Source organism: Grampus griseus, assembly GCF_964374135.1.
Source record: "Grampus griseus genome assembly, chromosome: 12".
Taxonomy (NCBI): Eukaryota; Metazoa; Chordata; class Mammalia; order Artiodactyla; family Delphinidae; genus Grampus; species Grampus griseus.
In genome coordinates, this window is record NC_139006.1 from 69282803 (window position 1) to 69354891 (window position 72089).

At 37.6% G+C, this 72089-nt stretch overlaps 3 protein-coding genes across 3 annotated transcripts in view; 2 read left to right on the plus strand and 1 right to left on the minus strand.

Annotated features, from left to right (window-relative positions):
* Positions 1–8850: 8850 nt before the first annotated feature.
* Positions 8851–32600, minus strand: STARD6 (StAR related lipid transfer domain containing 6). The gene is given in 9 exon segments (XM_082667997.1): positions 8851–9329; positions 13490–13583; positions 15928–16045; positions 19145–19271; positions 29365–29441; positions 29443–29448; positions 29605–29698; positions 31141–31224; positions 31856–32600. Coding segments are annotated over 7 exon segments (681 nt in total). The 5' UTR covers positions 29695–29698; positions 31141–31224; positions 31856–32600; the 3' UTR covers positions 8851–9160.
* A 2731-nt stretch (positions 32601–35331) lies between these two features.
* LOC309831136 (lung adenoma susceptibility protein 2) lies at positions 35332–52433 on the plus strand (the record flags this gene model as incomplete). Its single annotated transcript, XM_082668121.1, has 7 exons — positions 35332–35632; positions 36341–37123; positions 37677–37827; positions 41072–41174; positions 47397–47528; positions 48852–48922; positions 52349–52433. Exons 1-7 carry the CDS (start codon positions 35350–35352, stop codon positions 52431–52433), a joined length of 1608 nt encoding a protein of 535 aa, XP_082524247.1. The 5' UTR covers positions 35332–35349.
* A 13289-nt stretch (positions 52434–65722) lies between these two features.
* The window catches only part of LOC309830658 (uncharacterized protein), a gene marked incomplete at both ends in the record, with an annotated part of 13423 nt that continues 7056 nt past the window's right edge, over positions 65723–72089 (plus strand). Inside the window, 7 exon segments of the mRNA XM_082667302.1 lie at positions 65723–65806; positions 68611–68653; positions 68656–68831; positions 69319–69473; positions 69475–69496; positions 71082–71205; positions 71208–71308. Coding sequence (XP_082523428.1) covers positions 65723–65806; positions 68611–68653; positions 68656–68831; positions 69319–69473; positions 69475–69496; positions 71082–71205; positions 71208–71308 — 705 coding nt within the window.

Below are 72089 nucleotides of genomic sequence, written 5' to 3' on the forward strand. Positions count from 1 at the left end.
ATCACTGTTTCAATTTCATTACTTGTGATTGGTCTGTTCATATTTTCTATTTCTTCCTGATTCAGTCTTGGAAGGTTGTACCTTTTTAAGAATTTGTCCATTTCTTCCAGGTAGTCCATTTTATTGGCATAGAGTTGCTTGTAGTAGTGTCTTAGGATGCTTTGTATTTCTGTGGTGTCTGTTGTAACTTCTCCTTTTTCATTTCTAATTTTATTGATTTGAGTCCTCTCCCTCTTTTTCTTGATGAGTCTGGATAATGGATTATCAATTTTGTTTATCTTCTCAAAGAACAAGCTTTTAGCTTTATTGATCTTTGCTATTGTTTTCTTTGTTTCTATTTCATTTATTTCTGCTCTGATCTTTATGATTTCTTTCCTTCTGCTAACTTTGGGTTTTGTTTATTCCTCTTTCTCTAGTTCCTTTAGGTGTAAGGTTAGATTGTTTATTTGAGATTTTTCTTGTTTCTTGAGGTAGGCTTGTATAGCTATAAACTTCCCTCTTAGAACTGCTTTTGCTGCATCCCATAGGTTTTGGATCATTGTGTTTTCATTGTCATTTGTCTCTAGGTATTTTTTGATTTCCTCTTTGATTTCTTCACTGACCTCTTGGTTATTTAGTAATGTATTGTTTAGCTTCCATGTGTTTGTGTTTCTAATGTTTTTTTCCCTGTAATTGATTTCTATTCTCACAGCGTTGTGGTCAGAAAAGATGCTTGATATGATTTCAATTTTCTTAAATGTACTGAGGCTTGATTTGTGACCCAAGATGTGATCTATCCTGGAGAATGTTCCATGTGCACTTGAGAAGAAAGTGTAATCTGCCTTTTTTGGATGGAATGTCCTATAAATATCAATTAAATCTATCTGGCCTATTGTGTCTTTTAAAGCTTGTGTTTCCTTATTAATTTTCTGTTTGGATTATCTGTCCATTGGTGTAAGAGAGGTCTTAAAATCCCCCAGTATTAATGTGTTACTGTCACTTTCCTCTTTTAGAGCTGTTAGCAGTTGCCTTATGTATTGAGGTGCTCCTATGTTGGGTGCATATATGTTTATAATTGTTATATCTTTTTCTTGGATTTATCCCTTGATCATTATGTAGTATCCTTCCTTGTCTCTTGTCACATTCTTTATTTTAAAGTCTATTTTATCTGATATGAGTATTGCTACTCCAGCTTTCTTTTGATTTCCATTTGCATAGAATATCTTTTTCCATCCCCTCACTTTCGGTCTGTATGTGTCTCTAGGTCTGAAGTGGGTCTCTTTTAGATGGCATATATATAGGTGTCGTTTTTGTATCCATTCAGCCAGCTTTTGTCTTTTGGTTGGAGCATTTAATCCATTCATGTTTAAGGTAATTATTGATATGTATGTTCCTGTGACGATTTTCTTAATTGTTTTGGGTTTGTTTATTGTAGGTCCTTTCCTTCTCTAGTGTTTCCCACTTAAAGAAGTTGCTTTAGCATTTGTCGTAGAGCTAGTTTGGTGGTGCTGAATTCTCTTAGCTTTTGCTTGTCTGTAAAGCTTTTGATTTCTGCATCGAATCTGAATGAAATCCTTGCTGGGTAGAGTACTCTTGGTTGTAGGTTCTTCCCTCTCATCACTTTAAATATGTCATGCCACTCCCTTCTGGCTTGTAGAGTCTGCTGAGAAATCAGCTGTTAACCTTATGGGAGTTCCCTCATATGTTATTTGTCATTTTTTCTTGCTGCTTTCAATAATTTCTCTTTGTCTTTAATTTTTGCCAATCTGATTACTGTGTGTCTCGGCCTGTTTCTCCTGGGTTTATCCTGTATGGGACTGTCTGTGCTTCCTGGACTTCGGTGGCTATTTCCTTTCCCATGTTAGGGAAGGTTTCGACTATAATCTCTTCAAATATTTTCTCGGGTCCTTTCTCTCTCTCTTCTCCTTCCGGGACCCCTATAATGTGAATGTTGTTGCATTTAATGTTGTCCCAGTGATCTCTTAGGCTGTCTTCATTTCTTTTCATTCTTTTTTCTGTATTCTGTTCTGCAGCAGTGAATTCCACCATTCTGTCTTCCAGGTCACTTTTCCATTCTTCTGCCTCAGTTATTCTGCTATTGATTCCTTCTAGTGTATTTTTCATCTCAGTTATTGTATTGTTTATCTCTGTTTGTTTGTTCTTTAATTCTTCTAGATCTTTGTTAAACATTTCTTACATCTTCTCGATCTTTGCCTCCATTTTTTTTCTGAGGTCCTGGATCATCTTCACTATCATTATTCTGAATTCTTTTTCTGGAACGTTGCCTATCTCCATTTCATTAAGTTGCTTTTCTGGGGTTTTATCTTGTTCCTTCATCTGGTACATAGCCCTCTGCCTTTTCATCTTGTCTATCTTTCTGTGAATGTGGTTTTTGTTCCACAGGCTGCAGGATTGTAGTTCTTCTTGCTTCTGCTGTCTGCCCTCTGGTGGATGAGGCTATCTAAGAGGCTTGTGGATGTTTCTTGATGGGAGGGACTGGTGGTGGGTAGAGCTGGCTGTTGCTCTGGTGGGCAGAGCTCAGTAAAACTTTAATCCACTTGTCTGCTGATGGGTGGGGCTGGGTTCCCTCCCTGTTGGTTGTTTGGCCTGAGTCAACCCAACACTGGATACTACCTGGGCTCTTTGTTGGGGCTCATCGTGGACTCTGGGAGGGCTCACGCCAAGGAGTGCTTATTATTGCGGTAATCAATAATTATGAAAGCTATTAATTTTATATTAAAAACAATGAACAATTTTCAGTTATTGAGTAGGGAAAGAGATTGACAGTTAATATGAATGTTGAAAGAGTACAAATACTTGATAACTTTATGATGAACACATATCCTTGAGTCAACAAAAAATGTGTCGTTGTTTTGTGGCATTATTTTGTTAATAGATTACTACAAAAGTTAATACATACAAGTGGGGAGCTGTTCAACAAAACCCTGAAAATATGGTATTGGCTTCAGTAGGGAGTTGAGAAAACTGTTAGCAGAGGTTGAAATAATGACGAGGAAACTGCTTTATTAAAAAGCTTTCATGAAACATTTGATAAAACAGCTGCCTATGGTACCTTGGAAAAGAGAAAATACACCTAATTAACTTTTGGGTTTGGGCAAGTTTATCTCCAGGCAAAATGTAGAAACCGCCACCTGGTGGCTTTTAGCTACATGGAATATACTACATACAAGAAAGAGTTGAACTTTAAAAAAAAAAAAAAAGATGGTTAGGTTGCAAGCAGAAGTTAAAGGTAATATAGAGAGCCAGAACTGCTAAATTGGAAAACTTGTCATCTTATCTCCAGCCACCCCAGTTAGCAAAGTCTCAAAGTGAGATGTGAACATGTGTCAAACATCAAATGAACACTGTGACTATCAGATATTTTGATAAGACTTCTGAGAGAGTTAAGGTGGTGCTGAGATCTTCTGAAGTGGACAAAAGCCTAAGGGTGTGGTTGCACAGAAGTCAGATCCAAAATTAGCCATAGGAAAATCTAGAGAAGTATATGTTGATACCAGTTATGGGGGTGTGGCTTTTGAATATGTAATGGACCATAACCAGACAGTTACAGAAAGCTGAAAAGTTTTAAAGAGAGTACTACTAGCAAAAACACCAACTGCCTGGACGACAAGAGGGGTCAAGCTATACAAAGGTCTCTGGGCTCTTGACTTTCGGGGTAGGAAGCATCCTGAGAAAGTTATTCAGCTGCTAACAAGGATCATTTCTTCACAAAGAATAAAGGAGGGTGATGGGAAAAGGAGGGCATCTCAGATAGTGTGACAAAAAGCTGGAGAACAATGAGTCAGGGAGCAGCTCCCAGAGAGCAGGGTTGGGTCTAATCAGGGAGCATTTCCCCATGTTCAGAATGGCAGGCCCAGTGGGATATCAGAATTGTTATGAACCAGTGACTCTATGCTTCCCATTCTTCCTCCTTTCCAATGGGACTATTCACTGTGGTTATCCTGTTCCTTTTTTATTATTGTATATTGGCTGCGTGTGTGTTGAGGCAGAGGGCTAGGAAACTTGTTTTTATTTCATAGGTCTTTGGACCAAGAGAAGCTGCATCTGGACCTGATATATATCACAAATTTCTAGACTTGAAGTCTGTTACTGTGATTATATGAGACCTCTGTGGGTCTTGGGAATGAGTGAGTATATCATGCATGTGGAAGGAATGTGATTATGACCAGACGGTGAAATGTCATAGATCAGCTGAATTAATGGTCTCACTTCTTCACCTCTTGTATTCATACTCCTTTACCATGGGACTTTACAGTTTCACTAAAAAGGCAGATTCTATTTCTTTGCTTATATAGGATTACAAGTTTGGCGGAGTGACTTGCTTTGCCAATGGAATGTTAGACTTGAAAAACACTTAGTCTTTTTCCACCTCCAGGCAAGGCTGCTGGAGGATGGAGACTCGAAGCAGAGCTACGTCACTCCAGTTGTTCCAGCCCAGGCCATCCTTTCTCGGATGACCCACAGCCGTTTGCCAGACTTAAGATAAATAAAGTTAATTGTATGCCTCTGAGGTTTTATGGTTGTCTATTAAACATCATTATTGTGGCAACCAATAGTTATACAATAATTTACAATAGTATATATAAGTCATCTTGATTTATGAAAAAGATAAAGTATGTGAGAAAAGTGTTAGTGAAAAAAAGTGTTAGTGAAAAACAACTTATTTTGTTCAACCAATTAAATCCCCAAACAACCTTCAACTGGAGGATAAAATTTAAAGCAACTTATTAAAGTGATTATTGTAGACTGCCATTTTGCTAAAGGAATTTTAAGGTTTGCCAAAGCTATGAATCCTAAATTGAAGTTCATTTTTTTTTTTTTTTTTTTTTTTGCGGTACGCGGGCGTCTCACTGCTGTGGCCTCTCCCGTTGCGGAGCACAGGCTCCAGACGCGCAGGCTCAGCAGCCATGGCTCACAGGCGTAGCCGCTCCGTGGCATGTGGGATCCTCCCGGACTGGGGCACGAACCCGTGTCCCCTGCATCGGCAGGCAGACTCTCAACCACTGCGCCACCAGAGAAGCCCCCAAAGTTCGTTTTGAAACTCACAGAACTGAAGAAACTTTTCCCAGATTTTATGTCCAAAGGAGTTAGTAATATCATTATGTGTGCCACTTGAGCCTGTGTATTGAAGGGGTACAATATAGTGACTGTAGGTATAGTCCAGAAGCTGACAATACTGAGAAATTATTTTTCCCTGCACACTCTTGTCAAACTTGAAAATGTAGACTTCTAAAAATTTTAAACAAAATTATAATACATATTTTTTGATAAAACTTCAGATTTATCCTTATGTCCCAGTTCATTCTATGATGGTGATAATAGGAGCTGGCCTTGATTTGCACAAATACTGATTTTAATACTCACCTACTGTTTGACCAAAATGTATATTTAATTCAATGTACTTCTATTTTTACATAGTTTAAAATTATAAATTTATTCTATTGTTGTTAGATATCTTAAGACATGAAAGACATTTAGGATGAAGCTCATTTTCGTTGACAGTGGATGCAATTTTATATTTCAAATAGTCTTGATAATTTTTCTAACTTCTTATGAGATCTAATTACATATATTGTTATTGTTTATAATGTTGCAAAGATCTCACATTAATGAAATGTCAGCTCTGCTATATTCTCGTTTTTGCTTTCATTATTTGCATTTTCAATCCTTAGTTTCTTTATAGAAATCTTTTAAATTCACTTCTCCATTTTCCAAGGGTTTTTCTTTCATTAAAACTATATCAATTTAACTGTAACCCTAGGAAACCCAATTTGTCAAAATATACTGAAAGCCAACGATCACTTTCAAAACTTCCACATTGTTGAACTTATTCTTACTCCTCAGAATGTCTTTTATAATATGTCTCAGGACCCTTTCATAACTGGTGAAGTGTGACACTGTAGGCAAGGTACACAGCATATATTAGGAATTGATTGTTTGAAAAAAATGAACATAAGTAGAAGTTGTAATATTTTATTTCTGCACCCCAGTAGAACTTCCCTTTTTCTTTTTCTACTACAGATGCTAGAATACCTTCAGATGCCAGGTCTGGCCGTGTGTTCCACTCTTGGCTAATGAGATGTGAACATCTTGGATTGAACGTGGAGGTTTCCAAAAAGGCTACGTACCAGGATGAAATCAGCTAAAATGTCTTTTAGCTTTTACCCTTCTTTGTCCTGCTTGGAACCCTGGGACAGTGCCACTGGGACAGAAAGACAGAAGCTACAATCGAAGCAGAATTGAGTGATGTAAAGAGCCTCCCCAGTCCCAATTATTATTAGCTCTGTACTGCACACTCCCAGAGTTCCTGTGTGAGAGCAATAAACCTCTCAACATTTATGTTCTCTGAAAGTCCTCTTTTTTTGCACCCAAATATTTTCTTAACTGATATAATCATGTTGCACAGTTCTGGTTCATTAATGTTATATGTCCAACATCACAGTTAGATAAGATCCAAGATTTGAAGGTGCATAGGGAATAAGCATTTCATTTGATTAAATATAAACATTTTGTTTTGGTAATTCCAGTAATGTCTGAATATCTGAAATTATTAGGAAAGCTGCATGATTAGAAAGATTTAAAATATTTAAAGAAAAATCTAAGTTTAGAATTAAATTATTTTTATTTTTCATATTACTTGGATGACAGTATTACCTTCAAACTTTTGCGTTATATAGGATTTTCGTTATTACAGATGACACCTTCCATAATACTTCTTCCTAGGGTCTTTCTTAGAGCATACATTTTAAATTTTGATGAAGATTAATTTGCTATTTTTCCTTATATGGATCATACTTTTGGTATCCAGTGTAAGAATTCTGCCTAGCTGTAGGTTCTGAAGATTTTCCTCCTAGGAGTTTTGTAGTTTAATGTTTTACATTTAAGCCCATGTTCCATGTTGAGTTAGTTTTTGTACAAAGTGCAGGATTAGGCCTTTGGATGTCAGTTACTCCAACACCATTTGCTGAAAGGCTGTCCTTCCTCCAATGAATTGCTTTTGTACCGCTGTCGACCATCAAATGTGATTTAATATACTCCTGAGAATAGCATATGACATTTGACATTTTCACCTCTTTTTACCCATTCTGATGTTCTTCTTTCCTTTGCAAAGGACTCTGGATCCTATTGAACCTTCCATCTCAGCAGGCAGTCTCCTAGTTGAGGTGTAATGCGAGGACTGGTGGGTATGTACATTCAGCTCCCCACTAGGCCCTGCTCTCACCACCCTGGTGAAAGTAGAGCACTGACCGACCCTCATTGCAGATGTGAGGGGGCAGCTCAGCTCCCCTTGCTGGCAAAAATGGGCACTGATTTGCATAGACTTGTTGCCTCCAAGTGCAAATATAAGCTCAGCTCCCCACTGGGCCCCGATGACACCAGGGAGGGAAAGGGGAAGTGGAGTGCTGACTGACCCCATGTCCCACACCTTGCTTCACCTTGTTGATGCAAGCTAGGAGCAGAGGCCCAGATTCCCACTGAGCCCTGCTGACACCAGTGAGGGTATATTAGTTTCCTATAGCTATCGTAACAAATTACCACAAATTTGGTGGCTTAAAGGAACAGAACTTTATTCTCACAGTTCTGGAGGCCAGAAGTCCAAAATTAAAGTGTCGGCAGGGCCACACTGCCTCTGAAGGCTCTAGGGGAGAATCTTTCTTTGCCTCTTTCAGCTCCTGGCAGCTCTAGGTGTTGCTTGGCTTATGGCCGCACAACCCCAATCTCTGCCTCTGTCTTCACATGGCCTCCTCCTCTCCACATGTCTCTCCTTTGTGCATCTCTTATGAGGACACTTGTGACTGGACTTAGAGCCTGATAATCCAGGATGATCTCATTCTGAGGTCCTTAACTTAATTACATCTGCCGAGATCCTTTTTCCAAATAAGGTCACATTCAAGGTTCCAGGGATTTGACAAGGATGTACCTTTTGGGGGTCACCATTCAACACACTACAGAGGGCAAAACACTGATGCTGGGTGGGGATGGAGGCTCACATCATGCTGGGCCGTGGTGGCGCCAAGGATCAGGGAAGCTGACTGGTGACTAGCTCTTCCTTGACCTAGCTGGTTAAATCTTGCTGCTGCCAGGTGCGGGTGGAAGCTCACTCTGCCACTGAATCCCACTAACACTACCCCAGCAGGGATATCAAAGCACCATACCTGCCTCTGCTGGATGGAAGGTGGAAGATGAGCTCCCTGCTCAACCCTGCCGACACCACAGGCTGGGGCTGTCCAGGCACCACCGCCTGCTTCTGCGCTGCAGAGATGAGGTGGGGTGGAAGATTCGCTCTGCTTTGCCCACACGGTGGGGTAGGTGCAGCTTTTCGGTTGATGTTTGGCTGGTGTTCTGCGGGGCCACCCTTTTGTTTGCGGGCACTCCTATGGCGAGGAGGAGAAGGCTTTTTCCTAAAGCCTCCCCCCTCTCTTTTTTCTTCTTTCCTGTCAGCAGTTCCAGGTTGGAGGCTTCGGCAGCGCCCTGTCTGGAATATATGGATGGCAATAAGGAAACCCAGAGAACTCGCGGCTAAAACATTCCTCAAGTCTCCAGGTCCTTGGCCAGTTCACCTTCTTCTTGCCACCTATGCTGGAGTCTTCCTATGCTTGTCTGTTGTGGTAAGTGCAGGTCTTCTAGTTTTACGAGGAAGGACTTGGGAGGAACGGGCTACTACATTCTGGCCAGACCAAAAATTGACTCATGATTCAGCTGCAGATTCCAGATATCAGTTGTCAAACATTCTAGTGGAATTCTTTTCAATTTTTATGTTCATGCTTCCTACAGTTATCAATTTAAGCAGTAAGTGAAAGAAAAACAATTTAAAATATATTTTAATCTTTAATTGATGCTGACCTCTGCCTGTATATGCTTTCTTATTGATGTTTTCTTGCCGGGCATTTTCCAGGGGAAAAAAGCAAAAGATAAAAGTGCATTAAGATCACTTGTTGTTTAACATTATTCTTACATGAGATTAAAAACTATATTTAATGCTTCTCTTGTACAACTATGAGCTCTTATTTTCACAAAGTACCTTCAGTAGTTTGTTCAAGAATACAGTTTAGAATAGTGTAACAGTATTTATGCATATTGACTTAGAAGTAAAAGGCAGTTAACTGCCACGCATGATTTTAAATGGCCTCATTTCTTCTTTCGGAATGACGAATGCCCATCATGATGACATCCACGTCCTGATAGAATTTTGTGTCTTTACTCCATCCTTTACATTGAGGAGGAAGCTTACTAAATTGGAAGGCATGGTTGCTTCAATTATTGATGGGGCCAATTTTCCTCTCATTTCTGTCTGGACAAACATCACTAGTTTGGAATATGCTGGGTTCCTGTAAACAAAGGAAGAGTTAAAAAATATAAAGAATTTTTAAGTTTATCTATGGAGTGTACAAGTTGACAAGGAGCAGGAAGCTTGTCTTATTCGCCAGTGATTGCCCACATAGCGCTTATGACAGTGTAAACAGCTACTGAAGGAAGGAAGGACAAAATGTAGAGTGAGTTGCACACTCATAAATAAACTATTTTACATAAAAATATTAAGTAGTCAGACTATATCTTAAAGTCTTCAGTTTTAGTTATCATTTCCTTTTTGTCATTTTATTGACTTTTTAAAATTATAAAAGTAATATATGCTTATGAAAATTTAAACTGTAGAGCATTTTCACAATTCCCCCTCACTCTGTTCATCAGATAATCACTATTTATAACTTTGACTGTATCTTTTCAGATTATTGTCTATGGATATACAAAGATAGCATGTATGTACATATATGTATATGTACCCCACATATATGCACATGTACATTCTTAGTTTTACAAAAATGAGACATTTATTTTTCTGGAACTAGTTTCATTTTCCTCTTAGTATGATATCATGCACCTCTTTCTGTGTCAATCTATATAGATCAGCTTAATTGTTTTTCATGATTGCACATGGTATTTCATACTCTATTGACCGTCATGGGGTTGTTTCTCACTTTTTGCCACTGTAAATAAAGCTGCAATAGGGCTTCCCTGGTGGCGCAGTGGTTGAGAATCCGCCTGCCGATGCAGGGGACACGGGCTCGTGCCCCAGTCCGGGAGGATCCCGCATGCCGCGGTGCGGCTGGGCCCGTGAGCCATGGCCGCTGAGCCTGCGCGTCCGGAGCCTGTGCTCCGCAACGGGAGAGGCCGCAACAGTGAGAGGCCCGTGTACCGCAAAAAAAATATAAATAAATAAATAAATAAAGCTGCAATAAAGCATCTTGTAATGTATCCATTTGCACTGCTATAAATACTTGCATTGAGTTTCTAGGTCAAAGTTTTTGTGCATTTAACATTTTGAAATGTTATCTCCAAACTGCCTTCCAAGAAGACTGTAGTATTTTACATTCTAACCCAGTGATCTTCAAACTAGAGTATATGAAGACTTGCCAAGGGGTATGAGAGACTGAATAACATTTAAGGGAATAAATTTTCAGATCTCTAACTTCCATGTAACTTTTCCTTAAACTGATCTGAGAATACGTCTCTGATGGAGATGCTGGCTTTTCTCTTGCCACCAGCCTGTTCACACCACCCTTCTATTGCTTTACAGAACCAAGGGATGCCTGTCATTCCCCACTGAATAATACTGAATGGTACCAAGGTGCTTTACTCCAGCATATAAAAATCTTTGAGATGCTAAAGGGAAAATTCAATCTATTGGAAGTGAATTGAGAAAGTGAATGACAGATGACTGGGTAATAAAACCTTACCAAGTCATGTCAATTCTTTGCTTTCAATAAAATGTAAGGATCTAATTGAGTTGTCACCTGATAGGTCGTTAAAAACAATTTTTGATTATAGGTCACTATGTAATTCACAGCACATAACTCAGAAGAATTTCAAGGGATTGAATGACAGTGCTAGGGTTGCACTCTCTCCATTTTAACTCACTCATTTATGTGAACAAAGTTTCCTATGCTTATTTTATAAAAATGCAAAGTAGAAGTAGACTTGATAGTCTCATTCTATTAGATGGGACATCTAGATCAGCATTTTTGTCCCATGTTTTTTACAGTTAAATTAGTGTAATTGATAGAAGCATGGACTCTGAAGCCAGTCTGCATAGTTTGAAGCTGAGCTTTGCTATTACCTATGTGTAACCCTGAGAAAGTTACTTAATCTCTCTGGGCTTCCATTTTCTTTTCTGCAAAATGGGGACAGTAATACAACCGACTTCATGAGGTAATTGTGAGGATCAAATAATTGACTTATTTGGTATATGTAAATTGTTTGTAACAGTGTCTGGCACATAGTAAGTGCTAAGTTTTGCTAATAATATGTGTTTCCAATAACAATTTGCTTTTTTTTTTTTTTGCGGTACGCGGGCCTCTCACTGTTGTGGCCTCTCCTGTTGCGGAGCACAGGCTCCAGACGCACAGGCTCAGCGGCCATGGCTCACGGGCCGCTCTGCGGCATGTGGGATCTTCCCGCACCGGGGCACAAACCCGTGTCCCCTGCATCGGCAGGCGGACTCTCAACCACTGCACCACCAGGGAAGCCCAACAATTTGCTTTTATATTGAACAACTATGTAATATATTTTTATTTTTATCAATGTGTAGTAATAACAATTTAAACCAGTACACATATATATTTTTTAACATTTAGATACTTGGGGTCATAGAAAATAAAACAAATTTTAAAAATTAGGTACTTACTTTTGCTGAGGTATGATTGAAAATAGATAGATAGTGATTAATAAAAGAACCTGAAGCATAAGATATATTCTATTAGGATAAAATTATGCAAGGGAAAAAGAGTAAAAATATGGGATCAAGGAGAAAAGAAAAGAAATGATACAAACTTTCTGTTAAAGGTTATATGTATTTTGAAATTGATAATGTAATGGTGGGTTTCAAGTTGTTATGGTATTTAGATTCCATTGGATGCACTTAGAAGGGTGATATAAACATTTTTTTTAAATGTCAGGATTTAGAGTATGCTGGACATTGCACCCTCTTAATATAATGCTATGAAAATTTTTAATATCAACTTAAAAATGTGCAAGGCAGTATACAGTTTTACAAAATTCTCTTGGGGGGTTTGAAGACCACTGCTCCAACAAACCGTGAGTGTCTATATTCTTACACCCTCTCTATGCAGAGTTTAGACTATTTTTACATTGTGTCAAATGGCTGGACTCACTAGCAGTTTGTATAGTCTTAAATCTCTATTTGAGTTTACTAGGGCTTTACACACTTAACCAAGCCTTTCCAACATTTACTGTAGAGTACCTTTACTACAGATACTATGTTTTATAAGTTTACTATAGGACTTGGGCTGCATGGAAAAAGAAGGTACAAAATTACTTTTTTGTCAGTACCCTTCTCCAGCAGGATGCTAGGCAGAGTTTCCACCCTAGGTGGGATATCTAAATCAGAGCTTTTGTCCTATGCTTTTTGCAGTGGAAAGGGAACGGTGACAAGGTGCAAGAAGGGGACTTTGCCTGTGAAGCACACTTTAGGTTGTGTAGCTTCCCAACAAGAGTCCCCACCAGCAGCTGATGTACCTAGCTGATTTGGAGTAATAATCCTTCCCTGTTTTGTTCTTTCCTGCTGTGGAGAATAAAGTCCTGGCCATAGACACAAAACTGATGGATGGGCAGAAAGGCCATATCGTCATCAACATCATCATCTGCATCAATGATCCTGTCCATTAATGTAAATATTTGTGAATATCTTTTAGTTCTCTAATTCAGTAGAGAAAATATTAAGGAGTACGGGTCTAAATGTAATTTTATTTTGACTTCCTTCACAAAAATATTTTTCTCATATTGAGTGGTTTATATCTGACCACTATAAAGTTTTACACCTGTTTCTATGTGTCGATATCTTTTATTTAATATAAAATCATTTACCAAAAATTAAAATGTAACGAATTTGTAGAATGATATACATTGAATTAATATATAGGCATTTAAAGACTATGTGTATTGGATGTTAACATCTTATCCCTAGGCTGGCCACCTGTGGGCAGTGACTCTAATTTCTCCAGCTCTTCCCTTTCTGAATTTACCTACTGGATGTGTCATTCTGCAGGTATCTGTTCTCAGTAGGTAGTCCATTGGAAAGAATTTATTCAAGGTAAAGCATTCATTGCTGATAAACGTAACTGCATTATAATTCTAGAGAATTTATTTTTAATTTGCAAAAATTCCCTAATAATTCACAGAAGTGACTCTAATGGAGAAACATAAAACATCAGGTTAAGGTTAATAGGAGGGGGTGAGGATGTTTGTATATATGTGACTAGTGCCAGAAACCTCAAATCATACTTTATAGGGAATTATCCATTCTGATTATACTTAAGACAAAAATACTTAAAAAATTATTTTAAAAATTGTATTTAGGGGCAATTTTTTTCCCAACAGAATATACCAGAACATATTTCTGGTGAGTTAGTTAACAAATTACAAATTGAACTAAAAAACTGTTAAAAAATAAATATATGGAAATAACACTTACTCTTGCAGAGGTGAACACATATAGCCACAAGCGTGGTTACAACCACGGATATAATTTGAAGATGGAGGATATGCTGGAAAATCCACACTAGTAGCTAAGTGATTAAAAAGAATTAAAATGAAACTTATTCCACAAAGATGAAAAATTCTGTTTCCAGTAGCATATCTTAAAAAGTGTATGACATAGCACTTGATTTAACTTAGTTATTATCAGCAGTGACATTAGTTTTATACATATGTATGTATGTTTGCACATTTGAATGTGTACACAGGCCAAAAATGAAAGAATATCAGTATGATCACTATTGTCCTCTCACACTTTTTCATGTAGAACTTCGAAAGATGCTGTTATCTTTCACGTACAGGAAAAACTGTTAAAAGTATTGTTCAATTACTTTCTGAGATTTGAAGCAGAAATCACAAAGAAAGAGACTATTCTATTAGGATAGTGGGTTTATAGATGTTTTGGTTTATAAATTTTTAAAATAAAATATTTGATGTAGTTATTTGGTCTGTCAATAGAAGTAGTTTAAATGCCCCTTTCTGCCAATTCCCTGTAGCTAACTTCAATATATAATTAAAAATCAGCAGATTTTGTTTTAGGAATTATGCAGCATAACTGCATATTGTATGTGAAGTTAGAAGGCAGGTGATCTGATCATGATTATGTTTATGATAATTATATATACTCTTCCAAATATATTTGTTTACTCTGTGCAACTGTTTATTCTGTGCAACAGAATATATTTGTTTATTCTGTGCAACTGAATCCTGCTTTTGTCAGAGAATTTTCCTATATGATTTTAACATAAGCAATCACTTCTGTAGAAATATAATGTTAAGCACTAGCTTAGGACTAGCTTAGGAGACAAATGTGGTGGAATCAATTTCCCATTTTCATGACCTGTTTCATCATCTTAACAGAGCCAATTATGTTGGCAAAATGGTACTGCCAGAAGTGATATTAACATATTTTTTCACTGTTTAAAATATGGAGATTATATTTGTCTTTATTTTTTAAAATTTTGTTATATTCCACAAACAAGTATGGGTCTTTTGTGAGGCACATAGTATGGTAGTTAGTACAGATTTTGGAAAATCAGAAAGACTTGAGCTACTTATTAGCTATGTAACTTGATTTCTGTGAACTTCGGTTTCCTCATTGGTGAGAAAATGCATGCAAAATATTTAGCTCAAAGCAAGATACACAGTAAGCTAGACAACAACAGAAACATTAAGAAGAAAACTATCAGTAATCATCAAAAACTCATTCAAAGAAAATCACTTAAAGCAAATTCAGTAGTGATCACTGAATGACTGATTATAACTATTTATTGATTTTATCTTCCATACTTATTTTTTACCTTCCCTCTGACCACTAAAAATGAGATACAAATTGAATGCTTTCAAAATATAGATAATAACAGATCTATGATTCAAATGGACAGTATGTTGTGTTATAGGCAGTGAATAAATTTTTATGTGCCCTCATTTAAAAATGAGACGACTAAATGACAACTGTATGAAACTATACGAGACGAATATGTGAAAGTGATGAACAGCAGTCCCCAGTGGTATGGGCAAGAGAGCTAACTGTGCACATGAGTGCTATCAGCAGAGCAATGACTCAGTCCTGGACTCAGAAACTTAAGAGTCCTACAGATATATCAAAGTAACTGCAACCTTGTTCGAAAATAATAATTAACAACACTTAACTGTCCCTCCCCAAGTAGTTTACAGTAGGGGAAACTATTCACATAGGAATAGTGAGATTAAATTGAATTACAGGGAAAAAAAGGACTCTAGGTCATTGTCCTACCAAAGTCCCTTCACCATGATTTATCTTGAGTTCTTGGAGTCCAAAGATCTTTGGGGTGTGAACTGGTATGTTTTAAGTGAATAACGCAAATTAGGAAGTGGTTATGTATTTGTATTTTACAGAGTGACACATTTTTTTGGCGGGGGGTGAATAAGGGTATATCAAAACCTCCAGTTTTTAAAAGAAATATAAGCACATTTATGAAAACATCTATCTATTGAAATTTTCTTCATGAGCTTTTTCAGTTTCTAGATATACCCATTCTATGTAATTTAAATACAAAAGTATATATCCAAAGATCAATTTTGTTTCTTAGTAGTTTTATAATGTATGTTGTGACGTTTTAGCCTGTAAGTATCTATCTACACTGAGCGCTGCAGGGTATATGCTGCAAAAAGGCCAGGAGATGCCATAATCATTGACTATGATATAAATGGCACCTCTAGAATTAGGTAAAACTTCAGGCTTATCTATATTAACATGCATTTATTGGCCTCATTAAGTAAATACAAAAATAATTAATTGAAAATATTGTTTCTTTCAAACTGTGAGTTAAAAGTAAAAAAATTTATTAATGACTCACAGTAATTCCAAAGTGTGGGCAAAATGTTTCAACTTACAACTGATAATATCGATATTCCCTTCGCAGTGCTTCAAATACACTAAGTCGATAAAGTCTCGGGGGGATATTGAGCCCATGGCAAAACTTTGTGTGATGGTAGGACATATGAATGTGTCCTGAAACAAACTGCATAAGGCTGGACTGTATTTGGAAAAAGCAGGGCTTTGAGGTTTTAAGAATTTATCACCGAGTCAACTTGCATTTTCAGTGTTAAAGAAACATTAGATGTATAATTATAACTGCAAGGCAACAAAAGCAAAAATAAACGAGTGGGACTACATCAAACTAAAATGCTTCTGCACAGAAAAGGAAACTATCAACAAAATGAAAAGGTGACCTACAGAATGGGAGAATATATTTGCAAATCATATATCTAACACGAGTTAATATAATCATAAGTGTGACAGAATCAGAAAGGAATCTTGATATTATCTAACCTTTGAATTTTTTGATGAAGAAATTGAAGCCTAACATTAAATTACATGTAGAACTAGAGATATGTATAGAACTAGAACCTGGATTTCCAGTACAATATTGTGTCTACTGCCCCACACTGACTAGGTAATATATTCTGAAAAATATATTGACTTAGCAGCTTGTGGTGTAAGGCCTAAAATTAAAGGCCAATATATGCACTGCTTTGACATCTGGTAAAACTGGGAGGGTGGTGAATGGCCTAACTGCAAGTTCCTCTCCCCACTCTGTTCCCACAGATAAGAACCCTTAGTCCAACAACCCTCCTTATCAGCAGGATCAGACACAATGCCTACTTATACCTGAGTAGTGCGTTTCAGTTCCCTGCTACCCTGCAGAATTATTCCAACAACCAATCAGATCCTCCTGCAGGAATCAGGGGTCACCTCAACCTCTTGATACTACAAAGCCTGCCTTGCACAACCCCTAGTTATTCACTCTGTTCCTGAGTGCAGCTCCCACATCACACTGCATGACATGGTGCATCCTTGAGAGTTTAGCTAAGCTACTCCATGTACTGCTGCCTCAGTATCCGTTTTGTTTGTCCGAGCAGCCTGCAGGGGCCTTAAGCTAACACTAGTCCTCTCATGTAAGGACACCGCCAGATAACAGCCCTCAGAGTCACAAGCAAATGTAAGTTCCTGATATGACTTCCCCAACAGCGCTTCTGATCAACTGTCTCTCCCACTTCCCAGGGCCTTCCCCTTGTGAGCACCTTAGGTAAGATGCCCCCTGTGGAGCTTACCAAAACCCTGCTCTTTTTGGTTCCAATTAATCAATCTGGCCTTAGCCCAGGAACCCCAAAGCACTCCACCCACAGACACTAATAAAGGCATGTGCCTCAGGTCCTGCCTCTCTCTGTCTGCAGCCTGCCTTGACCTCCCCACATGGGGCCCTTAGGCGTGCTGTACACTTCCTCCTCGACCTGTGAGTAATAAACTTCTCTATTTCAATTTCTCTTGTGGTCATTTGTTGAACCTGGCTCACTATTGGCACCCTGTGCTCCACTAACAAATGTTAATTTAACAAAGTCTTAACAGTCCTTCCTGGGCTGTGATTAAGGATTAACAAAGTGCTGTGGATCTCATTTGTCTAGTGCTGGTGTCATGTGTTTGACCACCACCATAACCCTAGAGCAGGAATCCCTTCCTCACCAATGGGGTGAATGAGTCAATTAAAATGCACCCCTGGAAGTGAATGCTACAAACATTCACTGCAAGGCAGACTAATTCTTCTCACAGTATAATGTGATTCAGAGATACTGTGGTATACTGGAAAAGGCATCAAATTTGGAATGAGGAGATCAGGTATAAGTCCTGGTTATACCATACATTGGCTGTGGTGACCTTGGGCAAATCACAAAATTCCTCTATGTTTTCAAGTTTTTTGATGCCAAACCTAGTATACTTTCCATTATTACAGCTGACTTGCAGCAACAGCAGAAATATCTGAAATGCTAATGAAACTGTATAATTAGTATCATACAATCATGAATGAAACAGTCCAATTGTTTGGATTTTCATTTGTGATGGGCCATGTTCAAATCCCAAGAAGGTCACGGACAGGCGTTCTTTGTGGGTAAGAACTTCAAGGCCTCTCTACAAGATGAAACTGCTTTACCTTTCTGGGCTTTTCTACAATCTCACCCCCATCCCAGATTTCAAAATCAGTTTAATAAAAGGCGGTAAAGTTAACCTGCAGAGTTCTAACTACCTGATAAGGTGATGGCAGATATGTGGGCCATTTGTTTTGATGAGTGAAATGCGGCTTGGAGACTCTAAGAACCAAAGACTCAGTGATGTGGAATTTTACCAATGCAACTGTTTAAGTTTGCATTACTCCAACAGTCACATTTACCAGCTCCTTCTAATAAAGTTATTATTAGCCAAACAGTAGGACTCAATTTTTAAAAGCCGCTTATGAGGTATAATTTACATACCGTGAAGTCGATCAGTCTTAATAAGTGTCAGACCTATACTGTGCTGTACCAGAGTTCAGAATCCCTCACCCCACTCCTGTCTTCTTCCTGTTCCTCCTTCTTTCTACCAGCTAACAGTCTTTCTCATTTCATTCATGGTTTTCTCCTCCTGAGCTTTCACTCTACCCTCACCTCACCCTGATCTTCTCTCCCCTTTTAAGCCCTATTTGCCTCTTGCATTCTGTCTTTCTTTCTCTCACCTCTATGACTTTAGATTTCTAGTCCATTACCTACATTTTTCTTTTCTGTTTTTATTCTCCCTCTTCATTTCTGAGATAATGTATTTGAAAGTGTTTCTAAAACCACAATGTTATTTCACACTTACTCTTTAAAAAAGTCACATGCTTTTTGTTCTTAAGTCCTTACAGTAAGTGTCTACGATGTTCCTGTTATCTAGTGTATTATGACTAAGATAAATCTACTGACTTCCCATCAACAAGGCATGCTTAATCTTTTTATTCCACCTAATGGAGGAGGTGAATCCATGAGTTCAGTCCCCTCAGTAACCGAAGGCACACATCTGCAGGAGAGCTGACCACGTTCAGAATGTGGTATTCATTTAAAACAGAATAAAGGTAATTGGAATTGAACTCTTGACTAATAAAGAAGGAAGTTTTAAGCTTTTTATAAAAATTTCAACTTGGTTTGAACCTATAAAATACAAAGTGTCCACATAATACAGATTTAATAAACTCAAATCACTAAGATAGCAAACTAAAAGTGTACTCATACAGTGAAAGTCCGATATTAAACAGTAAATTACCGAATCAATTTTTTGTACCATGCTGTACATTTTCAATGATTTGTCCCATGTGACCCTGTTTTCAGGTTTGTAGAGGAAATCAGATAGTTTAGATGTTGATTCTGGAATTATTCCTTCAACACGATATCTATAGTTAACAAAATAAAGAAAATTCAAAATTTAATAAGTTTAGTCTAAGTTGAAAATATAATGCTATCACAGTATAAAGCACACTAATTTAGCAAATAATGTAAAGAAAACTTGAAGGTAATATCAGCAATTTAAAATACTAATATTCAGGCTTCCCTGGTGGTGCAATGGTTGAGAGTCTGCCTGCCAATGCAGGGGACACGGGTTCGTGCCCCGGTCCGGGAAGATCCCACATGCCGCGGAGCGGCTGGGCCCGTGAGCCATGGTCGCTGAGCCTGCGCGTCCAGAGCCTGTGCTCCGCAACGGGAGAGGCCACAACAGTGAGAGGCCCGCGTACCGCAAAAAAAAAAAAAAAAAAAAAAAAACTAATATTCAATTGGAAGTCGCCAGTTTATAAAAATATGCACTGTAATAATTAATATAAATTATTTTTCTACATTTTTCTACAAATTTTGTTTATAATGTTTCTATAGTTGTCTTTTTAAAGGGGCTACTTTCATTTAGAATTCTTCTAAACTCTTTCTCATAAACATTTACCTACTGTATTTATCATAAGCCAACAGTAATTGATGAGAAGTTTGTGTGGTTGTGCAATATCTTGTGGCCTTAATTCTTAACTGAAGGATGTAATATGGTCTAAAGCAGTAGTCAGCAAACTTTTCAGTAAACGGCCAGATGGTAAATAATTTAGGCTTTGCAAGCTTCATGTTCTATGTTGCAACTATTCAACTTTGCTAGTGTATCAGTGAAGCAGCCATAGACAATATATAATAGTCACTCTTATGTTACAATTAAACTCCATTTATAGACATTGACTTCTGAATTTCATTTATTTTTCACATGTCAAGATTTGGAGAAGAAACTAACCTTTATGTTAATCCATCAATAGAATTGGGTTGGGCTATCACAACCAATGAAGTTAGGACAATGTGAGAAAACTGGATTAAAACCCACAATTTAGCAGTAGGTTGTTAAATGAAAATGAAATCTGAATAATATTGGCCATACTTTCTCTCTCTGTTAATCATTCTTTCTAAACTAAGGCGATAGGTTTAGGTAAAATCAAAATTTTAAACCTCTAAAAAGTTAAAATTTTTGGAGGAAGTGAGGTAAAAACTAAATGCTATTATTACAGAAAATAGTTGTTATATTTATGAAGAGTTCTTCCTCTGAACCTTGTTTTTATGATTTGGTAAACAAGTAAATCATTAGACTATTTTTTTGTATGTTAGTCTCTCTTTAAAAGCTCAACTGGTCCCTAGTTTTCTCTGTGAGATATCCTAAAATTTTCTTAGTATGTAAGGTTTCCTTCCTTCAGATCTACAAAGTTTTTAAGAGCTTATTATTAAACTCTATAGAAGACAGTGACAAAACAACCTGAATAATTATCAGGTCCTTTGAAAAAGAAGGCAGATATAAAACAGTTAAAATTTAAGCACAAAACTATTGTTAAGGGGTTTGTATATACCTCCCTAGATTGCTTTTTTTTATTAATCTGTTCTCTAATTATATTGTAAATTTTGAGGATAAAGAGTTTTTGACCTTTTTGTATTTCTAACTAACATCGAATTAGGTATCTTTTATTAAGCACTTACTATATATTTACTGATAATGACTACCCTTAATCTTTTAATAGCATTCTTTTATTGACTGAGTGATCAAACATTTACTATTTATTATGTTGACGCTTGAACAACATGAAAGTTAGCAGTACTGAGCCTCATGCAGTCAAAAATCCGTGTATAACTTTAGAGTCGGATCTATATATCTGTGGTTCCTCCATATCCACAGTTCCACATCCAAAGATTCAATCAACTGCAGACCCTGCGGTACTGTAATATGTATTTATCAAGAAAAAATCCACGAAGCTAAAACCCGTGTTGTTTAAGGGTTAACTATATATATACTTCAGCCTAGCAGAAAGTCAGACATATAATCAAAAAATTATTATATGGTTTGATAAGTGTTGAAGAGACAGAAAGCAAAAAAAAAAAAAAAAAAAAAAATCAAGGTAAGAAGGGGAATAGTGTGCTGAAGCTCTTTTTGGAAGGTTTGCCCAAACCCTTTCATAGTTACTCACGATAAAATTAGGGATGGACAATATTGAAATGGAGGACATTTAGGCATCAGCTGCTTTGTTTCTTCTATTTCGGAGAGGAAGTTTCGATTTTTAACTTTAAGTAACAGTACACACATTACATATAATTTACAAAAGCATTTCGCTTTTTTCTTTCAAAACTTTGTTTTAAAATTTTATGCATATGGATAGCTATCCTTCTTGTATAATATTTTAAATGCTTAGTATAGAAGTTCTCTATATTTTTAATTAAAATCCTTTATTAATTATGTATATTGCAAATATTATATCTCTGGCTACAGCCTACCTTTTCACTTATTTCTTTTGGTACAGAAGTGTTTCACTTTACCATAGTCAAATTGACCAATATTTTCCATTATGGTTTGTGCTTTTTTATGTCTTCTACAAGATATCCTTCCCTACTTCAAGATCATTAAGCTACTTTCATACATTTTCTTCTACAATTTTATAGTTTGTATTCATATTAGGACTTTAATCTACCTGGAATGGATATTTGTGTATAGTGTGAGGTCAGCATCTAATTTTACTTTTTACATATAAATAATCACTTATGTTAGCACAACTGATTATAAATAGTTCATCCTTTTCCATGTTTTTGTAATGCCTTATCTGTTACATATCAAGTTTCCACACATGTGTAGGGCCTGATCACACCCATATATTATTGCAGAGCCTCCCTGACATTTGAAAGAAGCTCCCTAAAAGAGACAGGAACATATTAAAAACTCTCTTGATAGAAGTTGGCTTGTAATAATTCTAATAATACTTTACACCTGTATCTGCATAGTTCTTTACACTGAGATACTTAATATTTGATTTTGCTGATGTTTCATAGTTGCTACTACACACAGGCAATAAAGTTAAAATGTTAGGAGAGTAGCATATAGAGTCAGCCCACCTGTTTTCAAATTCTAGCTCTTACCAGTTATCTGACCTTAGGCAGGTTACTTATTCGAAGTCTTGGGTTTCTCATATGTAGAGAGAGTAATATTTACCTCATAGGGCTGTCATGAGGACTGAATAAATTAATATATTTACAGGATAGTACATGGCATGTATTAACTGTTCAATACATGTTAGCCATTATTATTTCACATATATTGAGTCTTTTATGATAGTCATCCCACTCTGCCTTGTATTATAGGTATTTATGTACTTTTCTCTCTTACAAAGACTAAAAACTCCTTGAGGAGCAAATCTGCTGGATAAAATCATGAAAAATTAACTTTAAGAGGTTTTTTTCTTGAGAATGTCAAGATTATAAGCTTTACAAGTATATGCATTTTGTTTTGCTCACCACTATACTACCAGCACCTAGAAAGTGATTAATGAATAACTGAATATAATGAATGAACAACATCATTTTAAATAAGTCTAGATACCTTGCTGAACCTTGCCAACTCCTGGTTTAGACTGTCTACTCAATGGCTAATTGTTCATTTTCCAGTCATTTGTAAAGGTGAGATAAGTTTGAGTTATTGGTATTATATGACTGCAAGGCAGAAATTATTTATTTTGCTTCCTATAAGATTATGAAATATAATTAAAGTTGTGTCTTGGGTAGAGGGTAGGTTACTAGTTAAAAAGTACCTTACCTTGGCCTTCCCTGGTGGCACAGTGGTTAAGAATCCGCCTGCCAATGCAGGGGACACAGGTTCAAGCCCGGGTCCTGGAAGATCCCACATGCCGTGGAGCAACTAAGCTCGTGCACCACAACTACTGAGCCTGTGCTCTAGAGCCCGCGAGCCACAACTACTGAGCCTGCATGCCACAACTACTGAAGCCCGTGCGCCTAGAGCCTGTGCTCCACAACAAGAGAAGCCACTGCAACGAGCAGCCCACGCACCTCAACAAAGAGTAGCCCCCGCTCGCCGCAACTAGAGAAAGCCCGTGGGCAGCAAAGAAGACCCAACGCAGCCAAAAATAAACAAACCAAATTTTAAAAAATGAATAAAATCTATATTTAAAAAAAAATACCTTATCTTAATTCACTAGTTAGAGGTGTATTGGAGTTACTGGCTTTTAAAAAATATGTAAATATAATGCCTCTTTGAAAACATAAAACATCTCTATGTCTTGAATAATTGAATCTATCATTGAATGAGCAATTCAGTATCTACTGTGTTCAAGACTCTTCAGAGATATCAATTTTGTCATATTTGAATCTAAGAACTATATTTTTATATCTATTGATCATTAAAATGATTGGTTCTTTGGATATTTTACTAAGATCTATAATAAAGCTTCATGCTCATTATGAATAAAGTGACCAAGTCAAATTAAAAATATTTTAATTATTCTCTCTTGTCTCTCACAGTTTCTGACAAGCTTTAGCTGGTATGTGGGATAATTGATACATGAAATTATGTTTCTTACAGATCATTATTTCATGAAGCAATGAACACCTTTTAGTAAATGTGCATTTGTTTCAACATGCTAATTTGAGCATGCATCTCTAAATCATTTTATAGCCTTTTATGGCTTCTGTGAATGAGTACTGCTGAACAGTAAACTAGGAGGATAAGGGAGGAGAAAAACAGTGGAAAGTGACTGTTTTTACATACTGGAAATTTAAACCTGGGGAAGCACCTGTAAGATGATAGGCTTTTTAGTGATCTTATTTTTGGCATTTCCTATGTGATAATTAGAGTTGGGAGTGGGACTTCCAGAGTGGCTATGTGAGGAGCTAAGGAAACCCTCTTCTACAGTCATTGAACTGGTGAACATTACTTTTAAAAACTACTTAAATTCCCTAGAAATTGACCTAACAGCACACAGGAAATGAAGAAACATTTATTCAAGAAAATCTACTAAATCTAGGTAGGAAAAGTCAGAGTCTGTAGCATCTGAGCCACGACCTCCTTCCAGCCACCCCCCTCCCTCTACGGTAGCTCTGCTCCAGCTGGGTGCAGACTAGAAGACAGGGGCTCCCTCTCCCCACGAGATCCAGGCTAGGGCTATGGTTTCATCCTGGGATCAGCAGGACACTGACATCTCTCATCACCGAAACTCTCAGCTCATGTTGTAGAAGCTCTATTCCCCGCATGCACTGCTCAGAAGACTAGGGTTTCCTGACACCCTGATCTCACTGGTAGGGTGAGGGCTTTGCCTAAGGAACAGTAGGCTGCGAATCCTGGGGCCTAAACTGCCCCTCACCCCTAGAATAACAGGAGCAAACTGAGAAAGTCATGGTACCATCCTTCCCCTATGCTACCCACTTGCTCATGGAGTAGAAGTGTTACTTGGCTTCAGTGTATTAGTGCATAGGTCCCTACTCAGAGCAATCAGAGTGAATGTTAGGCTGCCCTTAATCAGAGTAATGAGAGTAGATATACGAGGTTGCCCACTCAGGAGAAATCAGAGTGGGTGTACTAGGCTGCCCCTACTAAGGAACATTCAGAGTGACGTACCAGGCTGTCCCTAACCGAGAAGCAATGGGAGCTTTGTACTAGGCTGTCCTTACTCAGACAAATCACGCTGGATATGCTAGGCTGCCCCTACTTAGGAGCAATCAGTCCAATATGTGGCTTCACTGACTTGCAAGCATTCCCCAAGCCATACACAGATTAAGTAGCGAAGGGCTGAAGTCTTACTGGCTCAAGAGACTTAAGCATAATCTCTGAGTCATCACTGACTGAGCAATAAGCTATTCTGACCACTTTAAAATAAAATCATACTCATCGCTGGTGGTTTGGAAGAATGTGTGCACCCCAAGGCTATGTCCTCTGGGGAATGACTGGTGACACAACTTCCAAGCTACCGGCCCCCTGGCTACATGCAAGGCAAAACCATAAAACTCTCTGAACTGTGAAAACAGTTTCCAAGCCACACACAGAATTGACAGTAAAGGGTAAAAATCTTACTGGTTTTGGGTGCTAAGCACAACTTGTGACCAATAATGGCTTGTGTTAACCTAGGGATGACCTATAGGATGCCAGGCTGAAAGATAAAAACAAGGACAAAAATCAAGGCAGGTATATCTGAGGCTGCAGACTGGCGGGGCGGGGGGGGGGGGAACAGACTTCATGGAATTAGTCCAGACAAATCACTAAACAAATAAATGCCCAAGCAATAAGAAGCCCTAGGTGAGTGGGTGGGACCTGTATCCAGAGTTGCTATATTACCTAAAACGTTCAGTTTTCTTTTTGTTAAGGATTAAAAAAAAAAAATTGATTGATTTTGGCCGAGCCATGCAGCATGCAGGATCTCAGTTCCCCGACCAGGGATCGAACCTGCGTCCTCGGCAGTGCAAGTGCAGAGTCCTAACCACTGGACCTCCAGGGAATTCCCTAAAATGTCCAGTTTTCAAGAAAACTGTGAGGCACGCCTGCAGAGAAACATGGAAAGTGTGATCTATACACAGGAAAAACAACAGGCAATAGAAAGTATTTGTGGGATATATGGGTTAAATTTAAAAATGAAATTATTTAGCTTAGTGTGTGACATACAGTAGATTAATAAGGGAATTAATAGGGAACATAGGGGAATGTGTCAGCTGAACTGTATTTCATCTCTTGAGGGTAGAAAGGAAAAAAATTCCAACCAAAGAACTGGCCCCCTTTTCATGCATATAGGCAAGTGCTCAAAGCTAACCACAAAAGGAGCTTTTTGGGTGGGAAATTAATAAGAAAAGGTGAAAGTGCTGAGAGAATATCTTCAGGTTTTGTTGTTGTTGTTCTGTAGTTATAATGGAAACAAATATGTTTAAATGCTTTCTATTTGGCAGCCAATATAACATAACTAAAGTCCATAAATTCATTCAGGAAATATTTATTAAGTGTTTATATGACAGACACTGTTCTGGTGTTAGGGATACTATGATGAACAAGAGTTTGTTTCTAGTCTGCTTCTTGTTCAAGTTCCTATTCTCAAGTTTATATTCTAATAAGAGAGACGTAATAAATAGGACAACAAATGAAGAATAAATTTCATCTAGTGATAGATGCTATGAAGAAGGTAACAGCAGAATAGGGTAGTAAACAGTGGTTTGGTGTATTTGAGAACTTTGACCAATTGGCCAGGAAGGTCACTCTGAAGAGAAGCAAGAGATCTTGAAAACAAAAATGACATCAGCCTTCATTTGGGTGAAGAGCACGCTAGGCAAGAAAAGAGCAACTACGAAGGCTCTGAGATGTGCACTCGTGCCAACAGTAGTCCTACGTGGCTGTAGCATAAGGAGAGCAAAGATGCAGTGGTAGGAGAGGTCAGGGAGGTAGGTGGGGGCCAGATAGTGCCTTGCAGAGCATAATATAGCCTTTAGAAGGGTTTAGGCAGGGGAGCAACACTGAATTATATTTCAAAAATCTACTTTAACCATTGTGTGAATAATAGGATGTAGTTGAGTAAAGGTATATATGAGGAATCCACTAGGAAGTTACTGAAATAATCCATGAGATGTGAGAGAATGATAGTAGGGAGATAATGAAAAATAAATCACTTCTCTCTGTACATACCTAGTCAATTAGAGCTTCTATTAGAATCCAAATCTGAGATGAGTGACCCATTATCTATCTAGGTCAATGTTTTGCAAGCATGTTCTTCGTTGAAAACATTTGGAAGAGTCTGAATTACAGTTTGACAGATGTCTTTACTTTAGGACTTCTCCGAACCTTAGAGAAGAGAAAATAGTCCAGAGTGTTTTGAAAAACTTGACAATGCAACCCATTTTTCCCACAGGGCATTTTGAAGGATAATTTCTCCCAGACACTAGCTTGGCAAACCATATTAGACCATGCTACATATCCCCAAAGTGTGCAATGTTTACACTTGGTTGTCCAGTCTAAATTAACATGCGTATGTTTCTTGCTTTGATTATTTATAACCCTATAAATAAAACTGTGAAGCTTGAAGTACTGGAAAATTTTAAGCTTCCCTAGCTTTTCCCCTTGATTTATTTGACGGCAATCTCACCTTCTTCTCATTCCAAGCTGGGGGAGGTAAACGTTTCGACTGAGGCAGACCAACCTGATCAACATGTTCAGATTGATTTCCTTTGGAAGAACCTAAATATCTGCCCCAGCTGATTTAGAATAATATAGATATTTTGAAAAATATTAACTGCTCCAGTCACACTCTCCTTCTGTACATAAACATGCTAAACTTAGAAGGATCAGTGGGCCGTGCTTGACAAAAGAAGCATGCAAAATTGAGATGTGTGTATCTTCTAGCAGTCTTAATTTTGAAGCTGTGCTTGATATTTATTGGATGATAGTTCAACTGTAAAAAAGAATTAAAAGAGAGTTTGCCAAAATCATCGTGTGATAGGCAGCCTCTAAAATGGCCCCCAGTGATCTCCACTTCTTGGTATTGACACACTTATGTAATCCCCTTCCCCTGAGTCAGGGTTGGATCTAGTGATTCACTTCTAATAAACTGAATACTGCCAAAATGATGGGGGGGTGGTCCCTTCCAAGATTAGGTTACAGAAAGACCCTGGCTCCTATCTTGTTTGCTCTTTCTTTGGCTCTCTCCTAAATCCCTCCGAGGGAGGCAAACTGGCGTTTGTGAATAGCCCTATGGAGAGGCCCATACGTCAAGAACTGAGGAAGGCTTCCAGCCTAGAGCTGGCAAGTAGCTGAGGTCCCCAGTCTAACAAGCCCACGAAGAACTGACTGCCGGTGACTGTGTAAGTGAGCTTGGAAGCAGAGCTGCCTTCAGATGCGACCTAAGCCCCAGACCACACCGTGACTGCAGCCTTGTGAGAATCCTTGAGGCACAGGCACCAAGCTAAGCTACACCTGGATTCCTGATGACATAAACCATGAGACAGTGTCTGTTAAATCACTAAGATTTGGGATAAGATATTACTGTGTATTAATAAATAAACTAGTATGCAGTGCATATAAATTTCTCTTAAAGCAAGTGCAAAAAGTTTCAATTTTTTTTGTCTGCGTAGTATGGCATGTAAGAGTACAATATCGTTGATGAAAAATTTGAATAAAGCTTTAAAACAGCCTTATTGAGGCTATTTTTTGAATGGCTCTAGGCATTGTGTAGAGCACCTTGTATAAAAGTACCCAGCAAGTATTTGTAGAATAAATACCTTCCAAGGTTTCTTTGAGGCATAGGTTGCTGTCCACACTGGTCTGACCTGGAAGGCACCAAAAAACTACAACATCCAAAAGTTTATTCCCATAGTGTGCCTGGGCTTGACGTTACCCACTCCCTGCTCAATCTATTTTTTCAAGTGCCACCATTAGAATCATTAATTATTTAGATAACAAAGGTAGGGATTACCTTCCTGATAATTATTAAAATGAATAGGAGAAAGTATACCAGCTTTGTCCTACAGTAAAAAAATTGAAATGAAGCACAAGATAGATAATTATAGTCAGATGAAAAAAAGAGCAATAAGCACAAAACAGAGTAGTGAAAAGAAGGAGTGGACCCCTACCCCTCAAAAATAAACTAAATAATATTTGGTTTTCTCAATAGCATATGATGATCTGATGGCATTAATGTGATATCACGAGCAACAAAGGAACAACTCTTAAAAAGAAGGTTAAAGATGTCAGCACAATTTCCCTTAGAGTACTTGTATCTGAAATAACAGGATCCTCAAAAATAGCCTTAAAAGCAGCTTACAGAATAAATTATATATGTTAGCAAGACGAATATATTGGGAAAATAAACTTTATCTTTAAGTGGTTCATTTAATGGAAAGGTGAAGTTTTAAAAGACCACGAAATACTGTTAGAAAGAAAATATCAATCTAATTTTATAGTAATTATTTCTTGAAGTGGAAATTTCCCATCTTAGTGAATTATTCACTAGAAGTGATTTTCTTTTCTGATTGTCTTCCGATTTGGAAATTAGATGGTACATATTGCTCATTTTATTAATTTTACATTTCAAACAAGTGACTTTATAATTAATTTCTACTTCCTGTTCACTATCAAATAACGTTTTATAGCTAATGAAGTAGCATTGAACTCTAGATACATCAATGTCATTGAATTCAAAACAATGATTGTAAATAGGAGATTGTACTTACAGATTTCCATGGAATTTCTTAGAAGCCTTGCTGGAAACAGTTATCTTTTTCTCAAAGGGGAATAAAAATCCACAAATAAATTAACTGTCAGATACAGAAAAAATGAAAAACAAAAAAATAAAGCAAAAGTAAAAGCTTTTTTTTGGTTTGTAGAAGAAAATATTTTTAAAAATGTCTTTGCAATGAATTGTTTCTCATTAAAAAACAAACTCTTGAAACATATTTAACTTCTCTTCTTACTGAAGTCTTAACCACTTTCCAGCCTGATGTATCTTGATAGTAACCTAAAATTTCTTGAGCAGTTTGTTGGGCAAGTGCCTTATAGTCCATCTACCTGCAAAGTTTTAAAAACAAATGACTGATGAGAATGTAATCATACAAAACTTTTTTAAATGCTGTGTTACATTTTAATACTATTTCTATGTCTGTCACATAGCAATGAACAATAACTACTTTTGGAATGCATGCATGCATGAATCTCTTCCTTTTTATTCATAGTCTTTCAAGTGAGAAAATGTGATATAGTAAAAAGAGCAGGCTTTGGCTTTGGAGTCAAAGAGACCTGGGTCAAATCCTGTCTCTGCCACAGACTAATTGTGAACCATGTTATTTCATATTTCTCTTTCCTCATTTTCTCAAGTTGTAAAGCTGGGACAATACCTAACCTGGTAGAACTGATATGAGGATTAAATGAAATAATGCACTTAAATGTCTTACCCCTTTGCCTGGCACATAATAGTTATTCAATAAATTGTTATTTCTAACAGCTAAATCATGCTTCCTTTCTCTTGTAAAGCAGCATAATCTGTTGATCATGTGTTACTGGGAATTCATCTTTTTAAAGTGAGTGGCAGTGGCACTAAATGATCTGACCCCTGCCTTCCTCTCCAAAGACAATTCCTACCTGTCTCCTTCTCTCCCACTTAGCTCCACTCATACTGACCTCCTGGCTGTTCCCCAAATACAACCAAGCAACTTCCTACCTCAGGGTCTTTGTACTTGCTGTTCCCTATGTTTTTAATGTTCTTCCCCAATATGTTCAGAGGACTGACTCCTCTTCATTGGTGTCTTTGCTTAAATGTTACCTCTTCAGAGAGGATCAAATTCACATCAGTTCAACTCAAACACATTTACTGAATCCTTGCTAAGGGTTAGATATTGTGGTAGATGTGGCAAAAAAGGTTGAGTAAGATGCTGTTTCTGCTTTGAATGAGCTCAGGAAGGTAGAGTCTCATTGGTCCTTTGGCCCATCACCCAGTTTTCAATTAAGGGAAGCTGGCTGGTGTGGTGGAAAGAATATGACAACACAGAGCTGGATTCAAATCTTGGTTTTGCCACTCACCACCAGCTTTATCATTCTGAGTAAACTGCTTAAACTTTGAACTTTAATTTTCACTTCTATAGATTGGGGATAGTAATACCTATCTCATGGGGTCATTGTAAGGATTAAGTGAGTTAATATACGTAGAAGTGATTGAAACAGTGTCAGGCCCCTTCTTGGTGATCAAAAAGTTAGTTTTTTTCTTAAAATGGACACATTTAAATCTACCTTAAAAAAAACTCTCCTAAGACCTGCCTGAATAAACCTTCTTAAAGTTTAATTATCAGCACACGTCTTCCTTAGCTCTCACCTAAAGGCCTTCAGGTGGGATCATAAATCTATTTTCTCGTGTTTAGTTCTCCAGCAAGGCACAGCACGTAGTTGACATGTATATTTGAAAAGCATTAGTAAACCATTATAATTTCTCCTTCCTAGTAGACTCATGGTTACTTCACCTTTCCTAGTAGATCTAGTCCAGAATTTTAATAATTATTAGGACTCTTCTCCAAATCCTTGTGGAGATCTCCATAGCTTTCAACCTGTGAAGGAATGAAGTGGAAGTAGAATTATTTTGATCCATGAATTAGGTAAATATATTTGATAATTTCCTTAATATTTTCTCAGTGTCCTTTATTTACACTTTATGTACTCATTTGGAAACATTTGATATATCTTTCCTCAATGAAGGAAAAACGTAGTAAGAGATACATTAAAGATAATGTTAATGAAAAAGAACCTTCAAGAAATTATCTTTTAAAAGAATAGGTTAAAAAGATACTTATGTGGAATGTGGATAAAAATGTCGAAGTTTTTAAGGTCACGCCATTAACAATCCTGGCTGGTCCCTGACCTGGGCTTGTCCCAGCATATATAACACGGTTCTTTATTTCCTACCAGCAACATACTTGATACTGAAGGCTCAAGAAATTGCAGATTTTTGGAACAAACCACTAGCATGTAAACTTCCTGCAGGGACTTTGTCTTACTCATTTTCAAAACACTAGCACTACTTACTGCCAAAATAAACATGTGTTTAATTGAACCACTCAACTAAATTTTGTAGCTTCTGGACTTTTTCATTTGCTAAGAAAAAAAGGGAAGGTTAAGCTTACTGGGCTAGAGAGGGTGAAGAGAAGAAAAGAGCAAACAGCAAGACTACAGTTGTATTACCTGGTGATGTAACATCGGATGAGCTGGAACATATTCAGATGGAGTAATGGTCAAGGATATCTTCACCCATAGGGTCAGTGGAAAATAAACACAAACCAACACTGAGATGGCATCTTTTTCCGATACACCACTCGGTTGAAACTGGATTCTTCGCAACTCATATCCCGTCCCAGCCTTGTAGACAGGTTCACACATGTTGTTAAGTGGGTCTTTACATCTGTTTGTATAATCTCCCTGTTTCTGGGCTGCCTGACTGGGTTCCCAATCCGTGCTGGGTCACTGCCATTGTTCCCTGGGAATCAAGGTCCCCAAGGAGTTTGTTAAGTCCCATCCCTGGCCAAACTCCCTCCTCCAATCCCGCGTCTGCTTTGAGGGTGAGGGGCCGGCTGGAAACCCAGGAAGGCCGGGCTCAGGGATGGGAAGGGGAAGGCCCTGAAGAGGAGGGAAAAAAGTGGTTGGGGGATCTGCCCCCCCCCGGCCGAGTCGGTGTCTTATCCGGGGAGGGGGTGCTCTGAAAGCGGAGAGGCCGAGCGTGTTGGAAGGACTGTGGCTGTAGGGCTGGCTCTCAGCGACCGAAACGGCAGCCGCCGGGGCCCCAGGTCCCCATCCCCGCCCTGTCCCGTCTCGAAGCCCCGGGAAACTGGCCGAAGGAAGCTCAGCTTGTCATATGCGCAGACCGGCCGCGCAGAGCCGTGACCGAGGTGGGGAAGGCACGCGGAGTAGCGACGCGGAGGTAGTCGAGAACCTCCCCGCCCAAGAAAGACCGGGAGGGAGAAACTACACTTCCCAGCAGGGAGAGCGACCTAACGCCCCGCCCCGCCCCCTGCCCCTCGCCCTGCTAGCCCCAGCCCCCGAGCGCCACGCATGCGCACCGCAAGCCAGCGCCATGTTGGGTCAGTTTGAAAGGGAGCGCGGGATCCGCACTCGGCTTTGACGGCGGAGGAACCTGCGAGCTAGCGGAACCTGAGGCCGGGCGGCGTCCGGGTCTGGGTGCTTTGTCACGTCTCCCGTCGGGTGGCAGGACAGGGCTTTGGGTGGAGAATTGAGGACGTCTGCGCTTTTCTCTCTTTCCAGGCCTTCGTCGGTGAGTTTGGCCGGAAAAGGGCGTGTGTTTTCGAAAGGCGTCCCATCCTTTGACAGCCCGAGGGGAGGGGTGGGGTGTCTCCCGAGGGAGGGGGCGGGATGAGAGTCCCGGTGGAAAGCGGGCAACTTTAGGGGGAGGGTCGCGGAACGGGAAGGAGAGGACCTGAGCTGGACCTCGAGGCGCTGTCGGCGATTGAAGCGGGCGGGGAGGCAGGGTCTTGGGCTTTAGGGGCCGTCACCTCGGCAAAACTGGCTGCTCGCTCTTGTTGTCTGATGAATGGTTTGTGAGAAGCCTGTGTCTGGGACTGCGGTGGGGGGTGGGTGGGTGGGTGGGTGGGTGCTGGAATCCCCGAGGGAGGTGTTTCCTAGTTAAGGGCGGAAGCTTTGAAGCCGAAGATGCTCCGCTGCAGGGGCGCCAGCGATCTTCGCTTTCCAGGGTCATTAATTCTTGTCTTTTTGCTGCAGAACAAGCACATGTTCATTTTCATAACATAAATCAGAGCTGTTATTTCTAAGAGTTGTTCTTCATTTCCTGTGAGCTATTCTCATTGGTAATTTAACGCTCTACGTTCTGTTTTTGAATGAAAGGTAGTAGAGATCTCTGGCCACTCGTGCTAACGTTCTATTCGTCGGAATGATGGATTTCCTTTTGGGGATACACCCGGAAGTGTTAACGGAAGAAATGGTAAGATGCAGGGAATTTGCTTCCAGATAATTCTGTGGCAGAAGTGAGGAGAAGTGGGTGGATAGAGTTTCGTCGTGTTGGTAGTTGAAGCAGGATGATGGGTGCATAGGAGTTGATTAAACTTTTGTTTCTTCTTTGGTGTACTTTTGGAAACTTTGCACAATAAAAATTCAGTTGTGGATTTTCTTTTTGCCTTTTGTGAATTAAAATAAATGTTATTACCCACTTACTGAGAACTGTAATCCAACAGCTTTCCTTTTTAGGGTTTTGTTTTCGTTTTCAAGGTTTTGTAAAATAAATTGTAAAATCGGTAACCTGTCCTGTGTTGGAATAAGGGAGGAAACGTTTGGTCAAGTTTGTGATCCAAGCAATATTTACTTGAGAAAAGTTAAAATCATTAGTGAGAGGGGTGAAGAAAGGGCAGAGCTGACTTGGCCTAGCCATTCTTTAGAGGTATACCAATAGCATCACAGCATTCAGGGAAAGCAGAGGCTAAATAACCATTATCTTATGTTCTGCTGCTGCTTTGCACTGACTAGTGTCAGCTCTGACCTTTTGCTCTTTTCTTCGTAAACGGAAAACTTTCTCAGTATTTTAAAGTCAAATTTGACAGTTATTAAGATTACATTAAAAGTTGTTAAAACTTTAACATTCCAAAAATTATACCCAAAAATTAAACATTAATTTTATAACATCATAGCATGTGTTAAGTCCTAGACATTAAGCTTTCATTTTTACTTAAGAAAATCCATTGATTTAATTCTAAAAGAATGTTATATTATTTACTGAAGTAGTACCTGTTCACTCTGTTATTTCTTAGGTTTTCAAATATAGATCCTATTGTTGCTATATTAAGGTAGACTGGAATTCTCTCAATTTTAATAATGGAAAAACAGATGAATACATTAAAGCAATTTCCAAACTATTGTCTCCTTTGAAAGAGAGGTGGGCTGAATCCACTTTACATAAGAATTGAAAATAGTGAGGATAGTATCAAAAATGAATGTCAGAAAATGATTATTGACAGTGTTATTTTAGGAAAAGAACATTTTGCTAGCTCATTATATGGTAAGACTTGCAGTTTATTTCTTTATAAATGAATATTGTAAATTGTTTTGTTTTCTCAAGTCTTGGGGGAAGGGGTTGGCTGAAGTTACAAATTGGCATTTAAAATGTTGAAGGTGGGTATTCTCCATTGTTCCTTCTTGTTTCAGCTACGTCATTTGATGCCTTTTAAAAATTTATCCAGCACCTACTATGTGCAGCGCGTGGTGGTAGGCTTAAGAATTGAAAAATATTTTGTATAGGGGAATGTTAGGTATTGTGATGTCATAGCCTATATCAGCATAAGAAAAGACTGTACATCGTAGTTTTTAGGACTTTAAAAAAAAGTGAGTATTCTTCCCTTGGTACTTTCTATACATAGTCTTAGATGATTTTTGTATACATAATTTCAGGCACATAATAGGTGATCAATAAATGTTTTCTAAATTGATGATGAAGGAATTCACAGTAATTAAAACAGATAATCTATAATGTGCATTACCTAAAAATAATTTATAGATAATGGATTTTATTTTTTAAAGAAAGTTATAAAACGTTTACAGATTTAGTAATTTCTCTCTGTACAGCTGTTATTCCTTTTAATTGGAACTTTAACCTTTTGTTTTTGTATTACAGTTGTTTCTAAGAGGAATGAGTGGAAATAACCCATTTTGAGGAAGCCATGGCAAAATTAAATATAAAGCGCAGAGTTTGTTCTCGGGAATCTTCAGTATCTTCTCTGTTAGCAAGCTGCAACCTGAGTGGTAGTAATTCCTCTAACTCTGATGGCTCTTTTCAGTATAAGGATAGACTGTACAGTTCTGCATCTCAGGCTCTACAGGCCTATATTGATGATTTTGATCTAAGCTGTATGTATCTTGGTGCAAGCACTGGAAAGATTAACATCGATAAATGTTCTGCTAATATGCCAGAATTCTCCAACTATGTTTATAAACCAAAGAATGGTATGCTTTATTCTTTGTTTTCTTTTTGCCTACCGATTTAAAGCATTTTGAGAGATGTATTGTAGCCTTGGAAAACTAAATGCTTCTTTTGGGGTAAAAATGACTTGTAATATTGAGATCTGGTTATATTTCTTAAATGATTCTGTAATTTTCTGGTTCTCAGGGGTTTTCAGGTAAGATCCCCTTTTGACCTTAGAGGAGAAGCTCATGAAATGTAACTAATAATAGTAGATGGCTGATCCTAAACCCTTAAGCCGTTCTATTATAGCATAACAGAAATAGCATTGACTTGGTGGTTCTAGCTTCCATTAACTAGCTTAATGACTTTAAACAAATCTCAGCCTTTCAGAGTTTATACTTGATCAGTTCCAATTGATGGGCTAGGGCTATATTAGTCTTCCTGATCTGTATTCTGTAGGACAGTAATATTCACAAGATGTTAAGGGTTTTTCCTTGGTAAGGTTTCCATGAATACAAGTTTGGAAAATGCATCTGTTGATAATCCAGTTAACACTTTACTGAGCACTTACAGAATGGCCCCTAGTGTGGAAAAAGGTTACATTCTACTCTCAGAAGTGGAGAATATATTCCGGAAGGGAAAATGGCAAACATGATTTTTAATTCTTAATTTTCATTTACTGTTGAATATTATAAAGTATTTTTATATGTGATACAGGAAGGTAAACAGAACTATGCTTTGTTTTTCAGCTTTTGAAAATCTTGATGACAAAAAAGATTTGTCCTTATCCTGTAGAGGACAGACTATTAATGACATGGACTCCATTAGCCTAACAACTGATGATCTATTAAAACTTCCAGCAGATGGATCATTTTCTTTCACTTATGTTGGAGCAGGTCATGGAATTAGCAAGAAAAGCAAAAAACATACTGGAAGACTGAGTTCATCCAACAGTGAAAAGAATCAAAATTTTCAAGAACCAGCCACTCTCCTGGGCAAGGATAACTTAGTTACCCCGGTTGTATACACAAATGTAAAAGGAAAGCAGTGTGGTAGGCTGAAAAACCCAAAACTTGTGAATAAGGTTAATAAATGTGTTTCTGTACCATCTTTATCTTTTAACAAGAAATCATCTTTTAGGGATAGTTCAGAACACAAACTTGAAAAGAATTACCCAAGATGGCTCACTAGCCAGAAGTCTGACCTTAATGTTTCAGGGATAACGAGTATACCGGATTTCAAATACCCAGTCTGGCTCTACAATCAAGACTTGCTGCCCGATACAAATAGTCAAAGGATTTATCAAATATTTAAAGAAGATCACTGTTCCCCTAGGCATAGTTACCAGGCACAAAGAACTTCTCAGCTAATGAATAAATTAGATGGTTTTGAATATTCTTTTGAACCGTCAAACAGTTCACATTCCTTGAGTGATGATAAAGGATTAGTTAATGAATATGAATGTGATTCTGAACATAGCCAATGTCAGTGTGACAATCCACTTCTCCCAGGATCCAAAAAGCCATTCAGTGGTAATTGTTTTGTTTTGTTGTTGTTTTTAAGAACCAAAGAAAGTGCTATAAATTTGACCTCACATCTAGGAGTTTTTGTGTCATATTCTTGATGTAACCATCAAGTGATATATCTATTTTGAACTCTTAATGGTCTTCATTTACGTAGCATTTTGTGACTGGAAAATGTCTTTTCTGTTTTTCTTTGTGTCACAACAGATGTCACATTTTTTTTTTTTTTTGCGGTACGCGGGTCTCTCACTGTTGTGGCCTCCCGTTGCGGAGCACAGGCTCCGGACGCGCAGGCTCAGCAGCCATGGCTCACGGGCCCAGCCGCTCTGCGGCATGTGGGATCTTCCCAGACCGGGGCACGAACCCATGTCCCCTGCATCGGCAGGCGGACTCTCAACCACTGCGCCACCAGGGAAGCCCCAGATGTCACATTTTAACATAGCTTGCTATTACAGATATGTGTGTATTCCAAATTATCTGAATTCTTGTTGCCTTTGTGAGGTTTTGCTGTGCTTTGCATTTATTTCTTTTCTTAAAGAATTAATGTGATCTTTTAAATTAGGTGACAGAATTGAATTGCTTATCCTGAAGGCCAAGAGAAATCTAGAGCATTGTACTGAAGAATTACCGAAGTCTTTGAAGAAGGATGACAGTCCTTGTTCATTAGATAAACTTGAAGCAGAAAGATCATGGGAAAATATTCCTGTTACTTTGTAAGTAAGTTACAATAGAAAAACTATTCAGTTTTCCAAATGAAGAATGTCATGTGAACATCTGATTTATCTTTTAAATAACAATGATAATTAACAGTGGTAATAACATGGTAATTCTGTAGAGCATAGCTTTCAGTGTTGCTTGCTTTAAATTGCATTTTTCATTTGTTACCACAAGATGGCGTAATATTTCATAATCTTAGGTACATTATATAATTTTTGTCTTTGTTACATGGTCCTTTTGTTGCACTGTAAAATATTAATATATATTAAATATGAGGAATTAGAACCAAAAGCAACTATTTTGCAAATGGAGAAGGCTTGAAATTCTCGTTACTTTTTTTACTTTAAGTTTTTTCTTCCTCTATATTCTCTCCATGTATTAGTTATTCATTTCTTTTCATTTACAGTTTACTTTCTTAGTCATTATTTTCTGTAAATAATGGTGCATTTTCTTGTATGGTAAATGTTTGCAGTTTCTAAGATTGTTTTCATTTGTGGACTTAACCTTTCTATGCCATAGTTTCTCAGAATAATTTAAAAAGTGTTTGCCTAGATACCCGTGAATGTGAGTATAGAGGAGGAATTGAGAGCTTAGGTAGGAAAGTTTCTTTTAGTGATATTATTACACGTATATTCATCAGAAATGCATTCTTGGTAATTCTGTGTCCTGCCTTAGGCTCTGCTAATTTATTATCTTCAGTTGTCTAAACCTTCATTCTGTTACAGACAGTCTGTTAATTCCTGAATCCTTTTTTTGATTCCTTCTCAGTTGAACATCTTATTCTTTTGTAAGTGGACACTGACTAATTCTAGTTTGGAATCTTGGCTCTGTCACTTCCTTGCTGAGACTTTGTACAAATCACTTCTACTTTGGGGTTGTGAGGATTCAGTTGATTAGAAAATAAATATACAGCACTATTTACAATAGCCAGGACATGGAAGCAACCTAAGTGTCCTTCAACAGATGAATGAATAAAGAAGATGTGGCACATATGAACAATGGAATATTACTCAGCCATAATAAAAAGTAAAACTGAGTTATTTGTAGTGAGGTGGATGGACCTAGAGTCTGTCATACAGAGTGAAGTAAGTCAGAAAGAGAAAAACAAATACCGTATGCTAACACATATATATGGAATCTAGAAAAAAATATATGGTTCTGATGAACCTAGGGGCAGGACAGGAATGAAGATGTGGAGAATGGACTTGAGGATAAGGGGAGGGGGAAGGGTAAGCTGGGACGAAGTGAGAGAGTAGCATTGACATATATACACTACCAAATGTAAAATACATAGCTAGTGGGAAGCAGCTGCATAGCACAGGGAGATCAGCTTGGTGCTTTGTGACCACCTAGAGGGGTGGGATAGGGAGGGTGGAAGGGAGACGCAAGAGGGAGGGGATATGGGGATATATGTATACATATAGCTGACTCACTTTGTTATACAGCAGAAACTAACACACCATTGTAAAGCAATTATACTCCAATAAAGATGTTAAAAAAATAAGTAAATATAAGGTACTTAGGACAGTTTCTGATTTATGATGCTCTCTTAAAAATTTTAATAGTGGCGATGATCATCCAGAGTATTTTTTGTTTGTTTAGCTTCATTTCGCACTTGTTGGTTCATTAATATCTTTTTAAAAAAAAAAACTTGGGTTAGTAATTAGCTCACTTAATTCTTAAACTTATCTTTCATCTTTACTAATTTATCTTCGTATCAGTTGGTTGTATTTGTATCTGTATTTGTAAAGTTCTATAGCTGCAATACTTTGCTTTCAAGTGGAACCAAAATGGGTGAGCAAATCATATCAGAGATGCTTAAATTAAGAGTAAAATTTTTGAATGCATCAAATGTATTTTGTAATTAGATACTATGACTTCTAACTTGTATAATTATTATTAATGGTTTGCCCTAGTACCTTATGGTACAGTAGTTGATTTTTGGAAGATTAAATTCATATTATGATGGATATGTTTTACATTAAATTAATGATGGTGTGAGAAGAAGGAATAGACCTTACTTCACTGTGATAATGACAAATTATTATCAATCTGTCATCAGAAACAAAATTGACTAGGAAATACTCCAAGTAGTGTACTGAGAGATAGAATAACTACAACCAGACAATTTTTTTTTTGGTTTAACTTTTTATAATGGAAAATTTCAAACAAATACAAAAGTATAAGAATAGTATAATGATTCCCTATATATCCAGCACCCATCTTCTATAATGAGGTAAATGCTTTTTTGTTGATAGTTGGTGGATGTACAAACTCTTTGGTAAAGAATGGGAGAAAAGACTACTTGGAAGCGAGAAAAAGTTCCTAGTAAATTACAGATCAAATGAGTCAATAATGAAGTGCTGCTAATTATTGAGAAAAAAGCATTATTACATTTAAATGTTTTAAGAAGATTCTTAGATATCTGAGTATTTGAGTTAGAGATACATCTTATATTGATATATAAATGAAAACGATAAAATGAGTTTCTTTATTCTCTGTAACTAATAGAATTTGGTTTGGGGAAAATTTTTACTCTTGCTGGGGATCCCCTTTCCTTCTGCTTGGACATCAAGATAGAAACTATTATTTATTGAGCTCTATTCAATGTACCAGGTATATTGAGTTAATTTATGCAATACTTCTGTGACATAAGTGGGGCTACAAATGTAGAAACTGAAGATAAAGTTTTGTGAAGTCATATAAGTTAGTGGGACTGGTATTTGAACTCAGGAATTTTAATTTCAAAATTGATCCTTCTCCCACTTTTATCTGTCCTTTATATTAATATGTGCCAGTTCTGGGGGAGAAGTCTGTCCTATTGCTTTGACGTAGAAGAGCATGTAACTGCCATCCCAGTAGAAACTGTTAATAAATTTCTGGCAGTTTTGTGTATTAATATTGAGTAACTAACAATGTTTAATTGGAAAAATGCACTGCTTATTTCAAGCAAATGAGCTTTTGGAGGATACTTATATTTGAAGGCTTATTTGTTTAGTTGAAGACTAATGTCTTCAGTTTCTATATAGTTTTTCCTTAAAGCTTTAAAGGAGAAGCAAGGAGATAGGGCAGGATGAAGGAAGAAGTTTAGGGAGAAGGTGAAGGAATCACTAAGCAGCATCAATATGAATCCTAATGGTTATTTAGTGGTGACCACTTTAAATGATAACCATCAGTTATATACTGTCTACTTTTTGTAAATTGGGAACTTATTTGCTGTCTCGTATCCTTAAATCCTAGCAAATCTCCTGTTCCGGTTAACTCTGATGATAGTGTTCAACAAACTTCAAGGGCAAAGTATGCTGACAGGTTCCTTGAAGACTTTTTAAATAATGATAATCAGGTGGGTGATGTTAAATCTTTTTAACTTATTAAAAGAATATTTATGACTAATATATATAGATATTAATTTCTAAGTTACTTAGATAGTATAAAACAAAACATGACTAAAATCCCTTCTTCCGCAACACACTTCCATAAAACCATCACTCCTAGAATTATTGATAATTTTATTTTAGTATTCTAAAGTAGAGTGACCTGGGATTGAACTCTACAGGGAGCCTAAATTGTTATTACAATGGTTTTTTTTTTTTCTTGTGAAAAACATACAAAACAGAATCTTATAGAGTAAATTATATTTTCCCATAGCGCGGTTGCTTATTGAGAGTTATGTTTCTAAGATGCAATTATCACCCCTATGATTTAAAATGGGAAATTTATTATCCAGTTTTATAAAATCAGCATATGTGTATCTTGCAAGTAACCCTAAAATGAAGTGTAAATGTGTATATATACACATAAGGAATGATATATAATATGATTTAGAAGTATAAGCCATGGCTGTTAAATATTGAAATACACTTTTGATATTTTAACATCTGGAAGATTTGAGAGATTGAACACTCAAAACAAAAATTAGCTAAAAATTTTAATACAATATGTATCTTTTCCTTCAGTGAAATTTACTAGAGAAAGTAGAGGCTGTCAGAATATGTCTGACCTTAGAGCTCTTTTTTTTTTTTTTTTAATATTTATTTTGTCCGTACCTGGTCTTAGTTGTGGGATGCAGGGTTGCAGACTTCTTAGTTGTGGCATGCATGTGGGATCTAGTTGCCCAACCAGGGATTGAACCCGGGCCCCCTACATTGGGAGTGCAGAGTCTTACCCACTGGACCACCAGGGAAGTCCCTGACCTTAGAGCTCTGTATAAGATACTATAGCAGATGCTGATTAAGTGAAGCTTAATTATCAAATATTTATTTGCCAAATATTTGGATACCAAGCACTTTTCTAGGAACTGTATTCCTGATAGTAAATAAGAGAGAAGAAACCTTGCATCTTGGATTTTTTATTCCAAATTGGAGAGATAAGCTATATCAAAATGTAATATATAAGGGGATACTACAAAATGTTATAAAGAAAAATTACTTGGGATAGAGAAATTTTAACTAGAGTAGGTAGGAATCGCCTCTCTAGAGAGGTGATATTTGCGCCAAAACCTAAAATGAGTGAATAAGCCTTGTGTGTACCCATAGGGAAGTAACTTTACATGTAGAGGGAATAGTAAGTGCAGAAACCCCAACGCAGAAAAGTGTTTGGCATGTTCAAGGAATATCAGAGTCCAGTCAGTGTAGCTCAATCAGAAAGAACAAGGATGAATGGTTAAGAGATAAGATGGAGAGGTAACCAGGAGTCAGATCATGTAGCTATGTAAGTAATGGAATGAAGATTTTATGTTTTATTTCAGCGAGATGAGAAGTCCCTGGAGTACTTTGGAGGAATGAAATTATCAGATCTACATTTTAAAATATAAACAGGCAGCTGTATGGAACATAGACCTTGAAAGGAGCTAGAGAAGGACAGGGAACCCAGTTAGGAGGCTTTTGCAGTCTTCCAGGATAGGGATTGTAAAGGCTTGGGCTAGGTGGGTACATTGGAGATGGTCAGAAATAGTTAGACTTGGGATGTGTTTTGAAGGTGACCTCGTAGGATGGAGATAGAGAGGATTCAAAGGATGAGTCCAAGATGTTTGAGCCAAGCAACTAAAGGATTGGGTGGTGCAATTTACTTGGGTAAGGAGAGCTGGTAGAGGCACAAATTTGCATAAGTTTTTCAGAGTTTGAGATGGATGACTGTTAAATACTAACCAGCTAATCCCTTTTCTTATGCCTTTACACACACAGCCTCACTACCACGGTGTTTTTTTATTTTTAAATAATTTTAGATGTACAGAAAGTTGCAAAGATAATACAGGTCGTTCCTGTCACCCTTCTCCCAGCTTCCCTAATGTTAACATCTTATATCATAATGATCACATAGGCCCAATACTGTTACCTGAATTACAGACCTTATTCTGATTTCACCAGTTTTTCTACCAGTGTCTTGTTGCAGGATCCAGCATTGCATTTAGTTATCATGTCTTAATTTACTTCAGTCTGACAGTTCCTCAGTCTTTCCTTGTCTGTCATGACCTTGACACTTTTTCAGAGTTACTGGTCGTTGGTTTTTTTGTAGATAGTTCCTGAATTGGGTTTATCTGAAGTTTTCTCATGATTAGAATGAGGTTATGAATTTTTGGCAAGAATGCAACAGAAATCATGCTGTGCCCTTCTCAGTGCATCATATCAGAGGGTTCATGATATATTGATATCATTGGTAATATTGATATGTTCCTTAGTTCAGGCTGCCGTAATAAATATGCCTTAGACCAGTTGGCTTAAACAACAAACATTTATTTTTCGCAGTTCTGGAGACTGAGAAGTCCAGATGAAGGTGTCTGGTGAGATCCTGCTTCCTAGTTTGCAGATGGTCATCTTCTCCTTGTATCTTCACATGGCCAAGAGCAGAGAGGGTGAAAGCTCTCTGTTTCTCTTCTTATAAGGGCACTAATCCCACTCATGAGAGTTCCACCTTTATGACCTAGTTACCTCACAGAAGCCCCTCCTCCAAATACTGTCACATTGAGATTAGGCTTCAACATTTGAATTGTAAGGGGACACAAACATTCAGTCCAGAGCAATATGTTAATAAAATAATATGTAATATATAAAATTATAATATATTAATACTTGTGATGTTAGTCTTGAACACGTGGTGCCTACTGGTTTTCTCTTTAGTAAAATCATGGTTTCCCCTTGTAATTAATAAATATCGTAGGGGAGATACTGTGAGACTATGCAAGTAGTCTCAAACTTTCATCTACTAATTGAGTATCCATTGGTGGATATTGACTTTTTGTCTGCATTATTAATTGAAATTCTTGTGTAATGAAGAGCTATTCCTTCTCCCCCATTTATTTATTAAACTATTTTTATTAGGACTCATAGATATTTATTTTATTCTAGGTTTAACACAATACAATATTATTACTTATTTTTTTGCTTAAATTGTTTTAGTTTAGGCCATAAAGAGTTGCTTCAGGTTGGCTCCATGTGTCCTTTTGACATGTCCCTATGCTTTTTTGAGCACTTCTCTGAGGAGCCATGGTTCTTTTTATTGGAAAATGGTATTTAGAAACTAAGATCTAGGCACTAGGTGTGCTTATTGCTGCTGGGTTTTTATTCTAGACTTTCTCAGCAGGCAGACTTAGGAAACATAAGTTTACTAAGCCACGTATACACACATACTTATTTGTATATCTGTTTACATATATATATTTTATATGTAGGTATAAAATCATGAGTTCGTACTGATACTACTTATTCGAGTCCAATACCACAGGCTTTGTTTTAGCCCCTCTGTTCCTTATTTGTAACTTCTTTCTCATCTGGTGAGAATCTTTACTCTTATTATCTATAATAGGTTTACTTATTTTTTCAGTCTTAGCATATGCATAGTTTCAGAATTGCTAACCCATACTGCTGTAAGAAACACATTTACTAATTAGATTATATTATTTGTGTATGGTTCTTTTTGTCTTTTGCCTTGCAATATCCAGTCAAAATACTCTTTTCCAAGGTTACCGTGGTTAATTATTTTCTGCCCAACTCCTTTCAGTGTGGTCATGTTGTTCATTTGTAATGCTGTTAGGTGGCTCATTTTTTTTATTGTGTAAATTGGGTTATTCCCACATTTTATGTGGTTTAAGTAATTGGTTTTTGAATACATGAAACATTACTATAGTTCCGAGAGTCAGAGCTATACTATACAAAAAGACATACTCAGAGACATTCACTACAAGGATTTAATGAGAAGTCTCAGAACAAATTCTATCAAACATGCCAACGTTTATTAAACATTCATTCATGAGTGGCACAGAACAGTTCATATAATCTGTTTTGTAGTTTTCTTTTTTGGTACTCTGACCAGAATTTTGCCTGAAAAGTTCACTCAAGGCAGACATAGCAAATTGCAGAGGCAAGCTTTTGTAACTTTTATGGTTGGCATTAGGCAACCTGAATTTCTTCTAAACCAGTGGCTGTATGCAGATCATTTAGAGATAATGCCTCAGGTGCTGTCTCCAAGGTTGTAGGAGTATAAGTGGAACTGGATCCTTATGCCCTGTTTCTTTTTCTTTCTTTCTTTTTTTTTAAATTTTGGTAAAGTATATATAATATTTACTATTTTGACCTTTTTTTTTTTTTTTTGCGGTACACGGGCCTCTCACTGTTGTGGCCTCTCCTGTTGCTGAACACAGACTCTGGACACGCAGGCTCAGCGGCCATGGCTCACGGGCCCAGCCGCTCCACGGCATGTGGGATCTTCCCGGACCGGGGCACGAACCCGTGTCTCCTGCATCAGCAGGCGGACTCTCAACCACTGTGCCACCAGGGAAGCCCTGACGATTTTTAAGTGTATAGTTCTGTGCAATAAGTACCGTACCTTCACATTGCTGTGCAACCATCACCACTGTCTATCTCTAGAACTTTTTCAGCTTTACCAACTGAAACTACCCACTAAACACTAACTTCCCATCCTCCTTTACCCCCAGCCTCTGCTAGCACCATTCTACTTTCTGTCTCTATGAATTTGATTATTCTAGGAACCGTATATGTTTTAGTCTGCTGAGGCTGCCATAACAAAATACCATAGGCTGGGTGGCTTAAACAACAGATATTTGGTTCTCACAGTTTTGGAGGTGGGGGAATCTAAGATCAAGGTGCTGACTGATTCTGTTACTGGTGAAGGCTCTCTCCCTGGCTTGCATACAAGCCACCTTCCCACTTTGTCCTCACATGGCCTTTCCTTGAGCTCTTAAGTGTCTCTTTATGAGGATATTAATCCTATGGTTTCAGGGTCCCACCCTTATAACCTCACTTAACCTTGATTACCTCCTTATAACCTTATCTCTAAATACAGCCACATTCAAGGTTAGGGCTTCACCATGAATTCTGGGGTGGGGGACACAATTCAATCCATAGCATCTTATAAGAAGACTCATACTATATCGTTCCTTTTGTTACTGGCTTATTTCACTTAGCATAACGTCTTCAAGGTTCATCCATGTTGTATCATCTGTCAAAATTTCCTTCCTTTCTTAGATTGAATAATACACCATTGTGTGTATGTATCATGTTTTGTTGATCCATTTATCTGTTGATGGACACTTAGGTTGCTTCTGCCTTTTGACTATTGTGAATAATGCTGCTATGAACATAGGTGTACAAATATCTGTTTGAATCTCTGCTTTCATTTCTTTTGGGTATATACTCAGAAGGGGAGTTGCAGGATCATTGTGGTAATTCTGTATTTAGTTTTTTGAGGAATTACCATACTGTTTTCTACAGGAGCTGCACCATTTTATTACGTTCCCACACCTTGTTTCTTATACCCTGTTCATATAACTGTGGAGAGTGCCTTTAAAATCTTTTTGGCCACTGTGCTTAACTTCGTATATATGTTATACTGTCCATGTTGAAATATTTTAAATTATAGACATCTTAAGAGGCCTATTTTCCACTTTGTGGATGATTATCAGGACACAGCAACTCATTTGAAAGATGTAAAAATAAAGGTAAGACTTTAAAAAAGAAGTTTAAAAATATCCTGTACAGGTTCTCTTAACTGACTACCTTATGTGGCTAAGTGCTGTTGCCTTCTTTGGATGCAGATAAGATCAGTGGTAATCGAGGTGTGAGTGTTTTTAAGGTAGCAAGGAATGTGTGGTCCATAAAGAGGTGAAAAACCAGCATTCCCTGTGTGAAAACGTATTTGGAAGTGTGCAGAGAATATGATATTTGAAATTCTAGTCCTTGTTCAGCTGATAACCAGCGTCATTTACACACTTGAAAAGAGCATATTGACTTACCTGCTCTCTGAGGACCTTTCAGTTCAAAAAATCTATAATTTTAAATGTACTAAGTGAACGCATTGCAAATGTAAACATGTACCATTCATTTTAAAAGAACAAGGACTGGGAAGGATGTGCCAAGCTGTTAATAGTGATTGTCTTTAAGTGACTGGGTAAGGAGAGGTTTATGAGTTACAGTTTTGATTTGTTGGAACACTTTATTGACATGTATTGTTTGGATTTTGCATTAATTTGTATTGTGGGGAAATAATACAAAATAGAACTTTTCCCCTTCTGAATTTGGATGGTTCATCATTCATCTGTTTTAACTTCTAGAGCTGTACCCTTTCTGGAGGGAAACACCATGGTCCTGTTGAAGCCCTGAAACAAATGTTATTTAATCTTCAAGCAGTGCAAGAAAGTTTTAATCAGAATAAAACCACAGAGCCAAAAGGCGAAATTAAACAAGTAAGCACAAACTTAATTTATGAATTGAAATCTGTGAATGTGAATTGAGATCTGTGAAGGATAAGATTTCCTCCTAGGTCTTTCTTAGCCTCAACTCTAATTTTATGTTAATAAGCATGGTATATAACACATGTCGTAGAGTTGTACTGTTGTTATTCTTTTTTTTAGAAAGTAACTTACTCAAATTTAATACTGTAAGATTTTTGCAGTTGTGTACCCCTGAATGGATTGTTCTATTAAGTTTATGGTTATAAATACAACATCGTATTTAGATATGATGTTATTAAAACTGTAGATGAAAGGATTGTAAGAGTTGTTTTTTAATGCCCTACAAAATTATTCTGTGTAGTCCAACTTCCTGTGTTTATATTTGAGGTGGCCTAGAGAACCTTTCAACATTAGACTTCTCCCCATAACCTTTGTCATCTGAAGTTTAATTTTGTTACCATGTGTTTATTGACTCTTAATACGGTTATGTAAAGTTTTATTTTAAAGTAATTGTGTTTTTGTGTATTTCCTAGGAATTTGGAAATCTGTTTCTGCTTTGGGCTGATATTTCATAGGGGTCGAATTTTCCTCACAGTAGTATAGTGTTTACAAACCTAGCTTATGTTCTTCCAAGCCTGATTGTGAATTCTAATTCTGCCACTTACTAGCAAGTGCAGTATTTGTACAGATCACTTAACCTCCTTAATTTCAGTTTCCTCTTCTGTAAAATGAGATTGTTGAGAAGACAAATTGAAACAAACTATAGAAAGTACTTATTATAGTCCTTGGCACCTGGTAAAAACTTAATACCTGGAAAATACTTAATACATTTTAATTGATATTGTTTATTTTGTTATTCAGTAGAGCTTTACAAAATTCAGTTTTCATTACAAGTGAGTGTACTAGATTTTAGGAACTATCACATGCTACTCACTTAAGTTGTATTTCTTAATTTTTCTCCTTACATTCTAATGATCATGACACTAACATACAGTGCAATCCATCCTTCTTTTCCTTCCCCTTTTAAATATTCTTGAGATAAAGCCTTGTTCAGTAAAGTCATAATTTCAAGCCAAGATTTGATATTTAATGAACAAACATTTTGAAGCATACTTTAGGACAGTTGCAAGATGAAAAAGTTGTAGTATTTTTAGAATAAAAAAATATATATATATATTTAATGCTTTCCTGAAAATTATTTGCTTAGAATTATTTCCTTGGGAATGCGGACAATATTTTTAATGTTCTTATTAATCACACATATTAAATAGCATATAAGTTTATAATTATATAATATTTTCACTGTTCTATTATATTTGGTGTTTTTAATAATAGGTTTCAGAAGATGATTTCTCTAAATTACAGTTGAAGGAAAGTATGGCTCCTGTTAATAGGTCACTTCAAAAGTAAGTGTTCTCTGTTAATTTCTGAGTATGTTATGGATACAAACATCTCTGATTGAAATCAGAAGGTTACAGAATGGAATTAAAGTAGCTGGAAGAGGAGGTGTGCTAGGTATATTTAAGATTCTTGGAGCATAATTTTTAATCCTGAGATTTTCTCTTAAATTTGCGCTATTTTCTATTGAAAATATTCTTAGGACCTAATGAGATAACTGTAGACACTAAAAATATAATAGATGTGAATGGCCTAGGGAAAATATCTTTTCATTTCTGAGTAATACCAACAATTTGAGATAGTATTGGTGTGGATATTCTGGAAGAACAACTTGTACGTGAAATGTGTTGTCATATATTCCCTCTAGAAGAGATAAATAATCCTAAGTAAGTATATCATTATTTGACATATCGCCACAGAAATTTAAGTGGATATAATGTCCTGGATATAAAGATAGGTCTAAATGCCCTAAGGTGTTAATCTACTTATTTTCTTAGTTACATATCTTAAAAAGTTGGGAAGAATTTCCTATAGTCATGATATTGGTAGAAGAGACGGGTATTTATTTTATAGATTTGATTGTGTGAATATGACGCGCCCTTACACATATGAATGTGTAAGATTTTGTAATTCTCAATACTAAAGGCCATGCTGTGAAAACCAAACTTAACGATAGCTGGGAAGTTGTCTCATTTCTCAGATCTCTTTTCTTGCTCAATTTTCTGGTCTTCGTTCTACACTAGGGATAGACAGAATTAGCTCTCAGACTTGCAAAACTTGACCCTAAAGCAAACATTTTTCTTTATTCTAATGTGCTCATATTTTACTTAGATCTAGGAAAGAGTGGGCAGTTTGTTCTGAAAAGCCTTTCATTCAGTTCTTGCTGGATTCTAGGCTGAATATAGGCCAGTAAACATCGTATTTAAGAGAACAGCCAGTATAGTAGTACTAGTAGAAAAACAAATGTAAGATGTCAATGGGTAAAGTATAGCTAAATTGCCATCACATAATCAGTGTTACTGAGTTTCTGTGGGTTGATTAGTATTTACTTGAATGATCATCAATAGATACATTGTCACAATAAGAAATGAGTTTTTTAATTTCAGTTTTTAAGGTGAATGACTATTCAATGTTGTAATACAACCCTTAGGTTGATGTTTTCCCCATTAGCCTGCTTTTTCACTTTTTGAGAGAAGAAAATCAAGAATAATTTCCTTCTACAATTTTATTCTTCCCTTCTCCCTACACTTAACTTTGAAATACCAATCACTTTTGATAGACTCTTCTCTAAACAGATCGCTTTATTCTCAAAACGGGAGATAGAGGTTAGATGAAAGGAACTGCCAAATGATTGCGTAGCTGAGGTAGGGAGACTGAAGATTTCACACTTCTACTTAGCTTTTTTATTCCTTCCCATTATTACCCACTCCCCTTTCTACCTGACATTTTGTTTTAAAGACATAAAATACAGTACATGGGATTAGAAAGGAAACCAGTTATAGTGAATTAACTATGAAAATATTAAAATACATTTCTAATTAGTAAAATATGCTTCTCTTTATTGCATTTAAAATAAGACAATACATTTAAAATACAGGTAAGTTAAAATTCATTTTGTAAAAACATGTATTAGTGTGAAGGCCTTTTGCATAACTTGAATAAAAGCATTAAACCATGGTGTGCTCTTTTACTTACCTTTCACATATTGATCAGCAAACAATTACAGAAAGGGAATATTGGAAGGCATTGATGTCTGGGTTACCAGTGAGACTTCACTATTTGGAGGATGAAAACTAGACTTAAAGTTGTCTAATAGTTGGCCAGTTATGTCATATGAACTTTTGGACTGTAGACAGAAAGACTTAGAGGGCGTATGTTTTAGCAGTGGGTTTAATAACTGTTGTAATTTTGTAACTATTATATAACTATTGTAATTTTGAAGTAGTGATGAGTATAAAACATACTTGCAATGACTATAATGTGATATGAAAATACCTCTGATTTCTATGGCGTATGAGGTCACAGATTTTGGCTGTTGCTTACATTCATAATGGAAGGAAATGCTAATTTAGAGATAGCATTTTGTGAAAATAAAGATGATTTTTTTCCCCATCCAATTTCATAGACCCTCTAAATCTAAAGGATCTGTTGACCCTCTGATTTGTAAACAGTAACATCAGATTCTAGCCACTTGTCATCTTCCTTCTCTTGAGTCACAGCCTGAAAAGAAAAAAGGAAGATAAGCCCCAAGTATATTTACAGATTATCTTCTTCCTTATAAATATGTCTGTAGGAAGAAAATAATTCTTTAAGTAGAGAGATATTAGGATGTAGAAATAATAAAGTCTAATTTTACCTCTGATTGCTTAGTAACTCTGGGTGAGTTATTGTCATTTAGATAATGAAGATGACAATCTCAGAAATTAACAGAAGCTGCCAAAAGGATGGCAGAATTCAGATTCTTAATACATTTGAGTAGAAGTGTCTAAGAAATAGAGTACAGGGAAATAGACGTAATGCAGTAATTAACACTACTAATTTCCTCCCTCTCCTTATCCTTGGTAAAGTGGAAGATATATTTTATTTAATATACATCAGTTGAACCTGTGTTGGAGACTGTAGAATAAGGTGTTGTAGTCACCACCTTTCAGTAACTTCTCACTAATTTCTCACTTTAGAGATTACTGGTATATTATTTCTGTTTTTCTTGGTCTCTTATTTATCAGAGATCTGAAATATGGTTGATTAACTGATATTTTTGAGTGATCCTCAAGGATCTGAAGGGTAAGGGAGAAGGAAAGCTGAAAGAATACTTTTAGAGGAAGACTGGAAAGTTAAGGGCTCCTATCTTCTTGGTTTGTCTGAGGGATGATTGAGAAAAACCAGGGTGTTGGTATAATAGTGCATTATTCAATGTAATTGTCATTTGTTTTCCCCCATGCTCAATAAAAATGAGTTTTCCTCAATTGTGACTGATTCTTTAGTGCTATTTAAATTTAGCTCTCTTGATTGTACATGTTAAAAATGAATTATGTCCTTTATTTCTTAAATGATATACACAGTATATCAGAAGGTATCATTTCATTCTGCAAAGTACATGAAAAAGATGCTTTAAGTGTGACACAAGTGATACCTATTATTGTTTCTTATTAGGCTACTTGGCACACTTTCAAAAAAAAACCCTTAAATGTCAAACATATAATTTTTTTAAGTAAGTGTTTATAGAATTTTAGATGAATTATTTTAACCCTCAGTTATTCAGATTGCAAGGTTTTGTAAAGAAAAATTTTCAGTTTTGATACTAAAACTATTCCATAAACTTATCTCTCATACTAATTTTGAAGTTAAGAAACAATATAATCACCATTTCTTTTTGCATTACCTATTCAGTCCTTAATATTGGTTTATAATGTGTTTTATACTTTTTAATGAAGGGCTTTGCACCATTTATCTCGCCTGAGAGACCTGGTTGATGATTCCAGTGGGAAACAGTCACCGAAAATACGAAGAGGAAAATAAAAGTCTAACCAATAAGTAGTCACCACAGAACAAAAATGTATTTTTTTCCCTATTGCTTAAACTGACAAAGTAATTAGAAGCCATATATTATTCTGTGATTGGTTCAAGTATTATATATTTTTTAAAAACCAGACTTGAAAATGTCCATAGATTTTTGTGGTCTATCCTCATTTTGTGCCAAAATACCAGGAGGTGAACTAGAAGGACCCACACTATATGGCCTAGTCTGACTTTGGTCTTCAGGCTGTCAAATGTCTAATATTCAAAGATGGATGATTTCCGTTCTTGAAGCTTACATGGACTTAACCTTCTTCAGCATCCTCATCATTTTATCATCTGATTCTGGATCATTAAGAAGCTTTTCCTGGTTTCTATCCAAAATCTCTTAAATAGACTCTTTTATAAAGTTAGTATCCACTTAAGGAGCTTGAGGAATGTCAAAATTGTTATGGTGTATCTTATCCATATGGAAGTATGTTACTTTCAAGTTTCATAAAGCAAACATTTAAGAATATGTTATATTTGCAAATAACATTAATTGGTGCAGTGCTAAAAGGATGTTTTATATTGTGAATTCCAGGAAAACCTCATTTAATTAATGCTTTGATTCTATATGTAAGATAATCTTGACAGTACTTGACAGTTTATAAAATATTTGGGGGGGGATATTTGAGATTTTAATATTTTGATATTATTTCCCAGATTTAAGTTTTGAGGTTAGCTCAAACTACTAAAAACTATATCAGTGGCCAGTTGCTTTATGGAATTTGATAACTAAACTTAAATGAATATGGAAAATTAGAAAGTAACTGTATTTTAAAGCTATTTTGTAAGTGCTGAACTTTCTTTAAGGTTTGTCACTAGCTAGGACAAAGCTCTATAATTTTGCAACTTCTACCAAATGAGCGTCTAATAAGCAGGAAGCATCTTTACCAACAAAATGAAGGAATAATTCATAAGACATGGCGAAGCATATTAAAAAAGCCTGATGAAATTAAAGAATTGGTATGTATACAAATAGTACAAATTAACACTACCCAAATTGGAGCGTTTTTGCTAATAAGTAGCTTCACTGTCAAATAGGAATTTCTAAGTACATTGGGTCAAAGAATTTTTCCCCCCAATTTAAAGCACTATCTAAGGCCTTTGTTATAGAACTTACATGTCAGAGACTGTGGAGTGAATCCTGTCTTTCTTTTCCTTGCCTAGTGAGTCAGTCACTGTACTATTCTTTTTGCCCAGCTTGAGAGTCACTTGCTAATAAGTTTGTTGTGTTTACTCTGTGGAGGTGTTTTTGCCGCAGACATTCTATTTCTGATTATGGTCTTCTGCTTCACAGCAGATAGTTTGCATACAATCAAACAAGACATTACTTTGATGATTGAAATGTGGTTGGCTGTTAAAAGTGCAGATAGATTTTAAGTGGATGAACATAGATCTGAGCGGAGCGTGTTCCAGTGAAATCCAGTATCCAACGAATTCTAAAGGCAGAGCAGACAAAGATATCAGATAATTACATATTATCTGTTGATCAGATATAATATGTTTAGTATACCTAGAAAGCATCTCCAAAGGGATTATTGTGCTGTGTTGACTCTGAGTAGCACTGATTTGGTTAGTTCTTCCATTTGCAAGAACATATATCGAGTACTAAATAAGATAAGCCTGTTCTAAAATTTTGTTATAACTAGTATTTTAAGAAACTTGATTATACTTACCCCAGAGTATTTTTCCTTTTGTATTAAATATGGAAGTTTAAGGTTTTTAGCAAAAAAGAGAACTTTAAATGATTAATTCTAACCTTTCAAAAAATATATAGGAGATTCAAACAAGAAAAAAATGTAAATGATAAATGTTCAATAAATTCTTTAAGGAATTGATTTAATTAATTGTTAAATATTTCAGTATTTTTTATTTTGAGATTTCCAGAGGAAAAAAAGGAGACAACAGTATTGAGACTGCTGAGTTGGGAATTTAAAGCAGATGAGAACAATTAGTTTTAAAAATAGAATTGTGAATATAAAGTTTTATCAACCTTTTTCTCTCTTTTAGGTATATTGAAAAATATTAAATAGAAAAAGTGATAAAATTTTAATAAGACATTTCAGATTTTTAATTGAGCATGAAAAAATTTAACCTAATTCCAAAAATTATTTGAGATCAAGCGATAAAAGTGTGATGCTTATGTGAAGACTTGAAACTCAACTGTATTTTCTTTGTTATCAGTAAGAACTCTCAGTTTTTTCTGGGACAATTCATTTCAGCTTCATAGAGATTTCTGACCAAACTGAGGAACTCTGTCTTCTTGGGTTTGTTTGGGTTATATGTCTCTCTAGTTATGTTATTTCTTGTTGAAATTTATAAATGTGGATTTGGGGGGTTATTATTTTGTATTTAATGTTTCGGATAATGTCTTGTTAAATCATATGCAGTTATACCAAAATGTTGCCTGAAGATAAATCATGACAAGATTTCTTTTTTTCCCCCTATGTTTTGAATATGTGGAATCACTCATTACTTTGAATTTGTTTCCTTTTTTCCTGTCCCACCTTTCACTGTGTCTCAAAACGTCTTTGTTAGAAGTGCTCTCAAGAAGTAAACTTGACAATAGGCAAGTAGCATGAAAGGGAACAAAATTCATCTGTGGCTAAGATCATTTTCCTTTTTTGAACAAAAGTATTAGTTTTTTACCCTCCCAGTTTATTCTACATTGTCCTTACGGTAGACCAGACATGTCTGCGTAACAACTTTTTTTTTTACAATGTAGCAACTTCGTTACATTAACGGAGACTAGTCCATTTGCCTCCTAATATTTATTTCACCCATGACCATTCTTCCCCTCATTTTCAGTTCATACATCCAAAGACATCCTGACTAGTGTTTACAAGATACTGTTGTACACACCGCCACTGTAATCTTACTGATTTATTTCAGCAAGTTTGCTGCAGTTAAATTGCTTTACTCAGATTCTCCCAAACTTTCTGTGTATGTTCTCACCTTTATGCATATTATTTCTCATACTTGAAATACTCAGTTTTCTTTCATTCTGGTTATTTAAAGCTAACTCTGCCATTTCTTTAAAACTCTGACAGAGTTTATACTTACTTTTCCAAACATTCTCACCTTCCAAACTCTGGTAGGTTGGCTCTCCATTTTCCTTCCCCATCGCTCATTTAGTTGTTACATTTCTTGTTTATGTTTTTGATATTCTTCTTGTAGCAAATTTGTATCCTTAGGGGAGAAAATGTCTCAAAAAGTATTAGATGATTGATTTTGTTTTGTCTCCTTGATAGTGTCTCTTACATAATGATGTATAACCAGAAACATGTAAATTTAAAGTGTTAATTGATAATTCTAAGCCTGATTTCCTATATAAGGTTGTAAGCTCAAGATAGGAGAAACCACGTCCTTTATTTATGTGATGTCCTGCAAATCCTTTTTAAAATGAGGTAAATTAAACCTATTATGGAAGAGATTTCTTTTTTGATATTGCAGTTTATCAAATAAGATTAACATTTTTGTATTTTGGATGACTTGGTTATAAGCTTTCTAACCTCTTGAGCCCTGAAAACTTTTAAGATTTTTGAGTTTTTATATATTCTGCATTTCATCAGGTACATGAACTATTTTACAGATCTAGGACTAAGTCTAGGGAAACTTTCAGTGGCTGGTTTTCATTGTGTTGCTTCTTTGAGCCTGGCTTGATGGGAAACTATCAGTCTGGGTCCAATCTAGAAACAGAAACCACACAGTGATTGTAAACAAGAGAAGCTTAATATAAAAAAAAGTTTTAAACTGGTCAGACTCCCAGGAGTTCAGCATTTGCAGCAGCTGAAGAAGTGGTGTTTCCCTGGACCTGGCTGCCTCCCTCTCTCGCGGGTTCCACAGGGGGAAAAAAAGTTTTAAACTGTGACAAAAGAGATAAGATATAAGAGAGCTCTATATGGTACCCCAGAGATAAGGGAGAGTGCTCAAGGAAGGACAACCTTGTAAGAAGGAGCTAAGAGTTGGGGTCAGAGCTTGTAGCTGCAGTCACTTGATGGCACAGTTTACTGGTTTGTCCAGACCAGAGTCGGTTTTCAGTTACTAGGCAAGCAGGAAGCCATTCTCCAAGGTTCAGGGAAGCTGCAGGTGGTGTCTGGGTGTGGGCCTGGAGAGGGAGTGAGGATTCTTTCTGCATGCTGGACAGTGCTGGCTGGACACCTGGAGCGTAAGGGGTTTGTATTGGGAAAGTTGGGAAGGTGATCACCAGCCTGGGCCAGGTCTGTGAGGTCGCCAAGGAGAACCATACATTCTGGGACTGGGACTGGGGCAGAGAACTACCTGGTGTCTTTATACCCACCTTGTTTACTGATGGTGGAGCTGCCAGAAAGCAGCAGGTGAGCCCCGTCAGGGTGAATTTGGAGCTGAGAGACTATAAATTGATGACTGGCATGGAAACTTGTCAGGTTCTAGAAAGGTTTTGGTGGGAGAAAACATCATAAGGGAAATTTAAAAAATGCTTCACTTGTCCAACTCTGACCTCCCTGTTTTGCAATATACTATGTAGCCTGTCCAAGCCAAGAACCTGGAATAAAGATAAAATAGCAAAAATGTCAGGTCATTTGGAAAACAGGCCCAGTAAGAAACCTTGGGCCAATATTTTCAAAATCTAATGAATTTGATAATTTTGTAAAAGAAAACGGATCTGAACTAGAAATCTGGGACTATTGTAAATATTCTGGAATTATATGAAAGAAGATCAGACTATCAGGGGAGTAGATTGCATTCCTTCAATTGTGTTTCATCAAGGTGCCACATAACTTTTGAGTGTTTTTGGAAATTGAGCGTTTCCTGCAATTGGAATGCTTTGTTTTGTAGTATATTGCTTCAATTAAGCCATGATTTTTTCTGTGTCTTCCACATATTACTCTTAATTTTGCCTTTCAAGACAATCTCACATTTTGGTCTTCCTAATATTGGAACCAACAAAAATAATGCTACTTCCATTTTTCAGGCTGTTTCTAGTTTCTAAATTATTTTTTTGGACAAAGTTTTATGTTCATTATTGTCTCACTTTTTTTTGAATGCTGTCTAGCTTTCCCTGTGTTGTTTAAATGTCTATATTATACAAATGATCCAGAGCCCTACTTAACAGCAAAACTCTAGAGTATGCACTTTATTTTTCGTAGTGATATATGATTGACAGATATTAGTTTCAGGTATACAACATAATGATTCGATATTTGTATATTTGATATTTGTATATAAGTCTAGTTAACATCCATCAACTGTATTTTTTCTTATTGCCACCCATAGCTAATTTTTTCCCAGCTTTGTTGAGGTATAATTGACAAAATTGTAAGATATTTAAAGTGTATGTCGTGATGATTTGATATACACATGTTGTGAAAAGATTCCTCCATCTTGTTAATACATTCATCACCTCATATTTATCTCTCTCTATTTTGGTGAGTTGTTTTCATTTTTTAAGAAATGTGGCATCAGATGTCCAAGATGCATAGAGTAGATCATAAAGGATCTACATATTGTTATTTGATAATTTATTATTCCATTCAGCATTCATTTATTTGGCTCTGCGTGGCGGTGGAAGGAGGAGAGAGGAGTGTAAGGGTGGGAGAGATGATGACAAAGTATGGCTATCGTGAGGAACTCGATGGAAATATATAAGTGTATACAGTTACGCTACCCCAGGTAAGTATTGTTTCAGAGAAATGAAGATGGAGCAACTGCTATTAAGGCACAGGCGATGGAGCAGCTAAGTGGCCGGAAGAATCAGGAATGGAATGAGTTCGCTCAGGAGGGAATGCTTGAGCTGATCTCCAAAATGAACAAAGTTGCCATCAAAGAAATTGGATGGAAGGTTATTTGCTCTAGGCAGAGAGTAAGACGTGCAAAGACTTGAGTCATTAAAAAGGTCTGATACAAAATTACTGAGTTGGAAGGGTATGTTGTGTGTTGTTAGTGGAAGAAACCAGTGCTTTAATATTGGGCAGACTTGTTTTATGATTCCACCATTTATTAGCTCTTTGTTGTAAACAAGCTCCTTGATCTTGCCTGAGGCTTTATTTAAATTTTCCCTTCCGTTTGTAGTAGGTACTTGGCAGTTTTGTTTCAAGAATTAAATGGTAATGCCTCTCACGTGATTTCAGTAAACACTAGCAGCTAATAATGTTAATACACCTAGGTGGGGGGAGGCTTTGAGCTCAGCCCCTGGCATTCATTCACCAGTTACAACTCTTGAAAACTGTGCTGGAATATATTAAGAAATGCTCTTATCTCCGTCTCTTCCCACACCAAGGTATAACTCTTTTGTTTTGAGGAGAAAGAAACATCTGTCTCCATTCTGTAGTCCACATACATTCTTTAGACTGTAAGCATTATGATTAAGATCCCAATTCTCTTCTTCCTCTTCAGGATGCTTCAGCCCAGGGTTCCTGTTAGACCACTGATGTCCTTTGTGCTCCGTCTCTCCTAGTTACCATCCCCACACTCACATAATGGGAGGGTGTTTGAGCCTAGGCAATGCTTTTGCCATTGTAAAGTGGTGGCCCTTGGAAGAATACTTCGCTTTGGGTCTTCAGCAAGGTATAGGCTTGACATCATGAGTTGGGAGTGGAGGTTCAAGGGAAGTACACTTGCTACTTATCCTTTAGACCTCTTCACCGCACATATGATTAAAGCAAGTTTAGCTGGTAGACTAAGCCAGTGGCCATAGCCTCCCCAACACTCTCACTTCTAGTAGGAGAAAAGAGAAGGTGTGAGGTGGGGAACGAGTAAAAACAGAAAGGGACAACGAGGTGAAATACGAACTTTGATAGCATCACTATTTTGAACTAACAGACCCTGCTTTGGTTAGTTTTTTCATGGATTAATAGAAGTTTCAGATTCCTAGCTGGTGACCATGCCTACAAAGTAACTTTACAAGGGGATGTTACAACATCTGTATCCTGGTTTGCATGTGACTTGTTTTCTGTATACAGTAGAATGTCAAATTTGAGGGGTTCAGTGTCAGGTCTCTACTTAGCCATGGTCACAAAGAGGAGCCCCCAAGTATGAAAGGATGAGTAAGATATAGAGGTGAGGGGTGAGGAGTAGAGGGGACATCTGCCAGGATGATTGGAAGAGTAGGAATCCTCTGTTGTCTAGTAGGGATAGAAGGGGGACTCCCCTTTGAGTCATCTTTGTAGAGTTCTGAATTGTAAAAGTAGGAGCTGATGTCTCTGTATCCCAGTTCTAGGATCTAGAAATGTCTAGATTTTGTAGCACGGAGTTTTTATAGCATTCTCTGACCCATAGTCTCAGGTTCAAGTGGGAAAGTCCAAACTCTTAGCATTACCTGTGTAGCAGGGGCCTTTCTGACTGTTGGAAGGCCTCACTTGGCAAGAATGACACAAATGAGGGCTTTGGTTCAGTACTTTAAACAGTATCTTGTCCAAGAATCACATATTCTGGGCTTCCCTGGTGGCACAGTGGTTAAGGCTCCCCTACCAATGCAGGGGACACAGCTTCAAGCCCTGGTCTGGGAAGATCCCACATTGCCATGGAGCAACGAAGCCTGTGCACCACAACTACTGAGCCTGTGCTCTAGAGCCTGCAAGCCACAACTACTGAAGCCCATGTGCCTAGAGCCCGTGCTCCACAACAAGAGAAGCCACAGCAATGAGAAGCCCGTGCACTGCAGCAAAGAATAAGCCCCTCTCACCGCAACTAGAGAAAGCCTGCGTGCAGAAACGACCCAACGCAGCCAAAAATAAATAAATAAAATTTAAAAAAAAACAACCACCACATTTTCTGACCTCGAATAAAAAGAGGGCAAGTTAGGAATGCTTTTAATGTTGGCAGAGTTGAGATAAGGGGTGAAATTAGAGATGACTAATTTCACTACTGGCTTTAAAAGTGAGCAACCAGGGCAGGACAGGAATAAAGACGCAGACATAGAGAATGGACCTGAGGACATGGGGAGGGGGAAGGGTAAGCTAGGACGAAGTGAGAGAGTGGCATTGACATATATATACTACCAAATGTAAAATAGCTAGCTAGTGGGAAGCAGCTGCATAGCACAGGGAGATCAGCTTGGTTCTTTGTGACCACCAGAGGGGTGGGATAGGGAGGGTTGGGGAGAGATGCAAGAGGGAGGAGATATGGGGATATATGTATATGTATAGCTGATTCAGCTATACATTTGTTATGCAGCAGAAACGAACACACCATTGGAAAACAATTATACTCCAATAAAGATGTTTAAAAAAAAAGTGAGCAACCACTGGTTGTACAGGAACTAGTTTATAAACAGTCTAGTAGAAGTAGTCATCCTTTTAATAAAGTTGTACTTTTTTAAATAACATTTTTAAAAACTTTATTTATTTTTGGCTGCATTGGGTCTTTGTTGCTGGACGCGGGCTTTCTCTAGTTGCGGTGAGCAGGGGCTACTCTTCGTTGCAGTGCGCAGGCTCCTCATTGCGGTGGCTTCTCTTGTTGCAGAGCACGGGCTCTAGGCGCCCGGGCTTCAGGAATTGTGGCTCGCCGGCTCTAGAGCACAGGCTTAGCAATTGTGGCACACGGGCTTAAGCTGCTCCACGGCATGTGGGATCTTCCCGGACCAGGGCTCGAACCCATGTCCCCTGCATTGGCAGGCGGATTCTTAACCACTGCGCCACCAGGGAAGCCCTGTTATACTTCTGCTAGCTTGATTAATTGTTGAACCTTCTTCCTTCCAGTTATATGTGACTATGTCTCAGTCCTTCCTGATTTGGGTTCAGTATCTGCTTTCCCTGGATTACTCATCTTACTCATTGTTCTCTTCCCTAGTTTACTGCAGTATCTATGTAGAAATATACCTGTAATTTATAAACAGATATATCATTTAAATTTTTTTACTTAATTCAGTTTTCTTTATTGTAAGCTGCTATTGAAGTATGATGAAAATTTTTTAACACGAGTCTTGCATGAGAGAAATGTGGCAAAAACTCTTTGAATATACATTTTATTTAAAAATCTTTTGGAGCCACAAGCAAGATTTAGGTGGAGCCATATGTAGTGTTGCTTTTGAATACAGATATGAGTATGTATACTGTGGAGTTCTCAGGGTGGGTATATCAGGATTAGCTGGGTGGTATTTCTTCCTCAATTCCATCACTGGGTTGTGATGAGGGATAATGTGTTGCAAGTGTCAGTGTCTGGAGACAAAAAGAAATTGACAGCCTCTGTTACATTGTATGTTTTCATCCTTAAATGCTGACCAAGATATCTTCATAGTTACATATATTTCAGAAAACAAAGGTTGTGTGTGACAAGAAATGTTGGGTGTTTCTTTGTTTGTTTCCAAGGGCTAAGTGGGGACTCTGGAGTCAGACCTGTCTGTGTTCGAGGCTCTACCACATGCCAACTATATGACCCTGGTTTAGTTAACTTCTCTACACTTTGCCTTTCTCTTTTGTAAAATGGGGCTATTGATAGTACCTACATCAGAGGATTGTCATGAGCATTTAATGGGACAGTAAAATAGATCATAAAGGAAGCCTCGATAAATGTTAACTATTACATTATTACAATTGTTATTAGTCACTAGGTATAATGTTTCTGTGTTTCTTTTGCATTGGAGCAATAGAGTGTTGCTCATACTAACTAACTTAAGATCATTGTTATCTCTCATGATTTATCTGTTGTCTGCTTCTTGGAGAAGTTAACTATGCCCTTCTAAACAGATATATCACTGATATAAACCATTACAGTCAATATTTGTTGAATGAATGCACATGAGCTGTAACAGTTCTCTGGAGTTGGACTCAGCTGATTTTGTTGTTCATATCACCACTCAATAGCCTTCTGTTCTAAAATGCTGTTGGATTGGCACTAAAAATTACATATGAAGCACTTATATTGGGGAACAAACAAAAGCTGGAATGTTGAATATCTTGAATTATTATGTCAATGAAATCTTGAAAAAAATGGGCGTGTTGGGAATCCAGCAGTGTTATTTCCCCAAATAATTATATCTCTAATTCAAGTGGATAGAGCTAAACAGTCCTAAGGGTTATTTAATCTAGCCTTAATTTTATACACATGAGGAAAACTGACTTAGCAAGGTTAAGGAACTTGTCCAAGATCAGATTGTCATGTAGAACTGCGTGAATAGAATATTTTCATTTTCTTCACAAGTTCAGAGCTGCTTCCCAGCTCTTTCCCTTCTCTGACACTTATTTTAGGAGCCCATACCCACATAACACCTCTTAGTGTTAGAGTTCTTCCTGAGAACATTCTGCAGTGGGTGATGGTGGACTATGGCAGCAGTGGGAACATGTATTGAGTCTTTTCCCACAAATGTCTGAAAATTAAATGTATGGCATTGATTTTGAGGTGACAAAATATTTAAAATAAATTAAGTTTTATCTGTGGGACCAGTAAGGGGATTTCCTCATCTTGTTACCAGGGTACTATAAAACATAGTTTTTTTCTTGTTTAATTTTCCTTGTATATTTGTTACTGGTGCGAATCATTACATTATTGTCTTTGAGACAAGGGTCTATATCTTCTATGATACTGTAACAGTCTCCAGTGTCTGGTCATCTGAAAGTTGGCAATAGATAAGACACATTTGCATAATAAGAGCATTGATCAGTCTTGTTACTGGTAGACATTTCAAAGGAAGTAATCTTATCTTACTAGCTTTTTCCACCTGAATCATAGAAGGCAGATAACTTGGAGATGGGGGCCACTGGGGAAATGTTCTTATTGAAACAAAGAAGCACTGCCTTTTCTTCTATGCCAGCATGGTATAAAGGAAGAATCCTGTTGGCTCAGGTTTTCTAACAGAAACAATATGCATATATTCTGTTTTCTGCTTAACCTTTCAACCAGTAATAAAATTACTAAAAAGTTAAAAGCACCCACCAAGGGATCTTGCTTGAAGCAATTATTATTATGATAATCTAATGGTGATTTTCTGTTTCTTTCATTAAAAAATATATTTTTGGTGGATATCTGATGAATATCTTACATAGATATTAAGGACTTCTGCCTTCCCACCAGCACTGCCCATTTTGGAGACTAAAGTGACCATGGTTTAAATGATGTTAAATGGTGAAAGGGTGGGTTAGAAGAAGATGGAGGGGTTAATAGATAAGAAATATATTGCCAGTAGTACTTAGGTATGGTCTAGATAGGAAGTTCACTGTAATGGCAATAAGAAAACCTGGGTTTTAGTTACAATTCTGTTATCTTTATATAAGCAGGTCTTTTATTCCGATTTTCTAATTTACAGAATAAGGACAATTCTATAAATGATTCAAGGTAATGGGTGAGGATGTAGTAATTTGACTTACTAGGAGGGATAATAGGTGGTTTATGAATTCAGATGTCCTTCTACCATATTAAGATAAGGGTGTTATTAACGTAGGGAGTCTACTTGTGCTTATTAAAAAGGAAAAGCCTGACATTCATTGGACATTTACTATGTATGGGCACTGTGCTAAGTGCTTTACTTATATTAACTAGTTCAGTCCTCTCGCACCTTTATGAGGGCAACATTGTTAGCCCCATTGTAAAGATAAAGAACTTGAGGCACAGGGAGGTTAAATACCTTGCCCCAGGTCACACAGCTAATAAGTGGCAGAATTAGGATTCAAACCTTGGTGGTCTGGCTCTAGAATTTTCACTCTTAATCACACACGATAAACTTCTGCCCTGGTTATAGCCACTGGCAGGACTGATATTCATCTAGTATATACTGGTGTGACCACACCACCTATATTTCCATTGAGTCTTACAGACCACTCATTGTAAAGCACATCCCATTTTTAGAGATGTTAAAATGTTGAATTCATTCTAACAAATGCACAAGGAAAATTCAATAGGAAAAATATGTTTTATGGTACTCTGATAGCATGATGAGAAAATCACCTTGCTGGCTCCACAGATAAATTATTTTGAATATTTTATTACCTCAAAAATCAATGCCATACATTTAAATTCCAGGTCTTTGTGAGAAAAGGCTAAATTGATATGAGTCACTGATGCATCTTAGATTTGATGAGATATGTTAGGAAAGCCACAAAGTCACTCCCCATCACTTGAGCATAGATTAACCTTCAGCCTTGTCAGAGCTTGAGCTGCCTGACCCAGATAGAATCTATATTTTTACCACATGGTCTGTTACTAAACTACTTACAGACAAGTCAGAAATATGAAATAGAATGTAACTGACTAAGTGTGTCTACCAAGTGAAACAGTGTTGGGACTCGAAGACTTAGCTCAAAATTATGGTTTCAGAGAGGGCTTGCCTTTTCTTCCTATCTCAAACACAATTATTCTTTCTGTGCTCACAAGATCTTGTACATACTTCTATCAGAACACAGCACATTTTTGGGGGAAATTATTTGCTTTCTTTTCCATTTTTCCTACTAGATTATAAGGTAATAAAAGGCTTCGTAATGTGTAGAGTGGTATACAGCCCAGAATAGAGTAGGCATTCAACCATGTTTATGGAAGGAATAAAGGTAGGAAGATAGAAAGGAAAAGAGGATGGGTGACTGTTTTGTGGATTACAGTAGTAGTTTTTAGCTTACTCAGGCCACAGCTCATCACCAGGAAAGCTGATGCAAGATGAATTTTAAATGAAGATTTAACTTTCAGGTAACAAAATTATCTAATAAGTAAACCACACAGAAAAATCAGTCACATTATCTAGAGGCAGGACTGATTTGGGTGATAAAATGTTATGCTAGACTGAGCACCCACCATCAAACTCTGCAGAGAACCAATGCCATGGAAGAATCTTTTGATAAAGGGTGCTTTGCTTCTACACTAAAACTAGTTGTGTGATTTCGGGCAGGTATCGCACCTCTTCATGCCTCAGGTTCCTAATTTACAAAATGGGAATAATCATCATAGTACCTGACAGGGTTGCTGTAAGAATTAAATCCCATGATGTGTGGAAAGCACTTAGTACTGTGCCTGGTACTTTGTTGAAGGGAGGAAATAAATGTTAGTTAGCTATTGTTGTTATTATCTGTGTATGTGCCATCAGTGAGCAAAGAGTTGGGGACCAAAAGAAGTGTTTTGTCGGTCTCTAATTTGGCAATGCTTTCAACGGTTTTTTTTTTTTTTTCAACTGAGATTATTGTTTAAGAAACAACTTCCTTGTTTCATTTCCTTAACTTTCAGCTCTATATATGCACTTCCTTCCTTAAGAATTATCATTCTTCTCCTCTCAGGAATCTCTCCATTTGCTAAAGCTACATCCCTCCCCCGTTTTTCTTTTTCAGTGAATTGCTTGCCCATCTATGCCAATGGACAACTTAGCATTTGAAATGCATGAAGATGCAAAGCAGAATATTGTGTCTGGGGGGAAGATGAATACCATATCCAGAATGGTAAGAATGTAAATGGGGACTTAAGTCTTGAGATTAGTTCCCCCCATAACCTTTATGCAGAGCTCAGGAAACAGTCCCTCTTTAGACCAGCTCTCTTCAAGTGACCTTCTTCAGAAAGGTAGCATCTCCTGCTCTGAATATCTCCTGACTTGCCATCTCTCATAAACTCTTAACTCCTTTAGCTACTTAATGGCCCAGCTTTCTATGAATTGTTTACCATGTTTCTATGAATTGTTACCATGTTTACATGTTTACCATGTTGTTCATGGCATTAATGAGTTGTTTATTGTTCAATATATTACCCTTATACAATGTTAAATTGAATATGTTGGTAAATGATTGTGTTATACAAAATGTACCATTTAAGAATTGATAATTTTTAAAATTTTTATACAGTTTTTAAAGATTACTCTCCATTTAGTTATTACAAAATATTGGCTGTATTCCCTGTATTGTACAGTACATCCTTGTAGTCTATCTTACACCCAATAGTTTGTACCTCCCACTGCCCCACCCTACCTTGCCCCTCCCCCCCCCACACACTGGTAACCACTAGTTTGTTCTCTATATCTGTGAGTCTGCTTCTTTTTTGTTATGTTGACTAGTTTGTTGTATTTTTTAGATTCTACATATAAGTAATATCATACAGTATTTGTCTTTGTCAGACTTATTTCACTTAGCAATAATGCCCTCCAAGTCCAACCATGTTGCTACAAATGGCAAGATTTTATTCCTTTTTATGGTTGAGTAGTATTCCATTGTATATATACCACCTCTTCTTTATCCATTCATCTGTTGATGGACACTTCCATATCTTGGAAATTGTAAATAATGCTGCTGTGAACACTGGGGTGCATGTACCTCTTTGAATAAGTGTGTTTTTTTAAAATTATTATGTACCTAGGAGTAGAATTGCCAGGTCATATGGTAGTTATATCTCTAGTTTTTCTGAGAAACCTCCATACTTCCACAGTGGCTGCACCAGTTTACATTCCCACCAACCTTCCCTTTTCTCCACATCCTCACCAACATTTGTTATTTGTGTTCTTTTGAATATTTAAGGATGTTAAAGTAAGAATGTCTGTTAGAATTATTAGTGATCAAAGATTTGCTTGCTCAGGGAGAAAGACCAGTGGAAGAGGAGTCCTGGACATCATTGCTTATAAAGGTCATTTTAGCGGTCAGAGGAGTGAGGGCAAATTGGTCCAAAGGTTAGGGTGTGTATTTTCTTGGCAGCTTTCAGTAATGTGGATTGTAACTCAGAAATAATACTGCTGTTTATAGCATATATTTGTGATATGAAACCAGGAAATAGTAACATAGAAATACATGGAAATATTGTGACTTGGAGATGGGTGGTGACTTGGAAGCTCATTTAGGTAATACACAGGAGGAAGGGAATTTAATGAAGCTATTTAATGAAGGAGGGAGGGGGAGAGAGAGACAGAGACCTGTCAGGCCCATTGACTACTGATATGTTGCTTATTCCCATGCATGTAGCTGTACATGTAAATGCATTTGTACATTCTGGAACCAAAAAGTTCTTAGAAAATACTACTTATAACCTCTGATTTTCAGGTGAAGAAACTGGTAAATAGGGGCTAACTGACTGACTTGGAATGCATTTCATATACAAACTTAGCTGGGTACTTAATTTTCTAGTATTATTCTGTGCCCCAGCTCCTTGTATTTTTATTTTTATCCTTGTTTATTTGGATGTCATCTGGGTATACGGGGTGTGTGTGAGTGTGGGGCTGTGCCCCGCAGCCTGCAGTCCTTGCACTTGCCCAGCTGCTAGACTGAAGAGAGAGCCTGAGTCAGCGGCAGAGACATCAGTGATTCACCGGACACGGAATCTTACAAGTCAGAGGCCGAGGTCCTGGAGTGACACCCACCGTGTACGGGCAGGCAGGCAGGACAAGACAGCAATCTTCCCTGCGTAGGGGAGGAAGAGGCTATCAATTATAGGGGGCATGACATCAAAAGGGCTCCTTGGTTGCCGGGGGGACTGTGGAACACATCTCCGCACAGCTCTCTGGGTTAGCAGCCAACGCAAGTGCCTGGTTTCCTGTTGATGACTGAACATACTGGAGCTGGTCTGGTCCCAGGGCTAGAACAATGGTTAGCGGCGGTGGCTGTGGGGGCAGCGATCAGGCAGGTGGTTACTGATTAAACTTTCCGCTTAGGAGGGAAGGCAGTCATGTGCATAAGTAAGCATGAGGCAGGGCTGGGGAGGGGGGCAGGGGGTGTACAGGGAGCAAGAGAGCAGCCGTCTTATGGGGCCTGACCATACTGTGAGTGTACGTATGTGTGTATTTATTTACACATGTAGTATTTTTTTTAAAGCACATTCTCTGCATTCAAAGACCTTATTCTTTTTTTTTAATTAATTAATTTATTTATTTTTGCTGTGTTGGGTCTTCGTTTCTGTGCGAGGGCTTTCTCTAGTTGTGGCAAGTGGGGGCCACTCTTCATCACGGTGCGCGGGCCTCTCACTATCGCGGCCTGTCTTGTTGGGGAGCACAGACTCCAGACGTGCGGCCTCAGTACTTGTGGCTCATGGGCCTAGTCGCTCTGCGGCATGCGGGATCCTCCCAGACCAGGGCTCGAACCCGTGTCCCCTGCATTAGCAGGCAGACTCTCAACCACTGCACCACCAGGGAAGCCCCACATGTAGTATTTTACTCAGTATGTTTATCCCACAAATGCATTTTTTTAAATAAAGAGAAAATAAACCAAATTGAGAAAGGCAGTATTTCTCATGCGTCAAGAGTAGAGAATAATGGCTTCATAATTTCTCCTAGGAAAAGAAGAGGCAGTGGTCACTGACGAGCATTTTCCTGGTGTGTCTCTCGGCTGCACCATTACCACTGCATCTGGAGTCCTGATTCTCTCCTTGGTTTATGTTAACAACTCTCAGCCCCATTCAGAACCTGGAGCCCAGCCTCTGCAAACAGCAATTCCCATGGTGCAAAAGGGTGTTGATCCAAAATTCAAGTTTCTTAATCATTTACCTAAATCCAACGTATGGATCACACGTATTAGGAAAAAGAATCATCTATTATAAATGGTGATTCCAGAACAAAGTTTCCATTGCTTGTTTTCTAAGCTTTGTTCTCTCGTCATTGGAAGGAAGCAGCTGTGGGCTGTTTGGAGGAAATGAAGTGAGGGATAGAGAAGGGGGAAAGTTGGGTGGATATTGGCTCCAGGCAGAATTTTTCTTTAGTAGATAGTTCTATGTTTGACTGGAGGGGAGAAGTGCAGGACAGCCCTGTTCTCTTGCCAAGACAGGTGTTCTTTTTTATGTCAAACAGAGACTGATAGCACTGCATGTACCACGTTGTCTCCCGGAGTCTTGCAGACCTATTCTTTCTCTTCCTTTTGGGGGCTCCAGTACTCGCCACACCACCTTGCCTTTTCCCTTGTGCTTCCCGCTTACCCCATAGGCCATGGTGGCCTCACGTTCCTCAGGAGGTGGCCTCCGTGCTGCTGATTTGCTTATGGCTTTTCAGGTGTTTGAGTTCCCCGGTGGTGCAATCCAGTGGGCCTGGTATAGGAACAATGCTGAAGACTATCTCAGCATTGAAGAAGACGCCTTTGGCAGCAGCTTGAACAGTCAGAGCTCACAGATGACTCTGGGGACCCTGAGAATAAAAAGCAATGGCCTCTGAACACGGCTGTCTTGTACAGGTATCACCAGTTTGCCCACGTTCTGCCCTTAAGCATTTGTGCTGTGTGTCCTCAGGCTGTTATTTAGGTTGTTGCAAAACCTACTTAAATAAGTGGTAGACCACATCCAGGCTTTGGCTGTGTACTCAATTAGATTAGTTATCAGTGCCTTGAAGCATTAACCTGTTTGTTTTAATTATTCTTGGCATCACTTTGAACTTCTTTCTTCAGTATGAAATCATTTTTCATACATTGTTAAGCTAAGATCACTGTTCCATCTTTTTTTATATATAAATTAATTAATTAATTAATTAATTTTATTTATTTATTTTTGGCTGTGTTGGATCTTCGTTGCTGTGCGTGGGCTTTCTCTAGTTGCGGCGAGCAGGGGCTACTCTTCGTTGTGGTGCACGGGCTTCTCATAATGGTGGCTTCTCTTGTTGCGGAGCCTGGGCTCTAGGCGCACGGGCTTCAGTAGTTGTGGCTCTTGGGCTCTAGAGTGCAGGCTCAGTAGTTGTGGTGCACGGGCTTAGTTGTTCTGTGGCCTGTGGGATCTTCCTGGACCGGGGATCGAACCCGTGTCCCCTGCATTGGCAGGCGGATTCTTAACCACTGTGCCACCAGGGAAATCCCCACTGTTCCGTCCGTTGAGCCAAAGCTAAAACTGGTAGCTGTGATCTAATGATCAAAGAAACTACAGCTTCCCTCTAAGGAATAAAGCAGTGACTGTAATAACAAACTGGTTTGCTGATTTTCAGCCTGGAGTCTCTGAGATCAGCCAGTTGGATGCCCTTTTGTGGTTTAGACCTTTAAGAATTCTTTGGAAGTGAAATTAGTGTGCTTACTTGAATTTCAAATAAGTCATTAATTCTGAAATGTATTTATGGCTTCTGTATTCCAGACCCTGGGGAAGCTGAAGTGACTAAGCTCTCATAGAACTTTCAGAGTTTGGTCTTACCCTGATGATCTTATTAATAGATCAGCCAGTTTTTTGTGTGTGACATATTTCTGTTGTTGTTAATAAAACTCCTTTTTTATACTTGGACAATTCACTTGATTTTAGAATTTACAGCAAGAAGAGAGATTAGAACTTTATCTATATGAGAGTAAACCCTTCTTAGAAGAATACCTGGACACACAGTAAAGCACTATGTTATTACTATTATTATTATCAAAATTATATGCAGACTTTTTCTTATCTGGAAAATACATATGCCTCTGTATGCATACACACAAACACATGCAAGCACACACATGCATGTGCATACACATGTGCCTGCAGTCTTTTCAGACTATCAAACTAGCATGAACTTAGAGCTCTGAATGCTCAGTGGGGGTGGTATTGCCCAAAAGGGGGCAAAAACTGGTTGTTAGCAGGGTAAAAATATTACTCTTTTTGTGTATGAAGCATAGATGTACATGTAGTACACGAGCAGTATGTGTATACAGTATACAGATCTGTAGCACCTCTGTAGTGTTAACATTTCACAGGGTGGTGATTAGAAAAAAAAGTCTAACATGGTACCTTAGAAGGGAGGTAATGAAAAAAGGTTGAGGAGCATCGCTCTAAAGTAGTGTTGGGTGAGCTCTTCCGTTTATGTTTCAGGGGACAGCGTGGATTGGGGCGGTTGATGGTGCTGTCGTTACCACGTACAGTGTTACAGCTGGCCAAGTGAACTTCTTCCCTAAAAACACAGTACACTGGATAGAGAATGTGGGGAGTGAAGACTGCTTTTCTTGCTCTTCTTTTCTACACATCATGAACTTCAAACCCTGGAAGCTGATGATGTAATTTTTTCTGTACCTGAGGGCATTGCTTCCAGGTCACTTGAGGTCTGTACCACTGCTGAGAGCAAATCCCATGAGGGTACAAAGAGGGCATGAGCATTCGGGTTTCTAAGGTAGCAGTCAACAAAGTGACATTGGGGTAATGGGCTCAAGAGCATTGAAGTTGAATTGCTCTTTATTTTCCCTTACGAAGGCCTGCTGTAGGAGCTACTGTATAGTGAATTGGTAGAAAGGTTACGATATAGTTAATAAAAATTACTATAATTTTCATCTCTGAAAAGCCATTTGCTCATCCAGGGATAACTTCGCTACAGATAATGTAATTGTGTTTTCCTAATCTAATGCAGAGTTTCCCACAGTTTTCCTGAGGAACGGCTGCTTTTCTCTTTCTGATCTCTTTCAGTAGTTATACTGTCACTGGAGGGATTGCTGATAATGCTGGGTATAGAGGGTCAGATGTGGATGCTGACAGTGCAAATGGGTGAACAGAATTGGTGATGGCCCATGAGTGGTACCTGGAAGGGGTTCTGTGGTAAATTAGGAATCTAAATAATAAGATTTTGAGATTTATCTTGCAGCAGATCCTGCTCTAATGTTATAGGGAGAAGTAGAAGAAATGAGTCATTAGTGAGAGTGTTGGTAAGCATGGGAACCAGTGTATATTTTTGCAGGCGTTTATATTGACCATAAAATACTAATGCCCATACATTGAATACTTGGAAGATTTTCATAAAGATCACAAGTCTTAGGCTAATCGAGGTCAGCTCTTTTGACTGGGCCACTGAAAACCACACTGGTGCCAATGCTGCCCTATCCTCAGCTACCG